Source organism: Monodelphis domestica, chromosome X (genome assembly GCF_027887165.1).
Source record: "Monodelphis domestica isolate mMonDom1 chromosome X, mMonDom1.pri, whole genome shotgun sequence".
NCBI lineage: Eukaryota > Metazoa > Chordata > Mammalia > Didelphimorphia > Didelphidae > Monodelphis > Monodelphis domestica.
The window spans coordinates 87483933-87550784 of record NC_077235.1 but is presented as its reverse complement, the minus strand read 5'-3'; the positions used below and the strand labels follow the sequence as shown (position 1 = coordinate 87550784).

The 66852-nt window shown below is 51.3% G+C and overlaps 3 protein-coding genes across 10 annotated transcripts in view; 1 reads left to right on the top strand and 2 right to left on the bottom strand.

Moving 5' to 3' along the window:
• LOC130456099 (uncharacterized) overlaps nt 1–3890 on the bottom strand; it is a 4613-nt gene extending 723 nt beyond the window's left edge. The window contains exons 1-2 of one of the 2 annotated variants that reach the window (XM_056808865.1): nt 2701–3890; nt 85–169 (exon numbers count right to left, since the gene is read on the bottom strand). In XM_056808865.1, coding sequence (XP_056664843.1) covers nt 85–169; nt 2701–2899 — 284 coding nt within the window. In that variant the 5' untranslated portion in view covers nt 2900–3890. The other variant, XR_008914422.1, reaches the window with a different exon arrangement.
• A 2437-nt stretch (nt 3891–6327) lies between these two features.
• On the top strand, nt 6328–45215 carry RAB39B (RAB39B, member RAS oncogene family). 3 transcript variants are annotated; one of them, XM_056808864.1, is made up of 5 exons: nt 19808–19970; nt 20454–20553; nt 21952–22094; nt 25844–26692; nt 38419–45215. In XM_056808864.1, the coding sequence occupies exons 4-5, from the start codon at nt 26478–26480 to the stop codon at nt 38843–38845; spliced, it is 642 nt and encodes a 213-aa protein (XP_056664842.1). In that variant the 5' UTR covers nt 19808–19970; nt 20454–20553; nt 21952–22094; nt 25844–26477; the 3' UTR covers nt 38846–45215. The 3 variants fall into 3 exon arrangements, with proteins under 3 accessions (XP_016282729.2, XP_056664842.1, XP_056664841.1); XM_056808863.1 differs by having other exon boundaries at nt 21952–23495; XM_016427243.2 differs by lacking the exons at nt 19808–19970; nt 20454–20553; nt 21952–22094 and adding an exon at nt 6328–6850.
• Nucleotides 45216–58063: 12848 nt separating this feature from the next.
• Nucleotides 58064–66852, bottom strand: part of VBP1 (VHL binding protein 1) — a 50496-nt gene continuing 41707 nt past the window's right edge. For 3 of the 5 annotated variants that reach the window (XM_056808857.1, XM_056808861.1, XM_056808862.1), the window contains 5 exons: nt 65736–65860; nt 64745–64811; nt 61127–61225; nt 60254–60392; nt 58064–58270 (listed from right to left, as the gene is read on the bottom strand). In XM_056808857.1, coding sequence (XP_056664835.1) covers nt 58200–58270; nt 60254–60392; nt 61127–61225; nt 64745–64811; nt 65736–65860 — 501 coding nt within the window. In that variant the 3' untranslated portion in view covers nt 58064–58199. The other 2 variants (XM_056808858.1, XM_056808859.1) reach the window with 2 other exon arrangements.

Genomic DNA, 66852 nt, shown 5'->3' with positions numbered 1-66852 from the left:
GGAGGGTATGGCTGACCCTGACATAGACCACTGGTGGGGGGATGGTTCTCCCCCTCCCATTTCCTCCCAGGGGAACGCAGCCACCTTCTTGTTGAGATGGAGGCATCCTTGGGTGGGCTCCAGGCAGTGGTTGGGGTCCGGGTCTGCCATCCAGTCTTCTCACTGGAATCTGTCCAGGGGACAGTCGAAAAGGTCTCAAAATGGCCACAGAGTTCATAGGAGGAGAGTGTGGCTGCTGTTCTTTCATCTCCCTCACTGCAGGAGTTTTTAAGACCACCATTCCTATCACAGCCTCCCAGGGAAGGAATGTTGTCTGATGTAGGGCCCCTCAGTCATGACAACCTCAGAACCCCCTCTGCATAGTGACATCCTTCAGGCTTTGTGACCTAACTGCCCCCCCCCCACAGGGGTGACCAGTTTGCTGGGCTCAGTCATTTCCTCTCCATCTAGGTGGCAGGAGTGAGGGGGCCATCTGTCTCCATAAACTCAAGTAGAAGGGTCCAGAAACCCACCAGGATTCAAAACAACATTCTCTCTCAAGCTGGTGAAGCTCTTCATCAGGATTGTTTGGTTTTCGGTGCTCTGAACTTCGGTGTCTTTCCACAGGGATGTGACCCAGGGAAGAGGGGGGCAGGGGCTCTCAGCTCCCTGACTCCTCTTTGCTCAGGCTCAGAGGCAACAAGCCATTCTGGAAGACCTCCAGCCTCAGACACTCCCTAGCTGGGCAAGTCGCTTCCTTGCTGTCTGCCTCAGTTTCCCCATCTATTCCCCAGGACACCTCCTCCCTCCTGGACCTAATGAGATCCTGTTTGAGAAGCATTTGGCATGGTCCCTGGCACACATAAGTACCACATAAATGCTGTTACTGTCTAGACCAAACTATGCCTGCCAAATTGGCTCCTCCAGCCTTGACTCGAAGACCCCTCAGCCCATGTCCCACTCCCAAAGAGCTCAGGCTGGTAGAAAGGCTATTGAGCCTCCAGTGCCCCTGCCTGACCACCACATCCAGGGGCTCTCCTCTCCTCTCAGGGCTCTGTTCCTTCCATCATCTGGGGCACAGGCTTTATCATGAATCAAAGGCCCAGGTTTGGGGTTCGGTTTTTCTTTCCTGCCCAGGGTCGTCTCACTGGACGTGAGGGTGGCTGTGCCCAAGCCCCTCAAAGTCAGGGCTGAGGCTGCACTAGGTGTAAGAATGGGTGGGCTTTTGCCAGCTGACAATATCAGCTCCCAGAAGGCTGAGGGGGCTGACCATGGAGCACAGGTCAGATCTAGAGCTGGACCCAAGACATCACTTAGTGTTTCTGGTGAGAAAACCAAGCAACTTGGAGAGAGTAAGGGACTGGCCCAAGGTCACCCAGGCACTCTACTACTAAGTAGAGCAGAGCTGAGATTCCAGCCCAGCTGGGCTGATCCCAGATGCAGTCCTACCCTTTCCTCTACATCACAAAGGTGAACATCACTGAGGAGCAGCAGTGGGCCCAGCAGACCGGCTCACACCAGTCTTTGCACTCCAGCTTCTGCACCCCAGGAGAGGCACTCCCTGCACCCCTGCTTCTTCTGCCAGCCCATCTGCAGTTGCCCTTCCACTGGTCACCCTCAAGCTTGTAGCCTCCTCCCCTCTCCAGAGCCAAACTTGTCCTCCTTCCCTTCTCCTAGTTCTCAGCCAATCACAGCTTTGAGAGCAGGAGGGGACCCTCAAGTCCACTTATGCCTCCCCACCCCACCCCTTCATTTTAGAGAATGGGTGCCAGAGAGGGAAGGGGGCCCGAGAGCTAGCCAAGAGCTCAGGCTCCTGATCCTTTGACTTGGAACTCCTAAAACCTCATTCATTTCACCTTCTCCAGGGAGAAGGTCTCCCTGAGCCCTGCTTTGCCAATCACCTGGGGCAGTCCCCAAGCCCCACAACATTCACTGGACCCCTGAGGGAGAAGGGAGTGACAGAAAGAAGACAGCTGGGCAAGTTCATCCCCACCCTGAGCCCTATTCTGGCTGTGGAGATGAAGCCTGCTCACTGACTGCTCTTGCAGGGAAGGCAGCCACAACCCCACTGAAGATACAGGAAAAGGTTGATGCCCAAAGTCCTTGTTCCCATCTCCAGAAACATAAGCTGTTGAGTGGCAATGACACCAAGGAGGGGGCATTGCTTTCTACTTTGCCTCTGTACCCTGAATAGCATGGGACTTTTCCATCAGCCTTGCAGCTCCAACCTTCCATGAGTCTTCTCCATTCCTTAGCTCAGTGCTCAGCACATATTAGGCACTTACTAAATGCTTCCTACCTTCCTTCACTAGTGCTGGACCCTGGGCAGTCTCAGGGAATGCTGGCTGCCTGGGTGCCCAGTTTGAAATCCCCACAAAGGTTCCATGCCTCTGACCATCTTGATGCCCAAGGGCTGTCTTGGACTCTTTCCTCTTGCACCCTTCCTCCACAAGTCTGGCCCTGCCTCTACTTGATTTGCCCTGTCCAGCCCCACAAGAAGTCCAGCTGGGAAGATGCCATCACCTCCTCTTAGGCCATCCTGCCTCCATTCTCTCCTCCCTCCAGTTCATCCTGAGGACTACGGTCAGAAGGTCCCCCCTTCTTTGTGATGAGATCTGCTTCTCTGCTCCAAGCCCTGTACTGCTTCCCGATTGCCTCCCAGGTGGAATCCAAATGTTGTTGTGGCTCCCCCCTCCCCACCCCACCTAGGGGCCCTACTACCTTTCTCAGCCTTCTCTTTGTTGATTCTCCATCTATGGTCCCATTGTGCTGTGCCCAAAAGGCAACTGGCTCTGTTCCTAGGAAGGAACTCTTGAGAAGGATCATGATCCAGTGCCCCCATGTTCAGGCGGTTCCCGAGGCTCGAATGGATCTCCCTCTGTCCAATGTGCTGAATTTCTGTCTGGGGTTTCTGGCCCATTCTAGTGACGCTGCCTTGGCGAAGCTGGTCCTGCTGGCAGCTACTTTCCCTCTCCCTCCAGCCTCAGTCCACCCCCTACTGAGTGGCACCTCCTGGGTGTCCCTGCTTCCTATTTTGGAGAATGGTTATTTGCGATTTACTCCACCTCTAGCTTGGGGCGGCTGAAGGTCTAGGAAAGCCGGATAGGCTTCTTGATAGCTGACTTGTGTCTCTGCTTCAACAGCCTAGACTGAACCCTCCTGCAGTGAGAACAGCCAGGCTTGGCCAGAGCAGGTTAGTCAAGGTAGACTGGTTGGTGAACCACTAAAGGAAGGATCTTACCACGGAGCAAGTGCTTGAGGCCCGAGTAAGAGCCAGGGTGAGTAGAGCCAGCCCAGCTTGTCCTCCTCTTGAAATATGGGGAAGGGTGTGGAAAGGAGAACCCTTCCAAGCGAAGGTTCTCCATCCCTGGCCATGGAAGGGGTAGGACGCCCAGGGAAGTTGGAGATCTCTTGAGTGTGTGCATATAGGCATGTCCCCTGTCTTCCTGCCTCCCACTGTAGCTTCACTACAGAGGAGGAGATCTCAGCCTTTGTCTTTGAAGAGACTGACATTTAATCTGGGCCCTGATTGCTTTGGAGTCTTGCACTGTGTCCTTACAAACTGCAGTGTCTGGTGACACGAGGTGACCACAGCTGGCCCTTCCCCTCCCACTTCGCTCCTCTTCTTTGTTAAAACCTGTAGTTTCCTCCTGCTCTGGGTACCAAATACTGGTCTGGGGAAAGGCTTGACTCTTGACCTCGAGCGGAATTGGCCTGGAGACTCTGCCTCCGAGGGCCCCAAGAATTGGTCATGCCCTTCTGTGTGTACTGATGTTTGGAGACAGTTTGCGGGGCCAGGCTGAAGAGGGAAGAGAAGACAGGTCTGTGAAACAGTGATGGGGGGGAATCTGAACCCTCCAGGGCCCTCCTCCTGGGCAACCAAAGCCATTGAGCCTGAGAGGCGGGGGCAGGGCAAGAGCACTTTTTGCCTCAGCAGCAGCCCTCAGAGGCATGGAGGACTGCCGTTACCATCTCTGCCAGACATGTGAAGAAACTGAGGCCCAGTCTGCCTCTTCTAGCACATGAGGGGGGTGGGATTGGGCTGGCAAACAGCTGCTCTGTCCCAGATCTTCTGCTCCCCAAGGCTCAGTGTTTCTATCTCTCCTGCATGTCCCCGGGCTGGAGGAGACTGAGCCTAGAGACTCAGTCATTCCCCTCCCCCTTGCTACCTGGGTGGACAGGGCTCTGCCGGCCCCTTCTCACTTTGCTCTCCAGACTATTAGCCCCGCCCAGAAGGGGCTTGGGGTCCCTCCCTGGATGCCAGGGGCCTGGGCTTTGGCAGGAACTGCCAAAGTCTGGTGAGGGGCTAACTATGGTACTGGATCAGAATTAATTCAAGGAACCCTGAAGGCAGGCAAGACCGAGCTGGTCTGCTCCCAGAGGTGGGGCCAGCCTGAAGCTCATGGGAGCAGCAGAGCTGGCTTTGACATTGTTCTATCATGATTGTGCTGTCTGTATGTCTGTCTGTCTGCACATCCATCTGTCAGTCTGAAAAAGCATGGGAAGAAACCCCACCAGGACTCCTGTAGTCAGTGTAGCCTGAAGTCATGGTCCCTGGGGAGAGAGGGAGTGTTCAGGAAATGGTCCTTCCTCCACCCTCCCTTCTGGCACCTAAGTTTCCAATGGCCCTCTTGTTGTGGGCAGCTAGGGGAAAAGACTTTGAGTGAGGGATCCATGCTGGGCATCACTGTGGCAGGAGTAGGACTCCAAAGCTCTGGAAACTTACTCGTGCCAAGGGCAGAGAGGCAGCACATTTGACTCTAAGAGCAACTCCTACTTCTGGAAGGAGGGTCAAGGTGTCGGCAATATGCTAATTGATGTCTGTTGCTGTAGAAGCCCTCTGTGGCTGTTGGGGGGAACCCTGCTGCTGATGTATCCCTATAGGAAACTGTACCCAGGCAGCTGCTAGCCTGGGTGGGGGCTGCATATTCTTCCCTGCAGGCAGAGGGTAAAGGGAGAAATACTTGGCTCTTTTTTGACTTTTGAAGAAACAGAAAACGGTGGTAAGTCGAGGCTAACTGAGTGAGTGCTAGGGATCAGGGGCATTTTGGGCCGCAGTGAAACTTCCTGCTGTGGCCCCTCTCTGGAGGCTCGGGCAACAGTCATAATTAAGGCTGAGCTGTCCAAAAGTGAGGAGGTGATTGGCTGTGGGCACCATTGTGTGGTGCCAAGCTGCTGAACTCCAGGTGTTGGGTGGGGGGAGTAGGCAGAGGAGGTAGAGGAGTCGTGTTTAACAGAGGCTGCTGTGTCCAAAGCCCTGACCAGGGTGAAGACAGGACAAGCAATGGAATAAGCCACCACCCCATGGGTTACTGGTGCCATTCCACCAACCTCCTTAGGCAAAGGAGTCTTTCCTTTTCTTTCTAATTTTTCAGATATTTTATGTTCCCAGTAGCAATTTTGCACATATGTTGTCACAAATTGTAACATCCATATCATCTCCGTCCCCACTCGGAGATGGAGGGTTATTTGATTGGGATCATACATGTATTATCACATAGAACATGTATTGGTCATTGATGTAAGAGAATGCTTGGATAAAAGCAAACCCCCCAAATCCAAAGCCAAATTGACTAAGGGGAGAGAGTCTGCTTTGATCCGTATCCTAACATGAACAGCTTTTTCTCTGCAGGTAGACAGCGTTCATCCTCGCAATCCTTCAGAATTGTTCTGGATTATCGAATAGCTGAGAGGAGCAAAGTCTTTCCCAGTTTACCAGCAGAGCACATTGCTGCTACTGTGGACACTGTTCTCCTAGTTCTTATTTCACATTGCCTAAAGGAGTTTTTCTTAAGGCAGGGCTCAAGCATGGATTGCTGGGGGTGCAGGACCTGGGCTGGAGCCGTGGGGGTGGGGGGGGAGAGGAGCCCCCAGTTTCTGTTGTGGCTCTGGCTCTGTAGGCCTTGGTAGCTGCTTTTAGGCATTGCCAGATGGGATCCTGAGAAGGGCTGGGCTGGCCCCGGGTGTCACTGGCAGGTTCCACAGTGCGCATAGAGGCCTTGGAGTCCCTCTGGGCTCCTGGGCACCCCCGGCATGGCTCTGAGGGGCCCGGGGCCGCCCCAGCGCTGAGATGAGGCACCACCCTTCGTCTGGAGGGCTGGAGCAGAGGCTGCTGCCCAAGCGATCGTGCCGCTGACCAAGGGCCCGGCTCCTCCCTCTCGCTGGAGCGTTCTGGGAAAGACAGGCGGGCGGGTGTCTCGGGCCAGGGCCTTCTAGGAGCGCTCTTTGTGGTTCGGGAAAGCTGCCAGTGCAGCCCCCCAGCACGCGGGGACCCCCCGGGACACGTCGGCCCCCGAGAGTCCCCGAAGGCGGGGGTGGGGGGTGGGGAGGGAGAAAGGCCATCTGGGGAGAGGACGGGCAGGAAGCCAGGTCAGATGGGAGGGAGTGCCCGGGAGTCCCCGAGGGAGGACGTGGGGCCCGAGTGTGGGGCCTGGGGGCGGCGTGGGGGGTGCAGGCGGGCCGGAGGGCCGGCGGAGAGGTGCAGGGGCGGAGCTCCTGGGCTCTGGAGGGACGTGCTTTTTGCCTTTTGCAGAGAGGCTAACTGGGCTGTGTGTGTTCCCTGAGGGAGCCCCGGGGCTCGGGGCACGGAGGTCCCCGGTGACACTCCCTAAGGAGCTTCCCGAGGACGGATTGGGCCAGCCTGCTGCTGCCCCCGCGGAGGCTCGGGCCAAGGTCACAATTGAGGCTGAGCTGTCCAGGGCTGAGAGCTGATTGGCCGAGGGCTCCATTGTGACGTCACCGCCCAGCCAGTGAAATTGAGGCGCTCTGGCGGGCTTCAGGCAGAGGAGTCTTGTTTAACACAGCGGCTGCTGTGTCCAACGGCCCTGGCCAGGGTGAAGGCAGGCCGTGGAATGAGCCACCACCGCATGGGGTACTGATGCCATCCCTTGTTCTGAAGGCAGCCCGGGGAGGGGTCTGGGCTGGAGCCGTGGGGGGGGGGGGTCCCCGAGGGGGAGAGGAGCCCCCAGTTTCTGTTGTGGCTCTGTGTGTCTGGCTCTGGGTGGCTGCTTTTAGGCATTGCCAGACGGGATTCCGAGAAGGGCTGGGCTGGCCCCGGGTCCCTCCCTGTCCGTGACCGCGGACAGCCTCAGAGCCCTCGCCCGTCCCCCCCCCCCCCCCCCCGTTCAGGCTTCCCAGCTGAGCTCTTTGGCAGACCCAGGCTCAGCACCCTCGACTTTTCCTAGCCTGCTGCCGGGGCTCGGAGGCAGGGAGGGAGAGGCCCTCGGGCGGGCGGGCGTCCGTCTTTCCCGCCTTGGGCCACTCTGCCCTCTTTCGGGGAGGCCTAACTGTGTGCAGGGAGCCAGCAGGGGAGGGTGCAGGTTCCTCCCTGCCACGCTGGGGGCTGGGCACAGCGTTTGGGGCTTTTCGGTATCTCCATCTGCGTCTGAGGTTGCCTTCCGGGAAGGCGGGTGGCCCAGGGGGTGCTTGGGGGCGGCAGCCAAGGTTTAAAGCCCCTGACCATAGAGGAGAGCCCAGAGGTGTGGGCACTGGTCTGCCTGGGGGAGGGGGGAGGCTGCTGCCGGCCCTGCTCCCTTGTCAAACCCTCTGCACCAAGGAGAGTCTGAGCCCTGGCTCCTTCCCAGCCTTGTGTCACAGAGGGTTGCCATGGTTTGGGGCAGAACACTCTGCCCTGAGGTGCCCTGATGTAGTCCACACTCTGTCCTAGAGCTTTCCCTTAGAATACAGGAGAGAGACAGATGGGATAGAAACAGAGACAGACAGAGAGAAGGGAGGGAGGGAGGGAGGGAAGGAGGAAGGAAGGGAAGAAGGGAGCGAGGCAGGGAGGGAGGGAGAGACAGACAGAGGGGGAGGAAGGAAGGGGGAGACAGAAACAGAGATAGAGAGTGGGAAGGAGGGAGAGAGGGAAGGAGAGGGGGAGACAGAGACAGAGACAGAGGGAGAGAGACACAGAGAAAGAAAGGAAGGGAGGGTAGAAGGGAGGGAAAGAGGGGGAAGGGAGAGAGGGAGAGAAATAGGGGGAAGGAGGGAGAAAGGGAGGGAAGAAAGGACAAGAGAGTAGGAGAGAGGAGGGAAGAAGAGAAAAGATGGAGAGACAGTTTAGCAAAACCAACTGACCCTTCCCAGGATTCCACAGCACCTGCACAGCCCCCCTTCTCTGCCCCCTCCCCCATTAGGCCTGGCTCTTGTGTACACAGAGGTGGCAGTGATGGATTTCCTGCTGCCCCTTCAGGGCAAACAGTCTTGCTCTCCCACTTCCCAGCCCTCATGCCCTCTGAGCACCTGAGACCCTTATCCAGGTGCTGGACAGCTCCTTGGCTCTCAGACTCCCCCACTGCCTCCTCCACTCCCAGGTTGGGGTCTTCCACGTCCTGCCACCCACCTGGCTGGTTCCCTGTCCTCAAGGCTTCAACTCCCCTGGCCTCTTTCCTCAGTCCTCGGTTCTGCCTGAAGGGATGGAGAAAGATGACTCTCCAAAGGGTGTCTGTGACCTTGCGAGGGGCAGCAGAAAGAGCCACTTTTGGGTCCGGGGGCCAACATTGGGGAACCAGCCCCAGTGCCTTTGCTCTCATCTGGCCATGGGTGTGGCTGGGGTGTTTTCCAGTACAAGATTGAGAAAATGGCCCTGATAGACCAGAAGCTGAACCTCTCCGTGTGGCACAATGACCTTCTGGGATATAATATTTTCATGGGAGAGATAGAGATCGACTTGGCCAAGTGGGACTGGGACAAGAGGAAACTCATCTGGTACACACTTAGATCCCACATAAGGATAGGACAGGCAGAGTAGAGAAGGCAGGGAAGTGCAGTCATCAGGGGAGACCTCTGGTCATCCTCCTTCTACCGATGACTCTCCTATTCAGCCTCTGCCTTCTTTTCCAGCACTCACTGTAGCCCTCGAAGTGGCACGTGTAGCTGACCAGGGCAGAAGACAGAGCAGGGAAGACTAGCCCCTGCCGAGGTGGCCTGAACTCCGGGCTTTTGGGGAGGTGGCCCACTGCACCAGAACTTTCTTGGCTTCCCCACCCTCCTGCTGACCCATATATATATGGAGGCTGAAGCCCACTGAAACCCAAGTCCCTGCCCAAGATCTTTTCTTCATGGGAACTCTGAACCCAGCTCCCCTCCCTTGTCTGTGTGCAGTGGAATGGATTAATGAATGGAGGGGGGGGGAGTATTATGACTCCTGGGGTTCCCAGCGCCACTCCTAGGTCAGGACTGTGCACAGCCATCCTTGAGGCCACAGGCTTCTTCCCTTCTCTGCCCTCTCAGCTGGGAGGGCTGTGGGAGGTGTGAGGTGTGCCAGGGTCCCAGGTGAGCTGCACATCAAGAACCCATCCCTGGGAGGAAGCCAGCCATGGCCTTCAGATGCTGTTTCCCTCTGTCTAAGAGGCCAAGACACAAAGGACTAAGGCTCATGCCCTCAGAGGCTAGACTTGCCAAGGGCACCCAGGCAACTAGCTCCCTAGTGTCAGGCCTGGCACAAGAGCCCTGATCTCTGGTGGGTGCCCACTGCCCTTTACTGGTCTCCCACAAAGAGTGCTCCCAGGGGGGCCATGAGCTGTGGCAGGGGGAGATGAGTCACCGCAGAAGCTCTTAGCCTCTCCCCTCTCCTAGCTCTTTCCCAGCCCTGAGGTCCCTGGGCAATAGCGAAGGCCTGGTGAGAGCTGGGGGAATTTTGCTCAGTGGTTTGGGAGGGGAAGCCCCCAGCTGTCAGGGAACTCTGGGAGGGCTTTGGGAATGTGGTCCAGGAAGTTAAGGCAGGGCAGATGGCAAGGGGACAGCAAAGGGGGAGCCCCAGGGAGGGCTAGAAATGCCCCCATATCTGGGCTGCTGCTGCTATGTAGATGGGCTCCTGGGCACGGCCACTGTCCAGGTTTCAGAACCAGGGTGGTACCTGCCTCCACCTCTCCCCAGTGACCCTCCCTCCTGGCCCCCACCGACTGACTTCTTTATGCTCCAACAGACGTGTCTTACATGAATCTCTCAATTACATGATGAATCTCCCCAACGAACACTGTAGACACACTAGGGTTGCTATTTCAGTACATTATTAAGGGGCAGCTAGATGGCTCAGTGGATAGAGGTGGGAGGTCCTGGGTTCAAATTTGACCACAGATACTTCCTAGCTGTGTAACCCTGGCCAAGTCACTTAACCCCCTTTGCCTAGCCTTTGCACTCTGCTGCCTTGGAACTGATACTTAGCATGGATTTTAAGTCAGTAGGTAAGGGTTTAAAATGTTTAACACATTAGTGTTAGAGGAAGAAGTAGGAGCCCTGGCCTGGGGAGTGAGAGGGGTGGGCTGACTTCCAGTAGAGCCAGGAGCTTTGGGGAAAACGAGCAGTAGAGACCAGAAGACCAAACTTCCATGATCATACTCAGAGGGAGAGCAGTTCAGCATTTCCCCTTCTGAGGATGTCCTTGGTCCTTAGGGCTCTGTCCCCATCTGGCCCCTGTCACAGAGGGCTTGCCAAGGATGATGTCAGTAAGGCTGTTGTCACAGGTAACTCGATCCCTTCCAGCACCTCCAAGAGGGCGCTGTCCAGCAGGATGAGGACTAGCTGGTGAGCTCCTCTTGAGTAGTCACAAAGGCACCAAGCCGAGTATTCCTCTGAGAATCTAAGGAGATTCATGAGAACCAGGGAGAGGGTGCAATTGGCTGCCAGGGACATGCAATTTTACCAAGGTCAGGGCTTCAAAGTTTCTGGCAACTCGTACCCTAGCATGGATACTGAGGCTTGCTGAGAATAGTTTGGCGTGCAAAGATTTCTACTTCAGAAGGCACTGAAGGTGGACAACAGGGACACATAGCTTCACGAGGTCAGAAAGCCGGGACCTTCTAACAATGTTTATGTCAGGGTCCACTTCCCTTGGCCCTGGTAGCCATCCATCCTCCTTCATGTGAGGGGGAAAAGGGGCAAGGGAGGGTCAGGGAGCATCCGTGTCGACTTAACACCCTCTCACTTGAGACAAGATCTGAGATACACATGTTTCCTTAGCCCTTTGCAGATCCGTGCACAGGATGGCCACTTTGTCGCCATTTTGCTTCCAAATTTGGTGGTGAAGGCAGATATGTATCTCCACAGCACACAGCTACCAGTAGGAGCCCAGCAGTCTTGATCAAGTTCTCAGGGAGAGAATTCTTGATGCTTCCCCAGTTCCATGGAGATAGCTGGATGTCAGTCTCCCTCCTGGTTTTGGCTCTTCTTCATACAGGATCTGCCCAGCACTCTTTAGCTAGGACCCTGGGGGTCTGATTGACCCACGTGTGGCAACGAGTGAGTTGACTATTTTGTAGACTCCAGTCTCCAGTAGTCTGCTAGCAAGGCCACTCAATTCTGGAAGTCTGTGGATCCTCTCATTAGTTGGTCCTCAGCCCATAGATGCAGGGCAGTTTCACTCTGATCAATCTGGTGTGGTCAGTTTGGGGGCCATACCTAGTTGGGAGCTTTGTGCAGAGAATGAACAGAGTCCTGGAGGACATTAATACCTATGGTTCCTCCAATTGCCCTTCCTAGGAGAAGAGAGCCCACATCGGACACTGGTAGGAACATCACTCTCTTATTTTGAGAAGTCCTCCTTCCTTACTCCCTCATTACCAATCTCCTGACCTCCCTCCCCTCATCCCTACTTCCCTCCCAAACTCCATGCCTCCTTGACTCCCTCCCTTCCTCAATCCCTCCCTCCCTTCCTCAATCCCTCCCTCCCTCTCAACCTCCCTCTATTTCTATCCCAACCTCCAGTCCTCTTTGCCTCCCTCCCCACTCCTTCCAAACTTCCATCTCAACCTCTTTCTTTTTAAACCTAACTCCCTAACAAGAACCCTCCCTAATTCCCTCCCTCTCCCACTCCCTTCTCCTATCTCTCCCTACTTTCCTCCTTACATCCTTCCTCATTGCTCCCTCACTTCTTACCTCATCCCCTACCTCACTATTTATGTCCTTCTATACTTCCCTACCTGCATTTCTCCCTCTGTCCTTCCCTCCCTCCTCCCTACCTGACTCCCTCCTTAACTACCTCCCCACCTCTCTACCTTCCAAGGTCCCTCCCTATTTCTATCTTCTCTACCAATCACTCGCACTCCCTCCCCCCTATGTTCTTACCTCCCTTCCTCCCATCTCCCTTCTCCCTCCTCCCTCCTACTACCCTCCCTTGTGCCTTATCTCCTTCTCTACCTTTCTTCTCTACTTCCTGACTCCTCTCTCTATCTCTTTCCCTCACTCCCTTACTCCTTGCTTCCCTCCTTCCCACTGTACATCCTATCTGGTTAGCTACTTATTTCTCTCTCCCCCTTAATTCCAAACTTTCTTCTCTACTTTCCTCATGCCATCCCTCTTTCTCCACCTCTTCCTCCCCTCCCTCTGTCCCCTTCCCTCTTTCCTTCACTACCTCCCACCATTCCTCCATATCACCACTTCTACCTACCAACTTCCTGAACTGCCTCTCTCCTTCCCTCTTTTTTTGAATCCCTCCCCATATCCCTCCTTCTCTTCATCTCTACCTCTTCTTTTTCAGGAGCTTCAGCCGCCCCAAGCTAGAGGTGGAGTAAATCGCAAATAACCATTCTCCAAAATAGGAAGCAGGGACACCCAGGAGGTGCCACTCAGTAGGGGGTGGACTGAGGCTGGAGGGAGAGGGAAAGTAGCTGCCAGCAGGACCAGCTTCGCCAAGGCAGCGTCACTAGAATGGGCCAGAAACCCCAGACAGAAATTCAGCACATTGGACAGAGGGAGATCCATTCGAGCCTCGGGAACCGCCTGAACATGGGGGCACTGGATCATGATCCTTCTCAAGAGTTCCTTCCTAGGAACAGAGCCAGTTGCCTTTTGGGCACAGCACAATGGGACCATAGATGGAGAATCAACAAAGAGAAGGCTGAGAAAGGTAGTAGGGCCCCTAGGTGGGGTGGGGAGGGGGGAGCCACAACAACATTTGGATTCCACCTGGGAGGCAATCGGGAAGCAGTACAGGGCTTGGAGCAGAGAAGCAGATCTCATCACAAAGAAGGGGGGACCTTCTGACCGTAGTCCTCAGGATGAACTGGAGGGAGGAGAGAATGGAGGCAGGATGGCCTAAGAGGAGGTGATGGCATCTTCCCAGCTGGACTTCTTGTGGGGCTGGACAGGGCAAATCAAGTAGAGGCAGGGCCAGACTTGTGGAGGAAGGGTGCAAGAGGAAAGAGTCCAAGACAGCCCTTGGGCATCAAGATGGTCAGAGGCATGGAACCTTTGTGGGGATTTCAAACTGGGCACCCAGGCAGCCAGCATTCCCTGAGACTGCCCAGGGTCCAGCACTAGTGAAGGAAGGTAGGAAGCATTTAGTAAGTGCCTAATATGTGCTGAGCACTGAGCTAAGGAATGGAGAAGACTCATGGAAGGTTGGAGCTGCAAGGCTGATGGAAAAGTCCCATGCTATTCAGGGTACAGAGGCAAAGTAGAAAGCAATGCCCCCTCCTTGGTGTCATTGCCACTCAACAGCTTATGTTTCTGGAGATGGGAACAAGGACTTTGGGCATCAACCTTTTCCTGTATCTTCAGTGGGGTTGTGGCTGCCTTCCCTGCAAGAGCAGTCAGTGAGCAGGCTTCATCTCCACAGCCAGAATAGGGCTCAGGGTGGGGATGAACTTGCCCAGCTGTCTTCTTTCTGTCACTCCCTTCTCCCTCAGGGGTCCAGTGAATGTTGTGGGGCTTGGGGACTGCCCCAGGTGATTGGCAAAGCAGGGCTCAGGGAGACCTTCTCCCTGGAGAAGGTGAAATGAATGAGGTTTTAGGAGTTCCAAGTCAAAGGATCAGGAGCCTGAGCTCTTGGCTAGCTCTCGGGCCCCCTTCCCTCTCTGGCACCCATTCTCTAAAATGAAGGGGTGGGGTGGGGAGGCATAAGTGGACTTGAGGGTCCCCTCCTGCTCTCAAAGCTGTGATTGGCTGAGAACTAGGAGAAGGGAAGGAGGACAAGTTTGGCTCTGGAGAGGGGAGGAGGCTACAAGCTTGAGGGTGACCAGTGGAAGGGCAACTGCAGATGGGCTGGCAGAAGAAGCAGGGGTGCAGGGAGTGCCTCTCCTGGGGTGCAGAAGCTGGAGTGCAAAGACTGGTGTGAGCCGGTCTGCTGGGCCCACTGCTGCTCCTCAGTGATGTTCACCTTTGTGATGTAGAGGAAAGGGTAGGACTGCATCTGGGATCAGCCCAGCTGGGCTGGAATCTCAGCTCTGCTCTACTTAGTAGTAGAGTGCCTGGGTGACCTTGGGCCAGTCCCTTACTCTCTCCAAGTTGCTTGGTTTTCTCACCAGAAACACTAAGTGATGTCTTGGGTCCAGCTCTAGATCTGACCTGTGCTCCATGGTCAGCCCCCTCAGCCTTCTGGGAGCTGATATTGTCAGCTGGCAAAAGTCCACCCATTCTTACACCTAGTGCAGCCTCAGCCCTGACTTTGAGGGGCTTGGGCACAGCCACCCTCACGTCCAGTGAGACGACCCTGGGCAGGAAAGAAAAACCGAACCCCAAACCTGGGCCTTTGATTCATGATAAAGCCTGTGCCCCAGATGATGGAAGGAACAGAGCCCTGAGAGGAGAGGAGAGCCCCTGGATGTGGTGGTCAGGCAGGGGCACTGGAGGCTCAATAGCCTTTCTACCAGCCTGAGCTCTTTGGGAGTGGGACATGGGCTGAGGGGTCTTCGAGTCAAGGCTGGAGGAGCCAATTTGGCAGGCATAGTTTGGTCTAGACAGTAACAGCATTTATGTGGTACTTATGTGTGCCAGGGACCATGCCAAATGCTTCTCAAACAGGATCTCATTAGGTCCAGGAGGGAGGAGGTGTCCTGGGGAATAGATGGGGAAACTGAGGCAGACAGCAAGGAAGCGACTTGCCCAGCTAGGGAGTGTCTGAGGCTGGAGGTCTTCCAGAATGGCTTGTTGCCTCTGAGCCTGAGCAAAGAGGAGTCAGGGAGCTGAGAGCCCCTGCCCCCCTCTTCCCTGGGTCACATCCCTGTGGAAAGACACCGAAGTTCAGAGCACCGAAAACCAAACAATCCTGATGAAGAGCTTCACCAGCTTGAGAGAGAATGTTGTTTTGAATCCTGGTGGGTTTCTGGACCCTTCTACTTGAGTTTATGGAGACAGATGGCCCCCTCACTCCTGCCACCTAGATGGAGAGGAAATGACTGAGCCCAGCAAACTGGTCACCCCTGTGGGGGGGGGGGGCAGTTAGGTCACAAAGCCTGAAGGATGTCACTATGCAGAGGGGGTTCTGAGGTTGTCATGACTGAGGGGCCCTACATCAGACAACATTCCTTCCCTGGGAGGCTGTGATAGGAATGGTGGTCTTAAAAACTCCTGCAGTGAGGGAGATGAAAGAACAGCAGCCACACTCTCCTCCTATGAACTCTGTGGCCATTTTGAGACCTTTTCGACTGTCCCCTGGACAGATTCCAGTGAGAAGACTGGATGGCAGACCCGGACCCCAACCACTGCCTGGAGCCCACCCAAGGATGCCTCCATCTCAACAAGAAGGTGGCTGCGTTCCCCTGGGAGGAAATGGGAGGGGGAGAACCATCCCCCCACCAGTGGTCTATGTCAGGGTCAGCCATACCCTCCCTAACCTGCTTGGGACACCTTTGGGTGGAGGAGGTGATCAGATCCCAAGAGCCACACCACTGCCCCCCATGGTCTACGAGCCTCAGCCTCAGTCACTTCCCGAATATCTCCATCGGCCCTTTGTTGATGCTGGCAACAGGAGAGATGAAGGAAGGCTGTCCCAGGTCCTCCCAGACAATCAGCACCGCAGACATAGATCAATGGCCCTTGCCCTACCGGAGAGCATGCTGGCATCTCTGTCTGGAATCAGAGATGGAAGATTGGTAGAGGGAAGAAGACCAGGAGTGGCTGCTGCTGCCCACTGCCAGTCTCACCCCTACGGCTCTCAAGGACCAACAGTCAGGAATGAAAATGGAAGACCTAGAGCTCTTCCCCGGCACCCAAGATCCCCAAACCTCCTAGGTGGCTTTGTACAGGATGATGAGAGGGAGGAATATTTTCCCTCAGCCCAGATCCACCCAGGGGCATTATAATTGGGGTCTAGGAAGGACTAAAGCCCACTATCATATTCACTTCCTTCCCTCCCCTCCCCTCCCCTTCCCTGCCTCCTGCAGCTTTCCTGGAGATTGCAGAAGAGCAGAAGGCCCAAAGTCATCCTCTCCCCAGATATTGCTCATGGAGGATGTTCTTTGAAGTTTTAATGTGTTATTTTACATTCTTTTCTCTAAAAATAAAAAGCTCACCCGTCCCCAAAAGAAAAATAAAGATCTTCTATGGTGACTTGTTCGTAGTCCTTCTTCTTACTTCTGCTCCCCACAGTTGTCCCTTCTGAAAACACAGCCTCCTCCATCTTCCTGCCCCTGCTTCCCCCCATGCCACCTGCTCCCTTTCCCTGTGCTCCCAGGCTCTGCCCCCTGCTCCCCACCCCCTCCAGGCTCCCAGGGAAGGAGCCCTCTGGGGTAGAGGACTTGGGTAGAGAACAAGGTGGAGGTTGGGCTGGGAAAGCCTGGCACCCTGGTCTAGACCCCCTGCCTCCAGCTTCCTCCTCCACGGGGCCCTCCTCTGTCTCTAGCTTCCACCACACTCAAGGTGGGGAGGAGGTAGGGGCAGAGAGCCAGCCTGCCAGCCCGCCAGCCCTGAGGTAGCAAGCCCAGGATGTGGGCAGTCTCTGGTCTGGCCTCCACCTGGCACAGGCTTGACTGCAGTCAGGGACGGAGAGCCCATCTTCTCTGGGTCTGTTACACAGAGCCTGCCACGAGGGAAGGTGCAGATGTGGGCACCTTGGCAGTGACTAGCTGGTTTTCCTGGGCATCAGAAGGGAGGGGAATCCTCTCAGGCCAGGATCTGCCCCCTTCGTGCCCTGCTGCTCCAGGGCCAGGGCCGGCTCCCTGGGGTGGGGGGCAGGCTGCTTCCCTCCTCCCCTGGCTTCCATGACCCCTAGGCTCTGCTGATTGCACACAGGGGGCATCCTGCCCCAGGCTCACATGGGCTGGGGCCATGCTGCCAACTGTCGCCTGCTTCTAGAACCTTCCCCCTTGACTGCTCCAGCTGCCCCTGCCTGCCTGGCTTGCTCTGCTTCCCCAGCTCAGGAGTCAGCCTGGGCTGCTCCTCCTGGGAGAGGAGGGAGGGCACGAAGGGCTGAATTGGGGCAACTGAGTGAACCCACGTGGCAGGCTCCATCTTGTGCCTCTGGTCGGGAGCTGGCTGGGCTCCCTCTCTGGTCAATGGTGGGACCAGCCGGATTCTGCCGAGGGCTGAGAACATTTTACTGAGTTGTGGGCATTGTGGGGAAGCCTGAGTGCACTATTGGGAGCTAAGCCAGGAAACTGGCCCAGCGGGACCTGCTCAGAGCCCATTCCAAGGGCCTGGCTAGACTGAGCAGAAATTCAGAACTAGCCTCGGGCCAGGCCTCCCCACTCCCTCCAGGCTCTCCCTGGAGGCTGAGGGCTGGAAGGGACCTTAGAGGGCAGCATCTCCCACCCTCTCACTTTATAGCTGAGGAAACAGAGGCCCAGAGAGGTGAGGCCTCTGGACCGGGGAGGAAGGGGCTGAGGCAGGGCTCTGCGGCCCAGGGGGCTCTGTGCTGGGGGCTCAGGCAGACCAGGGAAGGCCGAAGAAGGCTCTGGTCCTGAGGGGAGGGAAAGTGCTGGGGGATCCACAGCGGCAGCCCAAGGCAGGGGCTCCTGGCCTCGACCCCCGCCCCGCCCCGCCCCGCCCCCAGGTCCCCCCCTCTCCTGAAGGAACCTTCGGGCAGCCTCTGCCCAGGAGAGCAGAGAAAGCTGGGCGGGGGAGCTGGGCCACAGTGCCCACAGAGGCCTCGGAGTCCCCGGAGTCCCTCTGGGCTCCTGGGGGCCCCGGCATGGCTCTGAGGGGCCCAGGGCCACCCCAGCGCTGAGATGAGACACCACCCTCCGTCTGGAGGGCTGGAGCAGAGGCTGCTGCCCAAGCGCGCTGGAGCGTTCTGGGAAAGACAGGCGGGCGGGTGTCTCGGGCCAGGGCCTTCTAGGAGCACTCTTTGTGGTTCGGGAAAGCTGCCAGTGCAGCCCCCCAGCTCGCGGGGACCCCCGGGACACGTCGGCCCCTGAGAGTCCCCGAAGGCGGGGGGTGGGGGGGGAGAAAGGCCATCTGGGGAGAGGACAGGCAGGAAGCCAGGTCAGATGGGAGGGAGTGCCCGGGAGTCCCCGAGGGAGGATGTGGGGCCCGAGTGTGGGGCCTGGGGGAGGCATGGTGGGTGCAGACAGGCGGGGCAATGATCACCCCAGCACTGCTATCATTGTGATCCTCCTCCAGCCCACTGTGGGCTTCTTGAAGCCTCCTCGGCCTATTTCAGGTTCCACCCTAACCCATCAGCTCTCGGAGCCAGGCTATGGTGGGCTCTCAGCTTTAGGTGTTTAGGGCCTCTTGGCTACATTTGAATGGTGGCAAGGGGTCCTGGCTTCTGACTATCTCTTCATGTTCCTCCCTTCTCCCTCCACCAATCACTCCCTCTACCTGTCCCCCTCCCCAAGTAGCAACAGGGGCCCCAGGTCTCCTTTTCACCCTTTGTTCCCTTCTGCCTTGGGCAGAGACTCCCCCCTGCTTTTGTCCTCCCCACCCCCATGGGAGAGAATGCTGGGTACTCAGGAGCAGCAGGGAAAAGAAATGCTGGAACCCAATTTACTTCCAATCTCTCGTGTAGTGGAGTGCTAGGGACCGTGGAGGGCTGGAGGGTGAGGGGGGAGACAGCAGAAGCATGTGGGGGAAACTGAGTCACTTAGTCTGGACTCTCTCTGCAGACTCTGCCTGGACTGGACCCTGTCAGCAGAACCCTGAACAGAGGTGAGTGTGAGCCATATTCTTATGCTGTCATGCAGGGTAGAGCTCCCTGTAGGGCAGCACAAGTGGGTACCTGGGCACCGTGGATGCCCAGTCTGGCCATCTGCTGTGATGTCTGAGCTGTCTGTGACAGGTCAATGGGGTTTGGGAGGACAAAGAGCCAGCCCAGTGGTTTCAGGAGTCACCCTATGGTAGAGGGATGAGACTGATTGTGCTTGGCTACCCCAGAGGGCAGGACCAACACTTAGGGGGTTGGAATGGAATGGTTGGAATGAGCCGACTCATGAGTGAGGGAGAGGGAGAGAGCTCTGTCCATGTTCCTAGGCGCTCTCTGCCTCAGCTTCCTCCTCTGGAAATTGGGGCCGAAGGATCATAGATTCAGAACAAGATGAGAGTGGACAGCTCATTGTCTGCCTCCCTCATTTTCCCTGAGGCTCAGAGGCAAGGGCAGGAGTTGCTCCCCTCCAGGTCATGTAGGTTATGTTCCAGGTGGGATGGATGCCCCCGTGGAGAGCTGCCCTGGCCTTCCAGACTCCCTAGTCTGAGACCGTAGGTTAAAAAGTATTTTGCCTTTCCACACTTTCCAGTGAGTGGGTAGTGGTTGTCTTGTGTCTCTGGTGTTTTTTCCCCAGGTGTTGGGCCCAGGAGATCTCAGCCCAGGGTTGAGTGTCTCTGGTTGTTTGGACAGAAGGAGCCCGGTCTGAATTGTGAAGGAAGCTTCCAGATCGACCAAGATCCAAAGAAGCCGAACCCCCAAAGCCCCTCTGACATGGCCTCATCCTCCGTAAGTGCCACCATGTGGAAGCTTGGGGCTCCCACTCCCCAGAAGCAGCCTTGCTGGACAGAGGGAAGTGGCTAACTGCCAGGAAAAGCAGCCCAACTCGCCTCCCTCCTAGGCTTTCCCCTTTCTGGTTCCCACCGGATCCAATGCCCCCCCCCCCGTTTCAGAAGTGACACAGGAAGGGGGGGGCCCTGGGCTGGGCGAGGACGTCCTGAGCTGGTCCCTCTGCTTTTGTCCAGATCAAAGGCAGGATATATAGTGGCTCTAAAGGGGACCTGAGGCCCACAGATATCCAGGGAGCAGTCTGGGTGGCTCTGGACTATGACAAGACATTTGGAGAATTCAAGATTTATGTGTGTCAGTACAAGAACCTGGCAGTGGCTGATGGAAGCAAAGGCAGATCTGACCCGTGAGTCCCCTCCTAGCTTGTTTCATCCTCTGCCTTTGGCCCCTGGTCTGTCCTGGCCCTAGTCCAGGCACCCTTCCCCTGGGGCCCACAGGCAGGTTCGTGGGGTTTCAGCTGTGGGCTTGTGTTGTTGTGCAGTCTGGAAGCTCCTTCTGGGGAATGTTCTTCATCACCGTTGATATCCGGGGTGGGATGGGAGGAACCTGCTGGGTTGGCCTAAGTGCACTGGTGGGTTTGTGAGAAGGGGGCCAGGATGAGTCATGGCACTCAAACTCACACACACACCCACCACACACACAGACACACATCCCACCACCACACTACACACACTACACATAACACACACACATCACACACATACAGACAGACCTGGCATCTCCTTGCCATACACTTGCCCCACTCTGAAGCCCTGTCGGTAGAGCAGGTGTCTGTGGCCATGCCCCAGGCCTGGTGCTCTTCCCACTCCCCTGGGTGCTCCCTTTCCAGGTATGTCAAAACTTACCTGATCCCCGACAGCACCCGACTGGGTAAAAGGAAGACAGTGAGGAAAAGGACAGTGAACCCGACTTTCCAAGAAATGCTGAAGGTAGGAAGCGCTCAGTGGCTCAGGCTTCCCCCTTGGCTTTCCAAACCCTGTGAGCCCGGAGCTGGCCCCAGGGAGGAGACCCAGGTGGGCACCCAGGAGCCTGGGTGCCAACAGCCCACACCATGCCAAGATGGCCTCACAGAGTGCTGTCCCCCTCTGTAAAATGGGACTATGATACTAGGGTGCCAGCCCACCTGCCAGAGGGGTGCATTGTCAGAGATGCTAAGGAACAGCTGTCAGTGTGAGGTGCTCAGGGAGCCGCCATCGATACTGGGGACTGCCTGGCATGCTTGAAAGGCTGGCCAGTCATTGGCCCTGTGGGCAGTCCCTGACAGCCAGTAAGCAGGGAGACAGACCCCTAACAAAGTCCATCATTTCCCTGGGATGCCCACACTTTCCCCTTATCTGATCTTCTCTCATCTGACATGGGTTGAAAGTTTGGGGCAGAACACTGTATTATCATCCCCTGAGGTGCCCTGATGTAGTCCACACTCTGTCCTAGAGCTTTCCCTTAGAATACAGGAGAGAGACAGATGGGATAGAAACAGAGACAGACAGAGAGAAGGGAGGGAGGGAGGGAGGGAAGGAGGAAGGAAGGGAAGAAGGGAGCGAGGCAGGGAGGGAGGGAGAGACAGACAGAGGGGGAGGAAGGAAGGGGGAGACAGAAACAGAGATAGAGAGTGGGAAGGAGGGAGAGAGGGAAGGAGAGGGGGAGACAGAGACAGAGACAGAGGGAGAGAGACACAGAGAAAGAAAGGAAGGGAGGGTAGAAGGGAGGGAAAGAGGGGGAAGGGAGAGAGGGAGAGAAATAGGGGGAAGGAGGGAGAAAGGGAGGGAAGGAAGGACAGAGAGTAGGAGAGAGGAGGGAAGAAGAGAAAAGATGGAGAGACAGTTTAGCAAAACCAACTGACCCTTCCCAGGATTCCACAGCACCTGCACAGCCCCCCTTCTCTGCCCCCTCCCCCATTAGGCCTGGCTCTTGTGTACACAGAGGTGGCAGTGATGGATTTCCTGCTGCCCCTTCAGGGCAAACAGTCTTGCTCTCCCACTTCCCAGCCCTCATGCCCTCTGAGCACCTGAGACCCTTATCCAGGTGCTGGACAGCTCCTTGGCTCTCAGACTCCCCCACTGCCTCCTCCACTCCCAGGTTGGGGTCTTCCACGTCCTGCCACCCACCTGGCTGGTTCCCTGTCCTCAAGGCTTCAACTCCCCTGGCCTCTTTCCTCAGTCCTCGTTTCTGCCTGAAGGGATGGAGAAAGATGACCCTCCAAAGGGTGTCTGTGACCTTGCGAGGGGCAGCAGAAAGGGCCACTTTTGGGTCCGGGGGCCAACATTGGGGAACCAGCCCCAGTGCCTTTGCTCTCATCTGGCCATGGGTGTGGCTGGGGTGTTTTCCAGTACAAGATTGAGAAAATGGCCCTGATAGACCAGAAGCTGAACCTCTCCGTGTGGCACAATGACCTTCTGGGATATAATATTTTCATGGGAGAGATAGAGATCGACTTGGCCAAGTGGGACTGGGACAAGAGGAAACTCATCTGGTACACACTTAGATCCCACATAAGGATAGGACAGGCAGAGTAGAGAAGGCAGGGAAGTGCAGTCATCAGGGGAGACCTCTGGTCATCCTCCTTCTACCGATGACTCTCCTATTCAGCCTCTGCCTTCTTTTCCAGCACTCACTGTAGCCCTCGAAGTGGCACGTGTAGCTGACCAGGGCAGAAGACAGAGCAGGGAAGACTAGCCCCTGCCGAGGTGGCCTGAACTCCGGGCTTTTGGGGAGGTGGCCCACTGCACCAGAACTTTCTTGGCTTCCCCACCCTCCTGCTGACCCATATATATATGGAGGCTGAAGCCCACTGAAACCCAAGTCCCTGCCCAAGATCTTTTCTTCATGGGAACTCTGAACCCAGCTCCCCTCCCTTGTCTGTGTGCAGTGGAATGGATTAATGAATGGAGGGGGGGGAGTATTATGACTCCTGGGGTTCCCAGCGCCACTCCTAGGTCAGGACTGTGCACAGCCATCCTTGAGGCCACAGGCTTCTTCCCTTCTCTGCCCTCTCAGCTGGGAGGGCTGTGGGAGGTGTGAGGTGTGCCAGGGTCCCAGGTGAGCTGCACATCAAGAACCCATCCCTGGGAGGAAGCCAGCCATGGCCTTCAGATGCTGTTTCCCTCTGTCTAAGAGGCCAAGACACAAAGGACTAAGGCTCATGCCCTCAGAGGCTAGACTTGCCAAGGGCACCCAGGCAACTAGCTCCCTAGTGTCAGGCCTGGCACAAGAACCCTGATCTCTGGTGGGTGCCCACTGCCCTTTACTGGTCTCCCACAAAGAGTGCTCCCAGGGGGGCCATGAGCTGTGGCAGGGGGAGATGAGTCACCGCAGAAGCTCTTAGCCTCTCCCCTCTCCTAGCTCTTTCCCAGCCCTGAGGTCCCTGGGCAATAGCGAAGGCCTGGTGAGAGCTGGGGGAATTTTGCTCAGTGGTTTGGGAGGGGAAACCCCCAGCTGTCAGGGAACTCTGGGAGGGCTTTGGGAATGTGGTCCAGGAAGTTAAGGCAGGGCAGATGGCAAGGGGACAGCAAAGGGGGAGCCCCAGGGAGGGCTAGAAATGCCCTCAGGCCTTCCTTGGCCAGGGGGTTCCGCTCAGCTCTAGATCTAGTCTTGGGCCCTCTGCCTGCCCTCTCCTGACATAAGCTCTCATTCTCGTCCCTCAGCTCTCTAAGACATGCGTGTGTGTTTCCCCTTCGGATCAGATCTGTGATCCCACCCGGGGTCCGTGGTACTGTCCTTACTGGTATCCAACACAGCTGGTTTCTGCCGCCTCTGGGAGCATTCTGAGCCTGCCTTTGCCCTTCTCCCCAGCCAATTTCTCCTGTTGTCGCTCTCTCTGTCAATGGCATCCCGCGCTAGCCGCTGAGGCTCAGAGCTCTTCCACCCTCCTCAGGTGCCACCTGCTTCCTGAAGGCCTTCTCTGCCTTCCGGCTTCTTAGCCCTTTGCCCACCTCTCCCCCCATCTGTCTGGGGAAGGCACATCCAGCTTTCTGGGGTGCCGTGCCATGCCGTGCCAGCAACAGGCCTGGCCTTTGACAAAAGAGCTCCGAATTCTAGGTTCAGCGTCAGGGAAGGAGAACCTTCTAGGGCTACCTGGGGCTGGGAGGAGGGGACCCCAGAGATGACTTGGGCTCGGTCTTCCTTTGGCCTCAGTCATTCTCCTGCCTCCTTGGTGGGCAAACTTCTCTGCCTTTGGGGCCTGAGTTCCGGAGCGACTCCTTAGTAAAATGGTAATGGGGTGGCTCTGCTTCCCTCAGCCCCACCCCCAAAGAGGTCTTCAGGAGAGCCTCCCCGGAGCTCAGGAGAGGGTGATGCGCTCCCTTCTTTGGACTAAGTAAGAGGCTGGACCCCTCCCCAGGGAACATGGTGGGGCTGGGCTTCGAAGCATCTCGTGCCCCCAGTTCTTGGCCACTGAGGAGCAGCAGGCACTTGTACCTTGGCCAGGAAGAGCTTCGGAGCCTCCATGCCCCTGCCTCTCCCAGGCGTGGGAAACAAGGAGGTCAGGGCCGGGCACATGGGGCACTGGAGCAGGAAAGGGGCCCAGGGAGGGAGGAAGGCCTCTAGTGCCCTGGGGAAGTCTTCTGGGGATGATTTTTGAGAGGGAGGAAACTGTCAGCAGTCAAGTCCCCTCCAAAGGGCAAGGCCAGGCCTGGTCCCTGGTTGCTGAGAGGTCCGCCATGGCCTCAGATCCACTCAGTTCCTGGGGGTGGGGCCAAGCCCTGAGGCCTGGCTCTGGGCAGTCTTCTTTGGGTTCCATTTTCTTCCGTCTGTTTTGAGCGAGGGCTTTGGGGAGTTTCCCTCCTGCCACCTCCCACCAACAAGGCTGAGGGGGTGAAATCAAGAAGCCCACAAGAAGGGCAAAGGAAGACACCCCAATTTGCACCCAGGGCTCCTGCTCTGGGGGCGGGGAACATCACTCAGCTCCCCATCTTTATTCTTTGGGTGGTTCATGTGGAGAAGCTCTTTTGGCCAATGGTTCCAGGATATTTTCAGTCTCCCTCTCATGCAGCCTATGCTTCCATATGGCTCATGTTGGGTTACCATGGTGATCAGAGTGGCAAAGGCACGTGGCTCTCCCCGTGCATGGACAATGTGTTCCTGGTTGTGCTTGCTCCTTCTGCATCAGGTCCCAACACAGGAAGTCTTCCTAGGTTTTTCTGGGGTGCCATGGCACCCAACCACAATCAATTGATGGGCAGGGCCTCAGGCTCCAGTTCCTTCTGGGCCACAAGTGCAAATGCTGCTCAAATGTGAAAGGAGCCAGCCTCCACGGAAACGTCATGCTAAGTCATGGTCCTTCGTGGGCCCTTCCACATCTAGCTCTCTGCTCTGTGCAGTCCAAACTGATTCTCAGCAGCTTCAGGTGCCTCAGGCCCAGTTCTTGGGTCATGGCATTGGCAAAGTGTGCCAGAAGTAGGAAGGGAAATGGTGCCGGAGCACTCTTGGTTGGTGCCTGGGGTGGGGTCCGGTGTCAGAATTTAGGAGGGCCGTCCTCAGTCTGGAGACTTCAGGAGAGCCTTCCAACTGCCACCTCCCCCCCCCCCAGTGACTTGTTAGACTAGGGTGGAGCCTTTGCCCTCTGGCCTCTTGGCTGGGGCTGCCAGCTCACTTGCCAAAGAGGCTTTTCTTGTTTTTTCAACCCTTTCCCTCCGGTCTTGAATCAGTACTGGGTGGGAGTTCAATGACTTGTTCAAGGTCCCCCAGCCAGGAAGCATTTGAGGCCAATTTGAACTCAGGACCCTCAGGAGACAGTAAGCCTATTTGATCTGGGCCCTCCCTATGAGTATTACCGTGCCAACCCCTCCCCCCCATCCCCATTTAGGTGTCTGCTGACATGGGGGTCAGAGAGCAAATTCACACTCTCCTTTTTCACAAAAGAGGCCATTGAGGCTAGGGGGGGGGGCGGCAGAGTGACTTGTCCAGAGGCATATAACTCATAAATATTGAAACCAGAAGGTGGGGTTCCTTGGGGCATTGCGATCCTTTCGTGCAATCCCCCTCCAGAAGACGAGCAAGGCCCGCCCCCACCCCCACCCCATGTCAGCCGGCAGGAGAAGGGTGGGCGCCAATGGGAGGGCCTCGGTCCTGGCATGAAAACGAGTTTTTGCCCCTCTCAGGCCCCAAGGCTCGGGTGGATCTGAAGGGGAGAGAGAAGCCGAGGGCGGGGGTGAGGCGGGGGAGGGGGGGGGGGGACGGCCGGGCCGACTAGGCACGCGCGAAGACCTTTGTTGCTTTTTCCAGGAGCAGTTCGTCCAGAGAATGTGGTAAGCGGCCGGGCCACCGTGCTCCAGCTAGGCAGGAGATTACAGTAACGAGTGATGCCAACGATGAGTCAGAATGTTTGGTTCTGCTGGAGCAGCAACCTTCTTTGCTGAAGCCCCCCGAGCTCTTTCCGCGCTCGCTCCGCGCGCGCTCCCAGAACCCACTCGGCTCTGCCCCTGGCCGGGTGCCCGGCCGCCTCCAGCTCTGCCCGCCTCCTCCCCGACGATGCCCGATCCGTTCCGCGCCCAAGGCCGCGCTCCGTGGGCACAGTGAATACCCCGAGCCCGGCCCGATCCCACAAGGCCGCTCCGGGCCAGCGGGCCCCTCCCCGGGATGTCCGCCCAGAAGGCGGTAGTGGGCCGGCGCTCAGGCCCGTGACTCGGGCCGCCCCTGCCGAGGACGCCCGCAGCCGCCGCTGGCAGCTGCCCCAGGGCCGCGGGAGGCCGAGCGCCTAGGCTCCGCCCCGCCCCCCCCCCCGACGCCGCGCAGCAGCGGCCCGCGCGCGGGGGCGCCCGCAGCCTCCCGAGCCTCCGCTCCGTCCAGCCGTCCCGCAGCCCGGCCCGCCACCCTGGCGCTGCTTCGGGTCGGAGGCCGACGGCTGAGCTCGGCCAGCATGGAAGCCATCTGGCTCTACCAGTTCCGGCTGATCGTGATCGGGGACTCCACGGTGGGAAAGTCGTGCCTCATCCGCCGCTTCACCGAGGGCCGCTTCGCGCAGGTCTCTGACCCCACCGTGGGGGTGGATTTCTTCTCCCGGCTGGTGGAGATCGAGCCTGGAAAGCGGATCAAGCTGCAGATCTGGGACACCGCGGGCCAGGAGAGGTTCAGGTGGGCCCTCGGGCCGGAGGGCGAGGGCGGGGCGAGCAGTGGGCGGAGCGCACCGGAGGGGGGCGAGGGGGGCCGGGTTGGGCTGGGGGACTGAGCTGCGGGGGAGGGGGGAACCCCCCCTCGGGTCTCCGGCGCGGCCAGGAAGCTCCTTTCTCCCGCCCACTCCCCCCCCATCCGCGCTCCGCTGCTGGGGTTGGTGGGCACCGGGCAGCCCAGGGCAAGCGGCGAGCTTTGTCTGAGCCGTTGGGCCGCGGCTGTATCTCACCGGATGACTGCTGCAGAGCCCTCGCGGAGGGGAGGGGGAGGAGGGCTGAGAAGCCAGGCCCGCGGGGCTGCGTGTACATGTGTGCGCCCGGGGAAGCTCGGGCCGTGCAAGAGAGTGTGGGCGCTCTCCGTTTGTCTGCGCTACACTGTCCCCCCTTGGGGATCTGGCTGTTTGTGTGTGCGTAAGCGGGCGCGCGCCTGCCTTTCGATGGACAGAGTGAGGGAGACCGGCGCCTGAGGCCACAAACATCCCCTGAGCCGGCCCACCCGCTGCGGGGACCCTCGGGGGCCAGAGGCAAGTCGGCTGTTTCCGGCCTTTAGCATCCTGGGCGACCGCCGGAGCCCGAGGGACCTTGGCCCCGCCCCCAGGCGTGGACCTCGCTTTCCCCCAGCGGCAGGTGGCTATTGCCCGGCTCTGCCGAAAATCGAGCCCGAAGGCCGCCGCAGCCAGGAAGAAGGTTCGGCTGCTCCGGCTCTGGCCGTGCGGACGCGGAAGAGGGAACGCGCCCGAGGGCCTGCGTTCTTCAGGGCTGAGCGTACCTGGGAAAGAGTCGAGCATCTGGCCCGACATCTGGCCTTGCCCGGCACAGGCCCGCCGCCGCTCATTGGCTCAGTAGAAGAGCCCGCCCCATGGATGAACAAAGCTCCGGCTCAGCGCCGACGCCAGCCCCGGGCCCCACCCTCCCTCCCCGCCCCCGCCCCCGCCCCCGGCCCTGGCTCTGGAGAGGAGAATGCCCGGATGGATGGATGTATGGATGGATGGATGGATGGATGGATGGATGGATGGATGGATGGATGGATGGATGGATGGATGGATGGATGCTCTGGCCCCAGAGGAAGGCCGCGCCAGGTCCCTCCTCTTTCTGGGGCTTTGCAGAGCCCTAGGGAGATGGAGGTGGGAGGGCACCAGCGGCTTCGGGGCTGGAACAGGTAAGTGGCCCAGAGAGGAAATGGCGGTGCTGGCCCTGGTTGACCTTGGGCAACTAGGGAGGGTGTGTACGCCAGAGGGGGCCCTGAGCCCTGGAAAGAGAGAAGGCCCTTTTACCCAGGATTCATTGGGCTGGTTTGGTTGCTATTGTTTTTGAAGAAGGCTCAAAGCCTCATTCTGCAAGCAGGAACTCCATGGCCAGGCTCACCCAGTCCCTCATTTTACAAAGAAGGGAACTGAGGCTGAGGGAGAGGAAGGAAGTGGCTTTGGATAGTCCCAGACCTATACAAGGGAGCCCTCAGTCACAATTTGAACCCAGACCATGCTATTTCTGTGTGCCTTGGCAGTGACTTCAGGGCAGCATGAGGAGAGCCCCACCCACTGGAGCAGGGCATCTTGGTTGAGGTTTAGCTTTTCTGGATTAGAAAGGCAGCATTCCATAATGGATGGGAAGTGGGCCCTGGAGACATCCTAGCCTTGTAACCTTGGGCATCCTCCAGGCCCCAGGCTGCTCCCACATTATTAGCTTCTAAAGGAGTTGTTCATCTCCGGTGGGTGGCCCTGGGCACCAGTACCCAGTGTTGGCCCCCCAAAAACCCAGGTCCAGGCCCTTCAGAATGTTCACATGGCACTTGAAGCCTCCTTAAAACAGGCCAGGCTACATGCCCACCCCCTCTGTTTCCTCTGTCCCCCACTCTCTGGAGCAGAGCTCTCTTCACCCTGTTGGGGCTCCCCAGTCTCCTCAAAAGGAAAGCCATTCTTGGCTTGACTGGCTTCCCTAACCCACTGGGGATGGAGCATTCATCAGAGCCATCAGTCAGTGTCCAGCCATGCCATTTTTGCTGCGGAACCTTGTGTGCCAGGGCTAGGACCAAGGAATCATGGAGGGTGCCTTGTGCTGCCCTGACAGCCACACCTTGCTTGGGGACATGTAGAAAAACAACTACATGAATTCCCTTTTCAGTTGGGGGGCCCAGAGCAAAAGTTGGAAGGCACTTCAGTAGTCAAACCCATTTTACACATAGGCACATTGAGGCCCAGAAACATGTCAGGTTCACACGAGCAATCAAAGCAAATTCAGATTCAGGCCACATAAGAGAAAATCAAAGTGATCCCTCCCCTCCTTAAGCTCCGGTTCTGCTGGGGCCAGCAGAAAGTCATTTCGGAGAAGGGAGAGGTCTGAAAGGGCCTCTTCTGTAGAACATGGCACTGGCCTGGCAGGGAGCCAAGGGTTCTTGCTGGCAGGGAGTGGGAAGGAATGCAGGGGCACAGCTGGCCATCAGTCACCAAAAGGGCAGGGTCCTTGATGAAAAGCAGAAAGGGACCTTGGGGGCAACTGACCTTGCCTACAGCCAGCAGGTGGCAAAGCCAGGATTCCAACCACAGCCACCCCCTTTCCCATTCCTCCCCTGTCTCGGGCCAGCCAGCCTTTCCATCCTCCATGCACCCTGGAGTGATTATTCTTGAAGTGCCAAGTCTTTGAGGCTCCAAGTTAGCCCCCTCCTCCCCAGTTCTCAAGTCCTGCCTGTGCTCCTCGACTCTCCTGTGCACGAGTGGATTGTCAGCTCCTTAAGGTATCTGGCTTCATCTCTTTCTTCTTTGATCTATCTGGACTGCACTAGCCGCCACATGTCTTCTGGGCCCCTTTCTTCTCCCCAGCCCCCCCACTCTGGTCACTTCCGAGCTTCCCTGGGGGGGGCACTTCCTTGGCGTTGCAACTCTTTTAGGTGCTGGGGTTGGACGTGAGGGAGGTTCTCCTGGACTAGAAGAGCATGGGCAAGATGCATTTTGACATAGAATCCCTGCTGCGCCACTGGGCCCCCAAAGCTTCACAGACGCACACAGACACACCCCACCACCACCACCACCACCACCACCAGCAGCAGAATCTGAAGAATTGGGTCTCGGCTCCCTGATTTCAACACATGGAGGCCATGGGTGGGAAGTGTTCAGCAAACCTTAGGGCAGTGATGGCAGACCTTTTGGAGATGGAGTGCCATGCCCAGCCCCCCCAAGATGTAGTGTTATGCCCCTCACCCATACTGAATGCCTCCTGAGACTTAGCCTGCACAAGGGAGGAAGGAAGGGCTCCCATTGGGCTGTTGGAAGGAGGGGTGGGTGAAGTAAGGAATGGCATCAGCGAGTGTAGAGATGGGGAGGGGGGTGGTCCAAGTCCTCCTCTTCCCTCCAGCTCTGCTACCTATGAGCCACCCCCCCTTACCCACTGTGCACTCCCACTGGGCTGCTGGCAGTGGGGCAGGGGATATGAAAAAAGTTCCTCAGGCACAGTGGAGAGGGGAAGGGGAGCAGCTCTACCGGAGTCTCTCTGCCTTTCTAGTAATGAACTCTAGGGGTTGGAGGAGGGTGTCTGCATGCCCCCAGAGAGCACTCTGCCTGCCATCTTTGGCACCTGTGCCATAGGTTTACCATCACTGCTTTAGGGTCTTAGAGAAATGCTAGTTTCTATGGTCTGATCTTCATAATAATAGTACTAATGGGTCAGCGTTTATTAAGTGCCTACTATGTGCCAGATGTTTTACAAATATTTGGTCTGTACAGCATCTCTGGACAAGTACCCCCATTTTATAGTTGAGGAAACTGAAGCAAACAGAGGTGAAGTGACTTGCCCAGGGACATACAGCTAGGAAATGTTTGCAGCTGAATTTGAACTTGTGTCTTCCTGACTCCAAGCCAGGCCTTCTTATCCACTGCTCTTTTCGGGATTGGGAGATTTGGCTTGTGTTGCAAATTCTGAAGAATGTGCCACTTCCCAGCCAGTCTGTGGAATAGCTCCTGGGGGAAGTGAGCAGCCTTCAAATCTTTGAAGAATCCTCAGGGGACAGCCCTGCTCTGCCAGGTCTCACAGCCTGGTGATGCCAGCTGAAGTGGAGGGAAAGTGCAAAGAGACAGGTTGAGGCTTGAGGTGCCCACCAACCAGAGTTCTCCTGGAGGGGAAGGGGATGCCTCCCTTGGTTCCCTACCTCCAAGTGGGCTTCTGAGACCCCGGTGAAATGCTATTGGCAAAGTGCTTAGTGCCCCTGGGACCTGGCACATACCAGGCCAGTCATTGTCATCATGATAATGATGCTATTCTGTGATCTGTCCCTTGCCTGGCCCCGGCAACCAAAGTCAAGACTCCCAAGCTGAGTTGAAACTAAGAGCAGTTTGAGTGAAGAAGGGAGATCAGTTCAAAGGGAAAGCTGCATCATTGGGAGCCCAGGAGGTCTAGGTTTGGGCTCTGTGATTAGGGTTCTCCAAGGAAGGCCGAGGCTGGCTCTTGTACACATTTCGTACCCAAGTCTGAGACTGAGAGGGAGCCAGTAGCCACCACCTTCCCCGGTATGTTGTGCGGGGACAGCACTTGTCTCGGGACTTCTTTCTGCTTCAAAATGCTTGAGGGCACCTCAGAGTTTCGGTTGAGGTGGCTGAGCTAGAGCTAACAATATCTGCCATTATGATGTCAGTATTAGTATGAATGCAGTTTTGTCCTTGGGGACCCCCTGCAAGAGTCTTAGGGCCCCCCAGAGGTCCCCAGACCCCGCTTTGGGAACCAGCATCCCAGAAATCTTAGCTTTTGGCCACCAATGGTGGCTATTGGCCACATACAAAGGAGTTTTCTTTTGAAACCCTCAGAATCCCTACTGAATATCTGTTCCAAGTCAGAAGGATGGTAAGAGCCAGGTAGGCTGGGCAGTCAAGTGATTTGCCCAGGGTCACAGGATTAAGAGTTTCCCAACAGCCACAGAGTCAAATTGAATTTGACTAGACCAAGTCCATTGCTGGTCGTTCCATTGATCCGAGTTCTGAAGTCTCTCAAAGCTCTTTTTCTTTACGATGTTATGATTGAAAACAATATTTCTGGTTCTCTTCACTTCTCTCTGCCTCAGTACTACCCAGGATTATTTTCCATCATGTCTTTCCTCATTTTTGACAGTGTGGGACTCATCCATTGTATTCATAATACCCCAGTTTGTTCAGTCATTCCTTAATAGATGGGCACATCCCAATTCTTCACTTTTCTCTCCCCCTTTTTGTCTCCTCTTCAAAATCGAGAAGTTTTATTTGCTTATGGCTATTATCGGTATTCCCCTCCCTCTTCAGTCCCCCTCCCCTTTCCCCATTGGTCTTCCTGTTGCTTTTGATGTATTTCTACTTAGAAAACTGTATGTTCACACCTCTTTTGTCTGGGCTACTCCCTTAGCCTTTCCTCCGTGTTTCTATCCTCTTCTCCTATACCCCATTTAGGAGAAATAGCAAGGTGTACCCTCCCCTTCTTTCTCCTTTCTGTACTTTTACCCTCCCTTCTGTTCTCCTTCAGCCCCAAACAGAAAAGAACCAACTCCCCCACCCCAGATCCTTGGAAACCATGAAGGTTCTAAGGGGACACTCATGTACCCCCCTTAAAACATTAACTCCACCACATCGTCCAGCCCTTCCTTTTTTTTTTTCATTTTTCCATGATTCATGTTTTCTCCCTCCCCTCATCCATCCCACTCCTGGAGCTGGCAAGCAATTCCACCAGGTTATATGTATGTACATACATATGAAATAATTTGAACCCATTTCCATATTATTCATTTGTGTGAACGAGCAATTCTTTACAACCCAAACCCCACATCATAAAACTATATCAACAAGTGATAAATCACCCATTTTCTTCTGGATTTCTCTTCCCATAGTTCTTTCTCTTGAGAGTCCTTCCAAGTTGGCCTGGATCACTGCATTGCTTTTAGTAGCAAAGCCAATCACATTCAATTGTGCCACTGTACAGTGTTCTCCTGGTTCTGCTCCTTTTGCGACAGATCAGGTCATGGAGGTCGTCCCAGTTCTCATAGAAATCGATCTTCCCTTATCACACAATAGTATTCTATCACCATCAGATATACCACGATGTGTTCAGCCATTCTCCTACCCAAGGGCAGCCCCTCGTTTTCCATATTTTTGCCACCACAAAGAGCACCACTAGGAATATTTTTGTACAAATGGGTCTTTGCCAATTTTTTTTATCTCTTTGAATATAAACCCAGCAGTGCTATGGCTGGATCAAAGGGCAGACAGTCTTTTAGCGCCCTTTGGGCATGATTCCAAATTGCCCTCCAGAATGGTTGGATCCATTCACAACTCAGCCAGCAGTGCATTAATGTCCGACTTTGCCACATCCCCTCCAGCATTCTTTACTTTCCTTTGCTGTCATATTGGCCACCCTGCTGGGTGTGGGGTGGTACCAGAGTTGTTGATTTGCATTTCTCTAATCTGCAGGGATTTAGAAGAGTTTTTCATGTGCTTAGTGATAGTTTTGATTTCTTTATCTGAAATGTACAGCTCTTTCAACAAATTCTCCTGGCTATCTCCTGGCTATCTCCTGGCTGGCTATCTCTGGAACTTTTGAGCTGGCATTTCAGAGTTCCTGCTCCACTCTGCTCTTTTCAGAAACACCTGCAAGTTCCTTTTCTCATTAGAGATCCCTCCCCACCCTGCCCAATTATCCTCAGCTTTGAGGGGGAATAGTAATCTTGTTTGTGAGCTCTTTATCTTATGTCTTTTGAAATCTTGTACTCCAAGATCTCTGCCCTGGCACTGGCTTTCCTGGCAGCTCCCTTTCCTATAGCTGACCTTTGTGTGTAAGTCAGAGGCGGGAAAAATAACACTTGATCGTTAGTCAGTCTGGTGAAAATGACAGGATTGGGCCCCAGTACTTAGAAAGGAGCAAGATGGTCTGCTTCCATCTGACAACCATCTTAGCCAGAAGTCTTCAGTAAAGGGTTATTGAATTAATAACGTTCTCCATTTCTCCCTTTTGGTTTCTGGATGTCCTCCTCAGTATACAATGCTCCATACCCTTATTAACTAGCTTCTTTCTTTTTTTTTTCACCCTCACCTTCTGTCTTAGAATCAGTGTATTGTGCAGAAGAGTGGTAAGGCTGAAGCAATGAAGGGTAAGGGACTTACCCAGGGTCACATGGCTAGGTAGCATCTGAGGCCAGATTTGAACCTCTTGTCTCTAGGCCTGGCCCTCAATCCACAGAATCCCCTAGCTACTCCCCACCTCCATTTCTTTGAAATTAGATAAAAGAAGTTCAAGCCATCCAGCACCCTTGTGGTTTTCATCCTATCGAATCTCTCCTTGTGACACCTCTGATGTCCAACTTCCATCCTCGTTATCAGGACTTCTCTTCTTATCTAAACTTTGAAGACATGGCTTCCTTGTACCTTTCTTAGATTTGGACTGCTGTGAACTTTGGAGTGAGCTTGACTGCTAATCTTCCCTCTGTTTTCTCCCTCATACTTCTTAGTTGAAAGCCTTCTTGAGGAGAGTCGCATTTTGCCCAGCCAGGAGCTCCAGATCCCATTGTGACCCCACCTTCTTAGCCAGCTGTTCATTGTCCAAATCAATTCCTTCTCTCTCCTCCTACTCGTGGAAGTTGGAAGTAAAACCTGCATGTTGTTTTCATTGGCATTTCTCTTGGCATGAGTGGTTTGTAGCATCCTTTCATATGGTCAGTGATAGTTTCAAAATGGAAACGGGCGAGGGAGAGGGGAGACTGCCTCTGACTGTCAGTATTAATTCTGTACATGTTTGAGATGCTGGATTTTTATCAGCCATGTTGATCTCAAACATTTTTCTCCACTCAGTTTCTCTTCTTCTAGCTACATTAGGTTTTGGTCATGCAAAAGCTTTCATTGTATGGAATTAAAATTGTCTGTCACAATCTCCCCCATCCCACCCCACCCCCTTAAAAAACCCCAAACCCTTCCTTTCTGTCTTAGAATCAATAGTGTTTTTATCGGTTCCAGGGCAAGGACTAGGCAATGGAGATGAAATTACTTGCCCAGAGTCACACAGCTAGGAAGTGTCTGAGGTCAGATTGGAACCCAGGACCTCCCATCTGTAGGCCTGGTTCTCATTCCACTGTGCTAGCCAGCTACCTAGCTGCCCACTGACTCCCCCTTTTACTTAAGGATTCTTCCTAGCTCCAGTTTGGAAAGGCTTCCAATTCTCCTTTCGAATTTTTGACGTACCCATTTATATTTAGGTTGACTATTTGGAACTTCTTTGTGGAATGTGATGTAAGACATTGGTTCTGCCAAACGGCCTCCTGTTTTTCCCAGAATTCTTGTCCAATTGGGAGCCCTGCTCTTAAGGGTTTCAGACACTGGCTTTGCATTCTCAGTTGTTTCTGAGAGTTTGTTCCACTGGTGTGCTCTTCTACATTTCAGCAAGTAGCTAACATTTGTAATAACGGCTGCTTTCTCTTCTGATCATCTTCCATGCTCTGTTAGGAGGGAAAGCCGTGGCCCTGGAGGCATCAGTGAACATTGCACACTTACAAGAGTTTCATGCAGTTCTTTAGAGACTTGTCAAGTCAGGGAAATTATAGCCAGAAGACTGGCAACTACTTGCTCAGTCAAAAGGAGCTTTTTATGATAAGAATAGGACAGCAAATAGCAGTTGTATGTATTCTACTAAAAATCAGACACTTCCTGGGCAAGTCACTTGACCCCCATCGTCTGGCCTTTACTGCCCGTCTGCCTTGGAACCGATTCACAGCATTGATTCTAAGATGGAAGGGAAGGATTTGGTTTTAAAGTAACTGACAGTAATCCTATATCATACAAAGTCACCCACTAAGTGATCTGTGTCCCTTCTCATGGGCAAGTCCCTTTCCTTCCCTGGCTGTCTTTGGCTGGAAAGTGAGGTGGCTGTGCTAGACCAGGCCACAGAAGGAGACTTCAGCTGGTGGGGCTCCGAGGGACGTTAGAGATGGAGTCTGATTTCCTTGTTTTGTGGTGTTGCTTGCTTTGCCAGTCTGCAAAAAGGCATCCGAGGTGGCACTGAAGCAATTTGATCTGTTTTGGAGCAAGTCAGTGGGCTTCCTATATGCTATATCAGCTTGGATATTCTTTATCAGCCACCACTGATTCCCAAGCAACATGGACCCATTTGCCCTTTCAGCCAGATGATGTCATATGTTCCCCAGTGCCTAACTGTCAGTTACTTTTCTTTTCTTAAAGAAAGTTTTCAGGGTATACAGGCATTTGGTTTTTCCCATCTTTATTGTTTGCCATCCTCCCCTATGCCCACCTTCATGTCCAAGTCACTGTGCTGATAGAACTTGTCATCAAATTTCTCCACCTTAATAAGCTAGCATTACGAGGGGACTGTCTTCCCTTGTGCACTAGTGCTGTAGTTATCTTTAGGCCATTCTGCTTGCAAAACTGCGTCATGGAGGAGGTGGCTCGATGGATTGAGAACCAGGCCTAGACATGGGAGGTCTTGGGTTCAACTCTGGCCTTGGACACTTCCTAGCTGTATAACGTTGGACACTTGTCCACTGAACTCCCATTGCCTAGCCCTTACTGTTCTTCTGCCTTTGCACCGATACACAGCATTGATTCTAAAATGGAAGAGGTGGGGGGGTTGTATTTTTTATTTTTTCAACATTTTGTAAAATTATCAACATTATTTTTATTTTTTAATTTTTTAAAATTTTATTTAATTGATTAATTTAGAGTATTTTTCCAGGATTACAAAAGTCATGTTCTTTCCCTCCCCCCCAACCCCCTCCCATAGCCGATGCGCAATTCCACTGGGTTTTACATGTGTCGTTGATCAAGAGCCATATTATTGTTATTTGCCACTAGCGTGATCATTTAGAGTCTACATCCCCAAACATATCCCCATCAACCCATGTGATCCGGCAGCTGTTTTGCTTCTGTGTTTCTATTCCCACAATCTTTCCTCTGAACGTGGATGGTGTTCTTTCTCATAGGTCTCTCAGAATTGTCCTGGATCATTGCATTGCTGCTCGTAGAGAAGCCCATCACTTCTCTTTGATTGTATACTACAGTGTATCCGTTGCAGTGTACAATGTTCTCCTGGTTGTGCTCCTTTCGCTGTGCATCACTTCCTGGAGGTTGCTCCAGTCCCCATGGAGTTCCTCCACTTTATTATTCCTTTGAGCACAATAGTATTCCATCACCATCAGATACCACAATGTGTTCAGCCATTCCCCAATTGAAGGGCATCCCCTCATTTAACAATTTTTGGCCACCACAAAGAGCGCAGCTATGAATATTCTTGTACAAGTCTTTTCCCTTATTATCTCTTTGGGACACAAACCCAGCAGTCCTATGGCTGGATCAAAGGGCAGACAGTCTTTTATCGCCCTTTGGGGGTTTTTTTTAAGTGTATCGTGTAAAGGAAAGTGTATCGTGCAGTCCCAGATCTCAAACTGTACTAGAAAGCAGTGATCATCAAAACAATCTGGTACTGGCTAAGAGATAGAAGAGTTGATCAATGGAATAGACTAGGAGTAAGTGACCTCAGCCAGATAGTGTACAATAAACCCAAAGAGCCCAGCTTTTGGGATAAGAACCCACTATTTGATAAAAACTGCTGGGAAAATTGGAAGACAGTGTGGGAGAGATTGGATTTGGATCAACTCCTCACACCCTACACAAAGATGAACTCAGAATGGGTGAACGACTTGAATATAAATAAGGGAACTAGAAGTAAATTAGGTGAACATGGAATAGTATACTTGTCAGATCTTTGGATATGTATACTGTCATCTACTTGTCAGAGACTTTAACACCAAGCAAGAGCTAGAGAATATTACAAAATATAAAATGAATCACTTTGATTACATTAAATTAAAAAGGTTTTGTAAAAAGAACATCGTGAGACTGCCCTTCGAGATGACCAAGTATCCTAGGAAGGGATCTCTCTGGTTGCCCTTGGATGCATAATAAAGACAATGCCACCAGTTCTCCTATAAGCCATCCCTCCTGTTGTTTTGTTGTTTGTTTTCAGACATATCTAATCCCACTTGGGGTTTTCTTGGCTGAGATACTGGAGTGGTTTGCTTTTTCCTTTTCCAGCTCAAATTACAGATGAGGAAACTGAGGTAAACAGGATGAAATGACTTGGTGACAGAGTTGGAAGCATCTAGGGGAGGCCAGATAGGAACTCAGGAAGATGAGTCTTCCTGACCTACAGGCCCAGAACTGTACCCACTGTGTTGCCTAGTGGCCCCTTTCATATAATAGGCACTTAATAAAGACCTGCTGATTAATTGATCCACAAATCTTGGAGGTTACCTAGTGTGATCCCTCCATTTTTAAAACTAAGAACTGAGCTTCCTCTGCCCATGCATCAGGAGGCAAAAGTATGCTCATTCCCTCCCAGGCCAAAGATCCTAGCTGAACATGTGGTCAGGAAAGCAGCATCAGAACTCAGACCCTTATTCTCTGACTTGAAATCCAAAGTTCTTCCCATGCTGCCATGCTCTATAGACCTTCCTATCTAGAGTTGTTAGGTTCTTCCTCAAGCCTGGGGGACTATATGAACTCCCAAAGGTGAATGGCCTGAATCTGGGGAAAGGAGCTGGGAAGCTGACAGATTGTGTGTGTGTGTGTGTGTGTGTGTGTGTGTGTGTGTGTGTGTGTGTGTGTGTGAGAGAGAGAGAGAGAGAGAGAGAGAGAGAGAGAGATGTGGACTCCTGATGCCATTTTTTTCCTTCATATTTTCTAGGTCAATCACCAGAGCCTACTACAGGAACTCGGTAGGCGGTCTCCTCTTATTTGACATCACCAATCGCAGGTCCTTCCAGAATGTCCACGAGTGGTTAGAGGAGACCAAAGTCCATGTCCAGCCATACCAGATCGTGTTTGTTCTGGTGGGTCACAAGTGTGACCTGGACACCCAACGACAAGTGACCCGACATGAGGCAGAGAAAGTTGCTGCTGGGTACGGTATGAAGTACATTGAGACATCAGCCCGCGACGCCATTAATGTGGAGAAAGCCTTCACAGACCTGACTAGAGAAATCTATGAGCTGGTCAAAAGGGGGGAGATTACCATCCAGGAGGGCTGGGAAGGGGTAAAGAGTGGCTTCGTGCCAAATGTGGTTCACTCCTCAGAAGAGGTTGTCAAATCCGATAGGAGATGCCTGTGTTAGCCAACAACCCCATCCTGATTACTAAAACCCACTGTACTAACTGAACGGCAATGCCCTGGAGAGTCGTAGCACACTAGCTCATGCTCACCGCCAGGTGAGAGTGACTTTAGCCACAGAGGAGGATGACGATGGATGTTCCGCTCCCTCTAACCCTCTCTCGAAGTGCAGACCTTGTCAGAGAGGCAGCAGCACAATGGCGGATGTTTGTGATGAGGGTCCGGGGGAGCTGGAACAGACAGAGAAGAGCCTCCAAACACGAGGAGACGAAACAAGCCAAGCCAAGAACTGCCCTGTTCCGAGGGAATTGTAGTCGAACTGTCTGAGCTCAGGGATAACTGTCACTCCCTCCCATGTTCTGCATTCTCTCTCCAGCCCCAGGTCTTCAGAGTAGTTTCTCCCACAGTAAGATGGGGGCTGCTTGTGTTGCCCCCCAATTGTACAGTTCTCATGGAAATAATGACATTGGACGCTTTTTGAGGGGGTAAGGAGGAGGGGGGAGGAGGGTCCTCCCCTAGGATTGAGTTGACATAGGGAACACTTGGTCCAGAACCTCTCTGCTAATTCACATCAACACTCCTTGCTTAGCTTAGCGTCTGACAGAGAGATGCTTGGAGTGAGAAGCTAAAGAATTTGCCCAGAATTACCCAGCCAGCATGAGTCAGAGGCAAGTTTTGAACCCGTGTCTTCCTGATGAGAAACAGCCATTTATCCAGTGGGCCCTGATCGCTAATCTGACAAATTCGAATCCCATTGTTCCGTGTGAGGAACACACTCCCCGACTTGAAGGCCCTGAGCAAATCAAGAGTCTCCAAGTCTTTGTCATCGGCGGGAAGTGGAGCAGATGTCACTCGGGTCTGGAAAATTCACCTATCTTGCCAGAGGCTTGGCCCTCCACTCTCTATCCAGCCCTTCTTTGTTTCTGGGAAGCCGGGCCAGCTGCTCGGCCAGGGAGGTAACGGGTGGCAGCCGAGCTCCTCTGCTACTAGGAAATGGTTCAGAAGCTCCCCTCTGGCGGCTGGCCTTTGGGTTCCAGTTTCCTTGGAGTCATCCACATGAAGTTTGGGGCCGAATCAAGCAGAGATGCATTAGCTTGTTGGGAACCTCTGGAATGGCAGTCATCTGATCTGGGAACGGGAAGAACCAAGCACGGAGGGAGACCTTGGGGAGACCACCTAACATGGCCACCTAGAAAGCCAGGGGCCCCTTGAGAGCGAGTGCTTAGGGTGGAACTGAGGGATGGCCTTGGGTCAAGGGAACAGCCCTCTGGGCATACGCAACACTTGGTGATTAGCCATCGATCAGTGGCAGATCCGTTCCTGATTTTGCTGCTGTACCAGGCAAGAGAGACGAGGAAAGCCCAATGAAGGAAATGAGGAGCTTCTCAGAATTTCCCTGGCTAGCAGGGAAGGCAGCTTTCACACGTAAATAGGCAAGGAGATAGACCTTTATTTAATGAAGGAGACACACACACGTACACACACGTAACCAGGTCTATCTCTTTTCCGAAGGTGGGGATACTTTACAGTTGGAGCCCAGTCCTGGAGCAGAAAACAAATGAAGCTATTTAGCAAGCTGAACACAGCTAGGGGGTGCCCCCATGCACAGAGAGCCAGACCCAGTGTCGGGATGGCACCCACTAGCTGTGTGACCCTGGGCACAGTCAACTTCACTGTCAGCCTCAGTCTCCTCACCTGCAAAGTGAGGGTAATAAGAGCCTCGCGCTCAGAGTTGTGAGGATCCAGTGAGAATATTTGTGGAGTCCTTAGCAAGCCCAACACTTTCCAGAAGTTCAGAGTGTTCCTATCTCCTCCCAGGCCTGCCTCACCCCCAGCCAAAGATTAAGGTCAATAGTTTTTAAGTTGGGAAAATCAACAGCACAGGAGATTCAAGGGCTGTGTTGGCTTCCCCAAGGGAACATGAGCTAGAACCATTCCTAGCGTTGGCATTTCTTCCAGGATCCTCTTTGTAAGGAAGAAAGAATTAAGTGAGGCACCTGGGAAATGACCTCTGAAAGGCTGTCCTCAACTTTTGGGAGCTCACACCGACGGAGGCTTGAGGACTCAGTAGTTCCGCCAGCAGCAACTAGCCCACCTTTCTCACCCCATTTAGGACCCAAAGGTGGCCTAAGCCTAAGATCGTTCAGGATTTACTCCACCTGCATCCATTTGTCCAGCAGTTGTGGCCTGGGCCCTGCAAACCTTCCACTGGCTGAGTTTTTCAAGGCTCTCCTTCCCCTCCCTTGATCTCCCAACAAGTCAGACAGGTGGGGTTTCTGGTCCTCATTTTATGGATGCCCCCAATAGAATGATCTGACCCCGAACTGCAACATCCCCGGCCAGGCCACTGAAGCAGATCTTGGACTCGAGAGTAGAGGGGGTCTGAGAGAACGTCTGGGCCACCCCATGCTCTTTCCCTTCCAATGATGGGTAGCAGTGGGTAAACCTCCCCATTTTTTTACTATTCAGCAGCACATTTCACTAGGGTACACACCCAGGGAAGCAGCTTCTTTTTCAAAGAGAAAACATTGATTTGATACTCAATTACTAGATGATTTTTGCTCTTAAACCCAGATTTAGCTAAACCGAAATTTTCAACGAACTAAACTTTAAAAGTGAGCCATGACTTGGGGGGGGGGGGAGAGTCCTTGCTTAGGTAGGCCTGGACACACGCCCTGAACTGAGCATCGTCGGCCTTATGAGATCTCCAGTTGGGCTTTTGCAATGGAGCTTGAAGGCTCACCGAGACGCCACCGTCAGATCATGGGCTTTGGAAGTCTATGATAGGCCGTTGGGCTGGCTATTCTAACTCCAAAAGCATGCTTTCTTGCTCTCCTTATTTATAACCTAATCGTGCTTCCACCACTGAATGAATCTAGCAAAGAGGAACTGAGGTCATCCTCAAAGACAGCCAATGATCAATGAAAGGAAACCCTGAAGGCCTAGCTCACTAAAACGCAGTGACTGGTTGACAGGCACTTGAATTTAAGGGGCGGGAATATTAGCCAGGTGAAAAGGGGGGGGGGCTTCACTTGGATTCCAAGCACTTTTGAGCATTGAGCAGAGGAGAGAATATTGAATTCTCATGAACCAACACGGAATTGTCATTGCCCTGGTTTTTGACAGGGTTCTCATGAGTCAGTCAGGGAAATGGGCCAGACGTTCCCGACCCAACTCTGCTGTTTGCTGGGTGAAATTTGGGCACGTCACTTAAACTCTCCAGGCCTCAGTTTCCACCTGTAAAGTGAACAAGTTCCATTGCACTCATGAGATCCTCATTTGAAACCTGTGAGAAATGAGATTGGGCAGAGTGGAGAGAGGTGTCCAATGGCAGATCACAAGGCTCTTTGCTTCTTGGTGCATACATCTGAGGTTGGGGGAATGGATAATACCTTGGACCACAGAATTGGGATCCAAAAAACCTGCTCGGCCAAATCTAAGAAGATTAAATGTAATGAGGGTTATGTGAAGGCCTAACAAATGGATGTGCAGTAGTCCAGGATGGGGAGATATGGCAGCAAAATAGCAAATATGCAAGGGAGAAAATTAGAAGGCCAAGTCATTCCAGAGGGTAGTCAGAAGACAGGAGAGAGGGACTGCTGCTGTCTCACAAGCATTTGAGGGGCCCCCAACAGAGCAGCAACTTGGTCCTAAATCGGGATGGAAAGGTGGAAGATAGAAAGCAACATGGTCCTGGTCATTCTTTTTGGATTTCGCTAAAGGGCTCAGAGCTGTTGCATGCCTTCTTCTCTCATCTGCGCCTGTTGATGTCCTAATTTGCCTTCCCCCTTGGACTTCTGGCCCCCGTTTGTCCCTCTGGGAGCCAAGTCTCTCCAGAAACCTGGTCACGCCTCCTTCCCGTAGTAGAAGTGGGGTTGGGAAGACACGACCCCTTCTTGGAGAAGCTGGTCTCCTAAAGTGTCCAACACGGACCTTCCACTAATGCCCAAGTGGAGCTGGCCATCCCTCTTCCTGCCTGTGTGGGTCTGCATCTCAAGTCCTAATCAGTCTTCTGCTAAAAATCTTGTCCTGTCCCATTCCTTCCCGGGACGAAAGGAATTCCTCTGTACTTCCCCAGAACCAGTGCAGGTACTAAGCTCCCCTTTGTGGTGGATCTGCAAGTGGAGGCAGGCTAATCATTTACTGAGGATGGAGGAACCCTTTCAACTCTAAATCAATGATCCAAAAGCTCACAGACATGGAAAGGAGGAATAGGGAAGCTGAGAGCAAGGGGTTTCAATCAGCTCTCTGGCAGGGCAGGTGATCACAGTATCTTCCTCGATTTGACTTTCTGGGCCCAGAAAATGGGGGAAGAGGTGGATAGGTGGACTTTGGGGCCCTCCCAGCTCTCAGTCTTGGACTCTTCTAGTGAGGGGTGGTAGATGATAAATCATCACAAACTTTCCAGTTCACAGTTCCATTTCCCAAGGACCTTGTCTTAAAGAAACAGTATCACAGTCGGATAATGGCAGATATCAGTGTTCTGAGACCACTACATGCAAATGGGGGGGGAGGGGAGGAAGCAGCCTAGTATCAGTCTCTTGAGGCATTCAGGAACTTTCTCCAAGGAGCCCTCTGATCAGTTGTAGGACTGGAAGGGGAATTGGGGGTTTTCTAATCCAACCCCTTCATTTTACAGAGAAAGAAAGCAAGGCACCCAGCGTCAGGGCCTGGCACTGCAGAGCATCTGATCTCTCCTTTGGTCTTCTCAACAGTCTTCTCTTTGTGACCTTGGGTAGGTCACATCCCATTCCCATTCCCATTCCCATTCCAGCTCTCCATTTCTTCTTTACAATGAGGTTGTAGAGGTAATAAATAATCCTAATCTCTGGCTTCCCCTTCAAGTTGGTGACATTGGTCACAAAAGTATATTCTTACTCATTCCCCATGATTCCCGATGAGAGAAAAACTGGAGGCCAGATGACACCCAAGCTGGTCCTTTTCAGGGTTTGGCCTTCGTGGAAGGGGGCATGCCCAGTCCCAAAATATCACTCACTTGATTTGGAAATTCCCATGTGAAGGTGGGCTTGCCATAGATTGCAAAACAATAAAGCCACAGGGAAAGAGCCCAAATAGGGTCAAGTGCTAAGTGCTGTCCCAAAGCTGGAGCTGGGGGGTGGGGGGGGCAGCGATTCTGACTCCTGTCTCTGCACTTATCAACTATCAGGCCTCCCTGACCTCTTTTCTCTCCAGTAAAAGGAGATACTTTAACCTTCTAATCCCTTGATTGTGTGCAGGGAGGGATAGCCTAGACTGAGCTAGAACCCTCACCTTGGTCAGCTCCCCAATCCCAACACAAGCCAAAACAGACAATGAATTACTTTATCCTAGCTTTCCTTCAAGGCCCAGGTCAGGTGCCACCTCCATCAGGAAGGGCTCGGGACACTTGGGGAAGATTATTCCTATGCATCTGGCATGTTAGAAAGCATGTTCTAGGTGGCTTGTACTTCGTGAATTCCAGATCCTTCTGAGCAGGGCCTGGGTCATTTATCATCTGTGACCCCGGCACCTAGCCCTGGTCTTTAACCTGGTGGATGGAATGGTACTTTAGGCATTGCCGAGCTCAAGAGAATGAAGTGTTTTGGTTGAGGAAATCAGCTGCAAGGCTTTATAGTGATCAAAATTGGCAAAGCCAACAGCTGGACCAACATGAGCCTTTGTCACCTGCTCTCATTCCTGCTGTTAGCAGGAAAGCAAGATGATCTCATGGATCATTGAATTCAGCTGTCCTGGAAAGGGCAATGACAACACTTCTGGAGGGTCTTTGCTAGAAACATCCATCCTTATCTGTGCGTTCGCAGCTGCAGGTTCTGATGGGGAAGATGGAGCCAGGAACCAACCAGAAAGTCTGTTGTTCAAAGCACACGTTTCAGTGGTCTCCTAATTGGACCCTCAGCAGACGGTGAACTGCTTCCTGCCGAAGGACTTCAAAGGACTCTGCTTTACCTGCTCGCCCACTCTCTAGTTAGGTCCAATGAACGTGAGAAAAGACAGAAACTGCCTTTTGTGGTACCCACAGATCCCGTTAAGAACTGCATGTTGGAGCCCAGATCCGGGGTCCGAGTTTCAAAAAGAACCCCCCCCCCATATTACTATATACTTCCCCTTGCCTTCTGTTATGCACTGTAATGAAATGTGGGGGAAATGCTGTATTTTGTTGTCTGTGAATCAAAACATGCTTGTATTGATTAAAATGGTCCCAAATGTGGTTGTGAGGTTCCACATGTACGGAAAACACAACAAATCCAGCGAGCCAAAATCCATTTCTTTTTCCTCAGTCATCGTTCTGTGTTAATGGATGTTCAGCACCAACACTAAGAGTTCAGTATAAAGGAGACCAATAAAAAGCCCAATGTACATTGTTCACGCCACAATTCAGTGTGATCTCCAAGTTTGAAAAGAGGGGCTGGGCCTTCCCTTTTTCTCCTTGTGTGTCCTTCACATTGAAAAGCAGCCTTTTGAGGAGCTCTTTCCCAGAGGTTCCACTTGGAAGGGAGCTCAAAGGTCATAGGTTTGGGGTTGGAAGGGTTCTGAGGGTAGGAGGGCATCTGGAAAATGGCCTGTACCACATCCCCAACATTAGAGGCCGTCCTGTGTTTGGGGCCAGGAGACTTGGCCTCTGTTCCTTGTTGCCCTTTTGACTCTGGGCATCATCTCCCCATCTGGGCCCAACTCCTCATTTGTAAAATGAAGGAATCTCAGATCCTTTCCATGCGCCATCTAGTCTGCCCCCATCTAAAGCCTGGGAGCAAGGTGTGCCATGCTATTTAGACACTTCTCTGTCAATCCGAAGTCGGCCTTCTCGTAACTGGCACGTAGCAGGCTCAGCTTTGCCATTCAGAGCCACAGAGGATGGACAACCCAAGAGTGTGGGTGGAGGGTTAAACCATGCACAGGGTGATCCAACGGCTCTTACTGCCCCCAAGTCTTTCCAGACATGGAGCTGAGCAGAGCTGTCCAACTTCTCTCCACTGCTCCTGGATACCAGAGTTGAGAGAACTGGAAATCCCTCTTCCCCAAGAAAACTCTTCAGATATCTCCCATGTTCACACTGAATCTTTTCTTCTCGAGGCTAAATATCCCGAGTTTCTTCAGCCACTCCTTAGAATACACAGACTCTAGGCCTTCTATCACTCTTATATGGCACACACCAAGAACCCTGGTTGCCCTTCCTCTGGGCATTTCTAATACTACTCAGTGGCCTTGCCAAAGCAGAATGTCCAGGACAATCCAGGGTACTGGGGATGGCGGGCGGGTGACGGAGGGACCATGGAGTTCCTGGAATCTGAACCTTCAAACTATTTGAATGAAGCCTGTGAATTCAGTAGCAGCTGAATTGCTAGCCAGTGAGCAGTGAGCCTTTAAGGGTTCTAGGCACACACACACACACACACAACAATGGTACAGGGCCTTTCCCACTCTGATGGGGCAAACAACATGCCCACGTGCATATGCCACAAGCATCCCCAGAAGTACACAAAATGAAGAGCATCTGGGGATGGAAAGAGGCCAGAAAAGGCCTCGGCAAGCAGGGGGGCACCTGATCTGAGAACTAAAAGACACAGAGGATTCCAAGAGACAGAGGAGAAGGGGGAGGACACTCCAAGCAGAGCAAGATGGAGATGGAGTGAGTGCTGGGCTCATGGAGCTACTGGGAGGTCACTGGGCTGAGGAGTACCTGCTGGGGTATAAAGTGTAAGAAGCCTGGGAGGCTGGGAGGGAACCAGGTTATGAAGAGCTGCCCATGCCAAACAGGGTTTTATATGTGACCTTGGGGACAATAGAGACCAACAGAGTTTGAAGGGTGACACAATTAGACCCAAACTTCAAAGAAATCGCTTCCAAAGCCAGATAAAGTCAGTCAGTAAACATTGATTAAGGACCTACTATGTGCCAGGCACTGGGCTAAGGACTGGGGATGCAAAGAAAGGCAACAGACACTCCCTGACTTCAAGGAGCTGATAGCCTAATGGAGGAGCCTAGAGACAAATAACTGTGTCCAAGCAAGATACAAGAGGCACAATGAATTGGAGAGAATTAACTGAGGGGAGGCACCAGCATTAAGGGGACCTGGGAAAGGCTTCCTGGAGAAAGGGGATTGAGCTGGGGCTTCAGGGGAGCCAGGAGGCAGGGCACTTTGGGAATGGGGGGTGGCAGCCAGAAAAAGCAACTTGTTTGGAGAATGGCAGAGGCTGATGGCACTGGATTGTGTGTGAGAAGGTATAAGGTATAAAAAGAGTGGTTAGGGTGGGGCAGGTTCTGAAGGGCTTCCAATGACAAACTGGATTTGACATCTGTTCCTGGAGGCAATAGGGAACCACGGGAAGGGATGGCATTTCCCAGCTCCAAAAGGGTTCCATCCTGCAGGTGATGTTACCCAGAAAGTATCTTCATGTGACTCCAAGGGATCCTTTTGGAGGGTGGCCAGGTTCTGCATCATTTTCCTGCCTTCCCCCATTATCTCCACTACATTCTTGACAAATAACCAATTTCAAAAGCAAACAGAGGCGAAGACCTCTTCTGCCCCTTGTGCTCTTCACCTCAGTGATGTGGTTTGGGGGAAACTGATACTTGACCACTTGAGAATCTGGTCATGGCAGAGGTGGCAAGGCTTCTCGCCAATGCCCCCCAAGTGACGACAGAAACAAAACTGCTGGCAGCTCACATGATAAGAAGAAAACAAGCCCCAAAGGCTCGCCAAAGCAGCCCGGAAGGTTCTCAATTTTGAGCCTGGGTTGTTCTGGTCTGGATCTGTGATTCCATTAAAAGCAATGCACACCCCTAACTACTTAGCAGCTCCTGGGGTGTCTTGGGAGTCCTGGAAGGCGAAGGGCCTTTCCTAGGGGCACCCAGACAGCCAGGCTGCCCGTGTGAGAGGCAGGTCCTCTGGACTTGCAAGTCTGACCAAGGAAATGGCACCAGAGGAAAAGCACATGTTTCACACAAAAAAGGGATAGCCAGCACTGCCAAACGATTTGAAGAAGGGTCCCAATTGCTAAGAAAAGTCACTAGAGGGATTAAGACAGGGAGGGCCTTGGTATTGTAAAAAATAGACTCGAATACAGGACTACAATCCCCATGAGCCTTTGCTCCACTTCCCCAGAATGCCTTGTAATCTCACCTGGGCCGAGATCGAGAAGGTATTTAAGCGGATTCAAAGGCTTTTGAAGCTCTCTCTCTCTTGGCTCTTTTTGGACTTCCATTTTGGAGCAGGCGGTCTCTTGCATGATGTGAGGTTATTTTGTCTAGGCCTCTGGCCTAGGCACATGTTTCTTACTTGTATATTCTTTAATCTTTAACCTTTAATAAACCTCTAAAAAATATAATACTCCTTGCAGAGAGAAACTAATTTCTACCTGCCTCAGTCTCCCCGTCTCCCCTAAATTTTAATCTTTACAGTTTGGCGACCTAATGGGGAAAAAAAACTCAATCTTCTGAATTCTTTTCTGATCTTTAGTTCAACTTTTAATATCTAGTATCTAGAAAAAAAATTTTTTTTGAGCCATATCTCTCTGGCCAAGGTTTTCTACCCTCACAAAGTTGCTACAGGCTCCGGACCTGTTGCGTTTGCTGCCCACCCCACCTGGCTCGGCCCCACCGCTTCCTGCCTGCAGCCTGCAGCCCTGATCGTCCTCACCTGGTACCTGGTCCCGGCCTTGCCCACCCCTGCAGCTGCTCCAGCTCCTGCTCCTGGCCTCTCACTGGCCCGCTGCCTGCCTATTTCTGTGCCCCAGACCCTCGAGCACAACCCCAGTTGGCTCATCACCCAGATCCTTGGAGCAGATCGCTCAGGACTCATTGCGACCAGCTGGTAACAGTATTGGCCACGTGGGTGGAGGGGAGAGAGGAGAGGGAAAGGAGAACAGGTAATTTTCCCTTAGGCTAAGCCTCCACGTGGATGGGGGTATTGGCCACAAGGGTATCAGAGAGGGGAAAGAGAGAAAAGACTAGAGAGAAGAAACAGATCTTTTCAAACAGAAACCTAAAAAGCAATGGGCTGTTTAAAAGGATACCTTTTGACTGTTCTGGTAATTTCATTGATTTTACCTGCCTGTCAGGGAGCAGACTCAGCCCAAAGATTCAACTTTAACTTTGGGGAGGAAAATGGGTGGCCCAGTGAACTGGAAGCCAGGCCCAGAGACGGGAGGTCTCTAGTTAAAATCTGGCCTCCGATGCTTCCCAGCTATGGGGCCCTGGATGGATCCCTTGAACCCCATTGCCTAGCCTTTACTACTCTACCTTCGGACAATAGACATTTAAATGGATAATTAAAAACAAACAAAAAAAACCCAAGGAACTTTGAAGAGACTAAAGGCTATATTCTAAGGCATTTCAGACTCCAATGGTTTATAAAAATCTCTGTATTCTATTGCATTTTTTGTTATGGTTTAACTTTGTGATTTTAAGTTCATACATTACTGGATTCAATATTATTCTGCTTGAACTGAAGGTTGATTGAATTAATTTTGAATGTACTGAGTTTTAAAATTCTGTTGTTTTTCCCCTATAACTGTGTTGAACAAATATTATTGTGAATAAGCCCATATATGAAAAAACAGCTTTTTCTATTTTGCCGAGGATAGATGGACTTCAGAACTGGTGATAATTGTATTAACAACCTTTGGAATTTTAATGTGCTAAATACCTCAAATGATTTGATTTTAAGGGTTTTTTAAATATGATTTTTGGAATTTTTTTAACAATCTGGTTATTTTTGCCTGCCCCTACCACGAGGTAAGGCCCATTACAGTAGCTGAAGTGAAATACATTTTATAACCCCCAACCTTCCCACATGTGAATGGAAGTTGGGCAGTTAATCTCAGGGCATTTGTACCCCTAAAAGCCTCCAAGAAAAAGGAGCACCCCTTTGTTTATGCTCTTCAGCTCACTATTTTACTTCTACCAGAATGATATATAGATTTCTTGATTATGTTCTAAACCTAAGATGAGTTTTACTTCGTTTTAAAAAATATGTTTAACTACCAAGGTTGAAGGATTGCTGTGTTTGTAAAAATTGTGACAAATGTCCATCAATTCATAGGTTTTAAAAATGCCATACAGCAACTTATGTGAAATATGAAAGTGTGTTTGTTTGCTATTGTAATTAATTGGGCTATTGAGAATTTTGGGGATTTTGATATCTACATATTTGTACTACTGTATTTTTAAAGATGAAAAAATTGTTAACCTTGTTCAATTCATTTGCCTTCTACTCACAGTGATCATGGCCAGATACAAAGAGGAAATGGATCTCATTTTTTGGTGAGAAAGCCTTGTAATCTTTATTTTCTTAGCTGACACAGAATGTCAATGGTTATAAGCTATATTTTTGAATTTTTTAAAGCTCTTTTATTAATATATTTTTCTTGCATGTGCAATATACTTTTTCAGTTTTTTTAATATTTTTTCTCTCCTTTTTATATTTGAAGCACATGTCACCAGCATTAAGATTTTCTTTAACCTTTTGATTTTTCAGTACTACAAGTGTAAGATACATTTGTCAGAGCATGCCCAAAAAGCTTGTGACTATAAAAATGATGCCACTAATTATTTAAATAAATTATGGGACTTTAATGATTCTGTCTGATTCCAGGGCAAGAGATACACACAAGAGCCATTGCACAGAGCCAAAGAAAGGCCAATCTAGGATGGATTGATACACTTCTAGGCCAATACAAAGGTCTTGAACCTAGTGTGAAGACTCGAGCTTACTATGTTTAACATGTGTTAAGACATAGGCTTTCCTTGTATCCACACTCACCCTAAGGATACTCACAGACGAGTATCCCCAAAACCTTGGCTCCTATAATCTGGTCCCCTTTTCTGCCTCTCATAGTGTGGTACCTTTCTGTAGTCCTGGCACTGACTGGGTAAATGCATCATTGCTTAGATCATTTTGATTGGGCCCTGATTGAAGGACCTGTTATAGATTTATTTTTCTTCTACTTGGAATTTTTACACATAAGACTTTGATAGTCTATATTTTCATCTAGAAATTTTTCTTTTCTTTTGGATTTTCTGATGTCTTTTTAATATCTCTTGCCAATTGATTCATATACCTCATACCTCAGCCATGCATCCCTAACTGATTCTGAATCTTTCAATCACCCACAACACGGGGGAATGTAAAAAAATCATTCTTTAAATTGCAAAGTTTAAATTCCTTTTGAGAAGAATTTTAGGTAAAGAAGATGCTACCTCTCTGAATCCAGAACTGAACTGTTGGAGAAGCCACCATGAAGAAGCCTCCAGACCACAAGCTGCACAAAATTGAATTTTGGGTGTGGTTGATTGAACATTTATTTGTATGTATACTTTTATGCCAAAGGGGACTGCCCCCTAATGGCTTTTTGTCAATGTGTTCAGCAATTATTGATTTTATTCTTTTTTCTCTTATCCTCACACTACTGTAATCTTTTAAGTTTATTATGTTTTTATGATCCTTTTGGGGAAAAAATAATTTTTCCAAAAATGATCATACGGGGAATGTAAAAAATAGACTCGAATACAGGACTACAATCCCCATGAGCCTTTGCTCCACTTCCCCAGAATGCCTTGTAATCTCACCTGGGCTGAGATCGAGAAGGTATTTAAGCTGATTCAAAGGCTTTTGAAGCTCTCTCTCTCTTGGCTCTTTTTGGACTTCCATTTTGGAGCAGGCGGTCTCTTGCGTGATGTGAGGTTATTTTGTCTAGGCCTCTGGCCTAGGCACATGTTTCTTACTTGTATATTCTTTAATCTTTAACCTTTAATAAACCTCTAAAAAATATAATACTCCTTGCAGAGAGAAACTAATTTCTACCTGCCTCAGTCTCCCCATCTCCCCTAAATTTTAATCTTTACAGTATTTAGGAGAGGCTGAGGTCAGAACGGAAGAAACCACTTCAAAAAAAATCACTTCAGGGAGAGAAAACATCAGACCAGCATGGAAACACTTCATAAAGCAGCAGCATTGACCTGACGAAGATGCCCTCCACCTGCAGACACAGAACTGACATCGCCCTGGGCTCAGAAAACCATGCTGCATCTAATTTTGGACACTTTCTTCTCTTGGCAATGTGGCTACAATGGCGATGTGTTTGGCATGACTTCTTATGTAATCAGGCTTCTTAAGGCATGGGGAAAGGGCAGCGGGAATGAGGGAGACAATTTGAAAATCAAAAAGACAATCTTTCAACCCTTACATGCTGTCTTGGTATCAGTCCTGAGACTGAAGAGCAGCAAGGACTAGAAACATTTGGGGCTAAGCATCTTGCCCGGGCTCACACAGCTAAGAAGTTTCGGAGGCCAGGTTCGAACCCAGGACCTCCCGATGCCAGGCCTGGGGGCACGCTATCCACTGAGCTATCTAACTGATCCCAAATGGAAATTAATATTAAAAATGTAAACGTGAATAAGAAACAAACAAATCTATACATTTGGAAAGTCCGAATTTCAGAGAACGCAGTGGAAGCAGCGAGTCAGGCTCAGAAACGGATGCCTGAACAGCCCTGGAGCACCCCGCAGCTGACGATCATGGCTCTGGAGAAGAGAGCAAATCTGAGGGAAGGTGGCCAAGGACAACAATGACAGATAAAAGCATCCAAGGTCATGGCAGTGCTTTTGTGCAATACCTAATTCCATATTCCAATTGCAGTTGTGGCTGCAAAACATGCTTTTTAAACGGATTCCAAAATCGCCTGAATGTAAATCTTTTGTTGGGTGAATGGAAGCGGGTTAAAACTTCGGCATCATGTTGGCCAAGTTCCTAAATTTAGGGTGACCAAAACAAAGAAGAATTTGTAAAAGGTAAAAAGGGAGGCAGTCCTCCCCACCGCAAGGCAGGGCAGAATGGCAGCAAGGCGCCCCGGAACATAAAGGAGGAGCAACATGTGCCCAGTGAGTTAGCCTCCTGCTCCTCTCCACCTTGACCACCAATTCCTCTTGGGCCCTGATGGAGAGAGCCCAGGCCTGTACACCCACCAGATCCTTGCTCCCAGCTTGAACCCCACAGTTGTCAAGGAAGGGACAAATCGCTGTGGAGACTGGACCCACATTCTTTATCACCCCTACCAATTGCTGGGCAGTCTGGCAAACCCAGGAGCCTTGGGAGTGGCTTCCTCCCACAGGCTAACCTCACAGTTGTCATCCTGGGAAACACCCCCCACAGAGATGCTGTTCAGTAATTCTGCAGTCGTGTCCAACACTTTGTGAACCCATTTGGGGTTTTCTTGGCAAAGACACCAGAGTGGTCTGTCATTTCCTTCTCCGGCTCATTTTACAGATGAGGAAACGGAGACAAACAGGGTGGAATTCCTTGCCCAAAGTCACACAGATACTTAGGCCAGATTTGAACTCGGGAAGATGAAGAGTCTTCCTGACTCCAGGTTGGGCGCTCTACACACTGTGCCACCTAGCCACCTTTACATTAGTATTTAACCATTATATTCATGCCATAATTTGTTCAGCCAGTCCCCACTAGGACCCAGATTACTTGAAATTTCAGACAAGGGTCAGCCATGGAAGCTGTTATGCCACTGGTCAGAGGGGTCTCTCAAAATGAACCAGGAAGGCTTACTAAGGAAGGAGGGAATTATAACTATGCTCTAGAGGCCTGTTAAAGCTGCCAGGTTTAAGGGCAACTGGATATAATTTAACTTTTAATTATGCCAGCTATGGAAAAGGAGATAATTCTAATTCTCCTCTGGCTAGTCCACATGTGTACATATAGGACTTTTCCCTTTTGATGGGGGCTGAGGTGGGGTATAGGCCCCGTAATGGTGTCACTGGGCCAAAGGACAAGTTCAGTAAGTTTTGGGGTGGAGGTCTAAAGTGGGCCAATTCATAACTCTACCCACAGGGCATCAACATGCCTGCTTTCCTTTTTGGGCAGCCTTGCCAAGCTCATGTAGTGTGGGGCACAGCCTTGGTTGCTTTAAGGTGTCGTTCTCAAATTATCAGTTGTTTGTATAGCTTAGTTTTCTTTCCGAGAACAGCCTGTTCCCCTAGCTCTTCCTAGCCATTCGTCACTCAGAAAGGGGCCCACCAGCAGTGAAAGTTGCCACCAAGAGTTTTTCCTCAGTTCACTGCTTCCTTTTTCATCTTAGCTATGCTGGATTTGTTTGCTGTGAAAAAAGATTTTGAATTTTCTGTCATCAAAATTGTCCATTTTATCTTTATCCTCTCCGTCCTTTTTGGTCACGAATTCTTTCCATGTCCCCAAGCTCGAGAGAGTATTTTACTTGTTCTACATAGGCGACAGATCCATTACATGGTGTGAGGTACTGGTCTAACCCACATTTTTGCCAGATTCCTGTCCAGTTTTCCCATTTCTGTCAACTCTAATGTGTGTGTGTGTGTGCATAGGCCAGGAGCTGGGCTCACCGAAGTGTAGTTGACTAGTTTGTTCATTTCTGTATATCTTGGGTACCTCCACCTGCTCCATTGATCGCTATCTCACCTCCTGAAACCAACTTGTTTTGATCAATAATGACTGCTTTGGAATACAGTTTGAGGTCTAGTATTGCCAGGTCTCTTTCCTTTCAATTTTTTTCATTATCTTGGCCTTTTGTTCGATTAAGCACCTACTATGTGCAAGGCATCGTGCTAAGTGGTAGCTTGATTGGTATGGCACCAATTAATAAGTTCCTTTAGGAGTCATTGTTAATGATACTGGACTCAGCCTATCCATGAACAGCTAATTATCCGATTTGTCTGTCTTCATTTCTAGTGTTTTCCAGACAGCTTCAGAGTTCCTGTATCTTCAGGTTCTTTGTACCTGCCAAGGATTTGAGTTCTAGAGTCGTTTGAAACAGAATCTCCCAATCCTTTCTGACTGGCTTTTATTGGGAATGTCTAGCAACGCCAATGATTTAGGAGGATTCATTGTTTCCTGAAACTCAGTTGAAATCATTTCAATCAAATTTTAGTTGACTCTGAGGGTTCTGTAAGTACTTCGTGTCTCCGGGAACTGGGAGAATTGTTTCTTTGCCAATAGTTTTGGGTTTTGGGCTCACTGCTATAGTTAGTACTTCTAGCATGATTTCAAATGGCAGTCCCCATTATATATAATGCTACATCTTGGTTTTAGAAACCTATTGGGGGTGGGGGGAGGCAGCTGGGTGGCTCAGTGGATTGAGAGTCAGGCCTAGAGGTCCTGGGTTCCAATCTGGCCTCAGACACTTCCCGGCTGGGTGACCCTGGACCAGTCACTTCACCCCCATCGCCGAGCCCTTTCCACTCTCCTGCCTTGGAGCCAATACACAGTATTGATTCTGAACCAGAAGGTGAGGGTTTAAAAAAAGAAATCGACTATCTACAATGCTAAGGAAAGATCTGTTTCTTCTTGTTTTCTGGTGTTTCTAACAGGAATGGGTATTACATTCATCCAAGGCTTTTTTCTGGCCATTTTTGTTGTTCTTGTCATAGTTTTCCTAATAATAAACCAATTACACATGGCATAAATCCAAGCTGGTTGTATCTGTATCTCTACAGGCTTGTCAATAGTTTATATAAAATGTTCACTAAGCATATGGAGTTTTCCTTGTTTCGTCACTGGTTTAAGTAGCATATAAGAAATTGGGCAAGAATCCTTCATAAGAGTTCTATCATACGTGTGGTGTCTTCTCTCTCGAGACAAGCAATATGAAAATCTGTGTTACATAATCTGTTTCAGACTATCAACTGCCTCAGGGAGTGGGAGAAAATCGGAAATTTAAGTGTCAAAAAACAATTGTCAAAAGATGTTTCTAGGGGGCAGCTGGGTGGCTCAGTGGATTGAGTCAGGCCCAGAGAAGGGAAGTCCTGGGTTCAAATCTGGCCTCAGACACTTCCCAGCTGGGTGATCCTGGGCAAGTCACTTAACCCCCATTGCCTAGCCCTTACCTCTCTTCTGCCTTAGAACATAGCATTAATTCTAAGACGAAAGGTAAGGTTAAAAAAATATGTTTCTACATGTGACCAAAAAAAGGATTTACAAGAATTATTCTTTGAATGCTTGGAAGAACACGCCTGTGAGTGGTTCCAGTCCCAGGGTTTAGTTCGTGAATTTGTTGGTTTGGAGTTGCTTGCATCTTCTATTTCCTGTTTTGTTCATCTGGGTACTTGACATTTTTATAAACATGCATTTCACTTAAGTTGGTTTTGTGGGGCTATAAAGTTGGGCTTTTTATTTGTTGTAAAATCTTCTAAAGTTTTCCTCTTCTTTGGGATGACATTATCTAATGGCTTATCAGAGCCCCCTCAAAAAAGAAAAAAACCCAAACTCCATTTTATACATTTGTCCTGGCACTGAGATGGTGAACTTGTGGCACATGTGCCAGAGAGGGCACACATGCCACCCAGAGTTCCTTACTAGAAAGGCAGAGGGACTTGGGCGGAGCTGTTCCCCTCCCCCTCTCCACCGTGCCTGAAGACATTTTTTCACATCACCTACCCCTCTTGCCCAGCAGCCCAATGGGAGCACCTTCTCCCTCCCCCGTGTGGAGTTGGGAGACTGAACCCAGCACTCATCTTGGGGGTGGGGTACAGAACTCCATTGGGGGAGGGTAGGAGGCACAAAATGCAGGTCTCTAAAAGGTTTACCATCACTGCCTAGGTGTTACCATGTGGTGCCCTGAAATTGCCTGATACCTTTTCTGTTAGGTTCTGCTGTTACTTTGTCTGGAAATCATGACTGTTACAGCATCTGACTTTTAGTTCAGTCAAGACACAATAAATTTGGCTCCAATCTGTCAACTTTGTGGAGGTTGGCAGATGTTCTTGGACCCATGACACCACTGTACGATGCCTTTTGACTTGTGCATGAATTGGATTTCAGGCAGGCAACTGCACGAAGGGGTCAGCCTCACCCCTGCAGGATTCTGAATCCAGTGACAAGACAAAGTTAGGACAACTAGAGGTCACCCAGGATGCAGAGATGGCCCGCATCTTCAATGGCTGTCTAAGCATGCTTCAGCCACCTTTGTGGCCACTGGAACAAACTGTTCTCATTTGCTCCTGCTGGGGCGGGAGTTATCTTTTCATACGGCAGACACCCACCTAACTCACACACAGGTCTGAGGCCTGTAGGGTGATTATACTCAACCTGGTTTAGCCCACCTGCTGAGGCTTGTGCTGGCACAGGGGTGTGACCACTGCTTCTAAAGCTTCTTGGAGCCACAAGTGAGAGTTGGGCGGGACAACAAAGGTGAGGCAAGACCTCACACCAAAGGTACTAGTCTTCCCTGAATACTCCATACACTTGTTTAAAGTATTTCTGGGAAAGAACACCTTGTTGGGAAATAGCCAATCCACCTGGCTACTCTCATCCCTTTCCTTTTCAACACTCCATAATCCCTTCTCCGAGCTTCCCCCTCCTCAAGAACTCAAAGCTCAATGAGCCACCCCATGTGGATGCCATATCTGAGGGAGGAACAGTGACAGAATTCAAACTGCCCTGGAGTCAGTTGAAGAAGGAACAGACCTCTAACACATAGGGCACAAGAGCTGTCTGCCTGCACCCCTACCCCCCAGGGGGAGGGATGTTGACAGTCAAAATCAAAGCCTCTCCCCCATAACCAAGCGCTTTGGGAATATGGAGTCCATCAAACATCAGAGAGAACCAGTGTCATTCCAAAAGGGGCTCCACCAGGAGTTGAATTTCACTACTTTACTATTTAAGGAACCAAAGTAGAAACCCCTTCTGAGTGTATCGTCGCTGGCGGCTACTTAAACGTGGAAGGATACATTGAGATTGTCCTCCATGGGGCAGCCGGGGGCCACTCCATTCCAGTTGAAGCTACTACCTAAGCCCTGGAATTTGTGGCCTCTTCTGAGACCCCTGATAGGAAGAACAGTCAGGATGCTCGGGCCAGGTTTGGCCAAGAGTGAAAGGGCACAAGTGGTAGGTGTTCAGCAGACAGGGACCCTGGTGTTATTCAGGTCGATCCCCCATGTTGTTTATAGAGGGTGACATAAAGCAATTCAGGAAAAAGGCCGGGACATTCAGTAAATCTCCCAGGAACTAACCATACTGACTTGAGAAAAAATCCACATGAGAAGTACCACGCTGACCCAGAATCACAGGGATGCTAGATCTTCCCAACCTCCAGTTTAAAGGTGACAAAAAGCACCTCCCCACTCCCCCACCCCACCAGATCCCCACAGTGCATGCATGCATCTCACAGATGCCCCAAAGATCCAGTGTCAAGAACGACATGAAATCTAATGAGACGAGCCTTAGCTTTACAAAGAAAATCTGTGCTCATTCTTGCCTTCAGTTTTACTCTAGAATGTTTTTTGGTTGAAAAGCAATTACTCCCAAGTCAAATTCTGGGTCTCTGCAGTAAATGAGGCCCCTCGGGAAAGCCACGGCCCAGGATCAAGGGTGGGCCTGCTTACTAAACTTGAGCTTTGGTGGACTCTTCTTGGCTTCTTCTCTTAACATCCCAGTTGTAAACTCGGGCCATATCTGAGAAGGTTGTTAAAGAAAATGCATTCTGGAAATGTTTCCACAGGGGAAGGGCCACCCCCAATCTGAGTCTAACCCTAAATACGTGCCAATTTCTAACCCTAACCCCCCTTTATAATAGCATTAGCCTTTAGGATAATTTTCATAACCCAATCATTTGTTTTGAGCTACTAGTCAAATAATATAGTGGGCGTTACCCCTAGAGTGATTTTTTGGACCCTTTCTAGCTTAATCAGCACGTGCATCATTAACGTGGCGATTGTATTTCTGATCACTGTGTCATCAGATCTTCTCTCCCAAGGCTCGGGTCTCTGGTCTTGACCTGGACCAGGGTCTGGCCTCCTCTCAATCAGTCTATTTAGATTGGTGCTTCTGTACTGGTGCGATAAAGTTGCGCCACAAAACCGAGGCTGCAGATAAACTGGGTTCATTCCCTGGTGACAGCTAATGGAATGAGCCATTTTGGGGGCTCTGCAAACACTGCTTTACAGAGTTGGGGTTCTTTCCAATGAAATCATTCAACACTTCAAAACCCAAACCCTGAGGCTATGTGATGCTGCCATAGTTTACAACTGATTTTTTGGAAAGCCTTACTTCCCCCCTTCCCTCTTAGAATCAATACTCGCTGTGCGTTCTAAAGAACCACGGAAGAGTGGTGAGGGCTAGGCAATGGGGGCCACGTGAGGGTCCCAACTGACATTCTGATCCGAACTAACTCCTGCTGAAAAGGGTTAGTAGTAACCAAGTGGTCTGGAGATTCAGGAAGGCCCAGTTTTAAGTAATAGAGAATGGGCAGGCGGGAGACCCATCCAACCTGCTCCAGCAGAGGACGCCACAGGCCCAGAACCTCATAGCCTGGCTCAGGAGTGCAAGTCTTAGGGAACTCATTCTCATCTGCTTTTAGACTAGCTGAAGCTGGCCATTAGCTGCTGCTTGCTTCTCCACCATCTTCCCTTTAAGTTGCCAATAGATCATCCCACTGAAACGGCCCATCACAACCTCAAATGCCTGCCCAGCAGAGCTTACCTCAGCCCTTCCCAAGAAGGTGGGTGTCCACTCCAGTGAGGAAATCTGACAGTGGGGACCCACCCCAGCACCCACTAGCAGCATACATTGTAGCCTGCCAGGTGGCAGCCCCACCTTCCCATTGGTCCCATGAAGCATACATCACCCAAGATGGCACTGCAGAGACCCAGTGGCCTGACCTAGCCCTCTCCGATGGCCTAGTTCTAAGCTCCCTGAAGGCAGGGATCCCATCTTTCACTTCTGTGGCTGCTGCGTCCACGGTGCTCGGAACATTTGGCTTTGAAAAAATCAAGGGCACACAATAGATAGAGCATAGCGTGGGGGGTGGGGGGTATGGCTAGAAACCACTTCCTGGGAAAAACTCTTGGGATCGTAGTAGCCTAAGCAAATGCTAAATCAATGTGCATACTGGCACTGCAGAGGCAGCTAGGTGGCATGGGAGCCAGTCTTGGGCCTGGAGGCGGGAAGACCCGAGCTCCATTTGGCCTCAGACACCAACTAGCTAGCTGTGTGATCCCAGGCAAGTCACTTCATCTCCATCTGCCTCAACTCTCTAACCATAAAATAGGGAGAGTAACAGGTTCGTTTGTCAGGCTAGAATAAGATAGTTATCGTAAAGTACTTAACACAGTGCCTGGCACATAGCAGGCCCGTGTATGTGCTTGAGTCGTTCCCTCATCCCTTAGCATCTTAGGCTGTATTGCTAGTAACCCAAATGAAGAGCAGGATTTTCCACCTTTTCACCACTTCATGCCTTCCCAGTGAACTCCCCTGAGGCATCTCCTGCCTAGGCAAGACGTCCTACATCGGAGCAAGCAGAGGCCAAATATGTGCTAGTCCTCAGACCTTAATGCATGTTTTCAAGCTGGCCGCCCAAATCCCTTCAATAGGGCACCAAGCTCTGGGGGAGAGAGCAGCTCTCTGCTGTCTTTTCCTTTTGTGAATGACAAAGGATACTGACTTCCATGGTAGTGAACTGATCACGCAGGAAGTCTAGGTCTTCCTCAAGAGATTCCAGATTGCTGGTGGCAGCAGAGTGGTTCTTCTCCAAGAGGGCCTGGGCCTCGTTTATGTCATATTCAAGCATAACATTGGCCTGGAGAGAGGAGGAAGGAAGGAAAAGAGGGATTTGGGAACTCAGCCCTGCCAGTGACAGACATGCAGCATTAAATCAAGTGTTTAGGTCCAGGGGGCCCAGTCAACTGCATACTTTGCTTGCCTTGGCTGGCTCAAAGCTGGCTGCCTTGGCCTGGCATCTCCCTGGAGTCAGGAAGACCTGACCTCAGTTTCCTCATCTATAAAATAGGGACTCTGGACACAGTAAGCACTTAGTAAATGCCATTTTTGTTTGTTTTTAAAGTTCTCCCCACTCAGTAGATAGAGAGCCAGGCCAAGAATCAGAAGACCCGAGTTCAAGGTCCAGCCTCGGATACTTCCTAGCTGTGTCTCTTAACCCCACTTGCCTAACCCTTAGCATTCTTCTTCTTGGGAAGCCATACTTACTATTGATTCCAAGGCAGAAAGTAAGGGCATTTTTTGACTTTGTTTCTTAAAAGAAAGCAAGTTGGAGAACTGCTCAGAAAGAGTCCAACAAAATAAAAGGTAAAGTGACAAGCCCATGGTCACCCAGGCGGGAAAGTGTCTGTACCTGAATTTGAACTCAGCTCTGCCCACCTCCAGGCCCCAGGCTCTGCACTATAGTGTCACCTCAGACTTAGGAAAGTTACTTAACTCTATCTAGGCCTCTGCTGTTACCAGCAAAAAGGCAATGCTCCCCTGTTAGCCAAGCACCAGTTGAAAAAGTTCCACCTCTTCCATGTACTTACTTACCCCCAGCCAGAGGCATACTTTATCTGTAGGAGGAATGAAAGCCTTGCAATAAAGGTTGTCAGCCAGTAAGAATCTGGTCTCCAGCGGCTTTGTGGTCTCCTTCGGGTAAAAAGGGAGAAACCAATGGGCTACTTAGGTATGCTTTCGACAGTCTCCACCACCCCCAGGGGGGAGGGGTGCTCTTCAAAGGATGGGGTGTCAGAGGGCAGGTGGGGTGCCCATTTCAGGACAGCAGCAAGCAGAGAGAAGGCCAGACTCTCACTCTGAAGGCATCTTTTGGAACACACATTGTGAGGGTTCAGAGGAAGAGAGGCAGTAGAACAGACTCAATCCTTCCCAGGGAAAGTGAAAAGCTCTCAAGCACCAAATTTGGATGGTGCAGAGAAAACCGCTTCCACTGTACAAGGAACAAAGCAAGGCCCAATCTCCATCTCTAGAAATGTATCCAGAATCAGAAAATGAAGACAGTCAAGAGAAAACATGAGGGATTATAGGTGCAGGGCTACAGAGAGGAGGCTCAAGTCTAAAATTAGAACCGAAAGCTATATCAGGAAAAAAGGGAGACGTCAAGAAAGGGTTAGGGTGCTGGGCTTGCCTGCTAAGTGACAAGAAAGACTGGTGGCATTGTGAATTGATCCAACCATTCTGGAGGGCAATTCGGAACTATGCCCAAAGGGCGCTAAAAGCCTGTCTGCCCTTTGATCCAGCCATAGCACTGCTGGGTTTGTACCCCAAAGAGATGATAAGGAAAAAGACTTGTACAAGAATATTCATAGCTGCACTCTTTGTGGTAGCCAAAAATTGGAAAATGAGGGGATGCCCATCAATTGGAGAATGGCTGAACACATTGTGGTATATGTTGGTGATGGAGTACTATTGTGCTCAAAGGAATAATAAAGTGGAGGAATTCCATGGAGACTGGAACAACCTCCAGGAAGTGATGCAAAGTGAGAGGAGCAGAACCAGGAGAACATTGTACACAGAGACTGATACACTGTGGTACAATAGAACGTAATAGACTTCTCCATTATTGCAGTGCAGTGATCCTGAACAACCCGGAGAGATCTATGAGGAAGAACACTATCCACATCCAGAGGAAACATCTGCCTGATCACATGGGTCGATGAGGATATGGCTGGGGATGTAGACTCTAAAGAATCACCCCAGTGCAAGGATCAATAACATGGAAATAGGTCTGGATCAATGATACACGTAAAATCCAGGGGAATTGCACATGGGCTATGGGAGGAGGGTGGGGGGGAGGGGAGGGAAAGAACATGAATCTTGTAACTATGGAAGATACTTTAAATTAACTAAGTAAATAAAATTTTCCAAAAAAAAAACATGACAAGAAAGAGAAGGCAGAGAGCCATCTGGGGGCGACTGTGCTTCTGATCTTGGCCAAGGGGAGTGACTTCTACCTGGAAAAGAGCAGACCAAGAAGAGGCCCTTGAGAGACTGAAGTCATGGGCCCCAGGAAACAATCATCTTCAATACTAACAGAACTGTGGGTGCTAAACCTCTACACTTAGCACATGGAAGACACCGGCGAATGGGAAAAGTACCACAGACTGTGGATGGACAAATGGCTTCATTTCCAAAATGGAAAAGACAACAAAGAACTGGAAACTACATACAGGCCTATCAGTATTGCTATCAATTCCTGGAAAAATTCTAGAATGGATCAGTAAAGAGCTGGTTAGGAAAAATGTGGAAAAAACAGGGATTACGGAGTTGGCACAACTGCCTTAAGGGGTATACCGTGTCAGATTCGTCTGCTACTCTCTCTGGACAGGGAACTTGGGGGAATGCTAGTTCATCTACATTTTAGCAAAACATCTGCTTAAGTATCTCATAATATCCTTGCAGAAGACGAGCAGTGACACGGGCTGAGCACTAGTTCGATCAGAGGAATTGAGGAAGAAACGAGTGGTCAGATTCAAAATCTGAAGTCACCTTGGTAGACAATTCTTCTGAAAGGCCCCTGGGAACAGGGCAGTTTCCCATTCTTCTTAAGGACTTGGATGAAGGCAGATCTGCAGGGAGGGAGAGCTAAACCATTAGGCAACAGAGAAGGGGCCAGGAAGAGCTCAGTAGGTTAGAACCTTGGGGCAACTCCAATGAGACGGAATTCAATAGGGATATATGCCACATCTTACCCTTGGTCAAAACAAAGTGACCTCACAAGTGCAAGATGGGGAAGGTGTGGTTACACAGTGGCTTGTCTAAAAGAGGGAAGCCGAAATGAGCTCTTGGGCTGCACTGCGGGGTATCTAAGAACACAGAGAGGAGAGTTCCAGTGGATTTTGCTCTAGTCAGACCTCCCCTGTGCTGTGTTCAATTCTGGGTATCATGGCTTAGTGTGGGAACACTATACCCAAGACAGTGAAGGGCCTATAGTCTATTTCCCATGAGGATAAGGTAAAGGAGATGGGGATTGTCTAGACTAGAGAAGAAAAGGCCTGGGTAGCAGTTGAAAGAATAGATAGCTGTCTTCAACAGGGAAGAGAAAGGGGCTGGATGTCAGGACATTTCAAAGGCCGGCCTCAGGAGATGGCAGGTACCTCCTCATTGAAGGCCTTTAAGCAGAGGCTGGGTGCCCCGCTGGCTAACTGAGTCACCAGCCTCCCTCTCTAGGTTTTCTAGCCTCATCCTCTCACTCCCTTGCCCACGCCAGGGCAAGGCATCCAGCAGGAGGACCTACCCCTGCTCCTCCCAGGACACTCCATCTCTCACTTGACTGCCTCGGATACATCCTAAGCAGCACATAAAGCCTCCCAAGTCCCAGTGTATGTCCTCCCTCCCTTGGATTTCTTCTGTGCATATGTGTACAAGAACACAAAGTTTCATCTTTGACTTGGGAGTCTGGAAATTCTGTTCTGTGACAAACCCCGTTTAGTTTTTAGCTCACACTTCTAAAAAGTGATGAGCGTGACAGACACGATAAGGCCCTGAAGCTTCCCAATGGTACTTCCAGGGATGGCACCGGGGGTGACAACAGATCTTTATCCTGCCCAAGGTATGTCTACATTAGTCAGTTCACTGAAGCCATGTGTCTGAAGCAAAGTATCAATTAAATGTTATCACTGGAGAAAATGGGCAGCTTAATGGGCTATCCCAAAATGCCCTGCACATCAACATTAACGCACTGTGGAGCTTGGAGGATCTACCTCCCTCCTCTTGTCATCTATGAAAGGAGGGACCTTCCCAGAATTCCGGGGTATCTCATCCTGTTACTTCAGGATAATAGGAGTATTTTTGACTTCTCTGGCAAACAAGAGCATCCACCCACTTCCTATAAAATGCAACTGCTGGGAGGAGGGATGAGCTGAAGGAGCCCCTTTTGAGGTTGGGGGGGGAAAGGTGGGGAGGGCAAGGCATGCCAAGTGTACACAGCCAGGCCACCTCAGGAAGTCTGCCCTGACAAGGAGACTTCAGGGGAGTGAAACCTCAAATTCAGTGAGGTCCCTTCCCATGCGAAGATGCTGTGATTCCAGCCCACAGCAGTAGACGGACGTTGACTAAAAGAAAAACCTATGGCATGGGAGAGCAAAGAACCAGGCTGTGAGAGTCCAGGCGCCGCTAAGGCAGCCACCACAAAGTCCAAAATGCACTTACTTTTTTCTTCTGCATGTATTTCAAAATGTGTAATGTTTGCTTGATGTCTGGAATCTGATTTTTCAGCCTGGTAATTTAAAAGAATAACAGGTTAGTATTTCCCTCAAAGAAAACCCCCTCGCCCTCCAAACCACCGTGTTGAAGACCCAGCCTGAGCAACATTGGTCTACAAACTCTGGGAAATCAGCCAGAATCATTCTGAAGTGCTCCGGGCTCAAGTTTTTTTAAAGCCAAAGTAAGCAGCCCGTTGCAGGAAGGGCGTGACTCACCAGACCAACTCTTTTCCGTTCTCTTTTCACTCTCCTCCCCAATTTTCTCATTCTCTAAAAGTTAGCATCTGAGATACTTGTGTGCAGAGAAGTAGGAAGGGAAAAGGAAGAGGGTCATATGCAGGGAGCAGCAGCACCAGGCGATAACCAGATTGGGGCATTCTCTAGGAGAAGCTCACCCAGCACGTTGTAGCCACTCAGGTCAATGCCAGGATCTACCACCTCTCTTTGGGTCAAGTGAATCCACTGATTCTGCATTTATGCTGGGGCCTCCCACAGGTCCCCTGGATAGTCCTTGCTGGGGGTCCAGGAGGGGAGGCCATCAAGTTTAGCTAAAGGATCCATGACATTCTCTAGGCAAGAGTGAGGGATGACAGCTACCCTGATAACCATGAAGCAAGAAAAGAACAAGCCTTCCAAGCATAATGAGGCGCCTTGTCCATGGAGGAGCTATGGAGAACTCTCAAGAGGAAAAGGAATAGAAGGGCTACAAGCTACACTAGTGAAAGAAATACTACAGAAGAGAAAGAAGGGCTCCATCCAAGTGGCCTGCTGGAATTTCCTTTCCTCTGCTTCCCTACTTGTCCAGTCTCCAAATAATGGAGCACCAAATGGCTGTCAATATTCCTTCCTCCACCTCACAGATCTCTAGGTGGGTATTTCTGCTATTGCTTGCTACCTTTCAGTTTCAAAAGCACCTTCAGAGAGACCTCAAAACATACCTTCTTTTCTTCTGAGTAAGGTTAAGTTCCATAAATTTATACTTCTGATACTGCTCATCCAATTTCTTGAGAACAGTATCTATAGACTCATTTCCAGGCTGTTTCATAAAAGCATCTACATCTTCCTTTAATGAAGGGAAGAAAAAGGCATGGATTATAAACTTCCGATATGATACTAGTGAAGGTCATAACAAAGGGAGGAGACTAGGACACACAAGGGACCGTTCTACACCAAGGATGAGAAAATCCCACTGACTCAGAGGTGAGGGGGGTTGTTATGTTCAGAACCAATGCTCCGAAAGATGGGACTGACCACAACTCAATACAGATTTCTCTCACTTTGGTGGTACTCATGACAGAGCTGACTACTGGATGAGGCTGGGGGTGAAACATCTCCATCTGACCACGGTAGGAACTGGGCAGAAGCAGACATCAACACTCTTTTCAGGAAAAAGCTCAAGCTCACGTTTGGAGAAGAGGTTTTCAACCTCAACAAAAAGGCTGTTATCTTACTAGAAACAGCCTCAGGGTTCTTTGGCACTTAAAGCACTTTGACTGCAAAGCTTAAAAAAATTGACTGCTGTTTGGCATTTTTATCAATGACTTGGCTGATAGAAGGACCAAGATGGTGCTTCTGATGTTTATCAGATTTATAGATGCCATCAACCTGGAAGGGAGGGCCAGCACCAAGGTTGGCTGAGTTCATAACCAAAAAGACTGTAGAAGCCAGATAACAGAGGCAAGTGGGAAAAGCCTACTGCTTGGAAAGGCTACAACAGCAAGTGTATAAGTAGAATTGAATTCAGGGAGGCAGAGCTAGACAGTCATTTACTAAAAAAAGGCCTGAGCTTTTAGTGGACCTCATTTAGAGCTGATATCTTGGTTAGCAGCCAAGAGAGCTAAATCGAAAATGTAGGCCACATGGCGAGGAACAGTATCGAGGCGTTTGGAGGTGATACCCATAGAAAGCAGCTTTGTAGTCTGCCCCAGGCGGATCTCATTTAGATTACTGTGTTCAGTTCTGGGCATCAGATTTTAAGAACATTCAAATGATGAGCATCCAAGGCCTTGAGATTATGTCACAAGTGTTCCCTGCTGCTGCTACTTACCAGGCAGC

Bases quoted from the DNA above. Each gene is read 5' to 3' on its own strand.
- RAB39B (XM_016427243.2), top strand. From the start codon at position 26,478: ATGGAAGCCATCTGGCTCTACCAGTTCCGGCTGATCGTGATCGGGGAC. The intron at 26,693-38,418 runs GTGGGCCCTCGG...CATATTTTCTAG, and splicing joins GCGGGCCAGGAGAGGTTCAG to GTCAATCACCAGAGCCTACT.